At 38.7% G+C, this 72,089-nt stretch overlaps 1 protein-coding gene across 1 annotated transcript; it reads left to right on the top strand.

Moving 5' to 3' along the window:
• The first annotated feature begins 27,747 nt into the window (after positions 1-27,747).
• Positions 27,748-47,607, top strand: MAP9 (microtubule associated protein 9). The gene is made up of 13 exons (XM_067297032.1): positions 27,748-27,801; positions 28,815-28,911; positions 30,233-30,715; positions 32,744-32,986; positions 33,309-33,467; positions 35,869-36,128; positions 36,898-36,956; positions 37,511-37,676; positions 38,789-38,878; positions 39,633-39,794; positions 40,246-40,391; positions 41,135-41,267; positions 47,337-47,607. Exons 1-13 carry the CDS (start codon positions 27,748-27,750, stop codon positions 47,457-47,459), a joined length of 2,175 nt encoding a protein of 724 aa, XP_067153133.1. The 3' UTR covers positions 47,460-47,607.
• Positions 47,608-72,089: the final 24,482 nt, after the last annotated feature.

The following is a 72,089-nucleotide window of genomic DNA, read 5'->3' as shown; positions in this document are numbered from 1 at the left end:
CTGAGGTAGTCATTACCTCAGAAAATCACTCTTCCCCTTATATTTTTTTACAGTGGCAGAAACTGGTTGCTATTCCATTGACCTACCTACAACAAGCCTTAAATACTTGCATTTTAAAATATATTTTATCTCCATTTACGTTTATTTCTTAGTTTCTTAAAATGTTGATTATTTTCTTGAATTTTCCTCTTCAGAACTGTCTATATTGCCTCAGTTTTGCTTATGTTTTCTTCAGGACTAGGAAGGTTAGATCCTGACACTCACACTGGGCCTGATCCTACACTGAATAGTAAAGCAGAAATAAAGAAGAATGGGAAAAAGTCACATTATCCAACTTTATTCTGTGAGCAATATAATTGAAGCTAACAGGAGCACAGAAGGTTCTTCTCCAGTGCAAGCTCAAGTGAGTGAAGTTTATTTGTTCTAACTTTCATTTAAATTTAAATTCTTTAATTTAATTATAATTTTAATTCATTGTAACTTTCTGTATTCTTGTTAAAGAGTCACTTGTAAAACAGAAAGGATCCCGTGAATGTTTAATTGATATATAGAGAGAAAGGCTTATGTATGTATCTATATACAAGAAAAACAGGCTAAGCCACTGAGAGGAAAACAGAAGCTGACTTCACTCTTAACACCTTGGCAGGAACTTAAGAAGAGATGTTATTGAGCTCAACTCAAATGTTTATTTTAGAGAACACATACTGAAAATGCTTGATTTAAATGATTCTAGTGAGAAGTACTTTTCAAAAGGTTGAAATTGTGATATTTTTGATATTTTTCATACAGGATGCCTCAGAAGCCTGTATGAGAGCATTCAACATGAAAAATATGTATGAGAAGTCATCTACTGAAAGAACAGCAGGCATGAATTCCCCCAAGCACTACCTAACTGGACAATGTACAGAGCATGAATTCAGTGGCCTTAGGTAACCCCTGGGGAGACCTGGAGCAAGCACCTTTCAAACCAGCAAAAGCAGTGTTTTAAAGTAAGCGATGACTTCTAATGATGACTGCACTGTGTGTCAGGTGTGCCAGTGGCAAAACTGCAAACTTGTGAGATGAACACAAGATTAACATAGCCTATAAACTGAAATGGACATTTAAACAAATCAAATTCTATCCAAGGCAGACAGATAAACAAAAGGGAGAGCTCCAAGCTGAGAGCAACCAATGTATTTCAGTCTTAGAAGATCTATTTTTAATCTTCCTTCTGCCCTCATTTTGTAAATACGATAAAAGATAGTGCAGAGGAATGGAAAAAAATTCCAATTGCCTTAGACCAACAGTAGTGATATAATTAAAAAAGATTCTGTATGGTCTCCAAGTCCAAGAGTTAGGCTGGGAAAATTACTAACCAGGTCTTAATCTCTAACTCGCTAGGGTCTCTAGCAGAGCTGAGATCAAAATTTAGAGGTTTACTTGATCCCTCTTGGATCTCTGGACTTTTAGCTGTCCCCCCAGGGAAGCTAATCCTCTTTTTATTCATCCAGAAACCCAGTGGTACCAAATTTCTGTCTTTCCTTTTTGCTTTTCATTCCCATTCCTGTTTCTGGATTCTCCATGAATTGTAAACCTCTCAGTAAGCTTTTTATAATTCACATTCAGAATATTGTTCTAGACTTCCCACCAAAGCAGCTTTCTACCCTGCAGTACAGTTCCAAATGGGGAGCAATATGAATAACACTGGAATGTACCATCCTGTTTTCTTATTCCCAGGGCTTTCAGCTTTACCATGAAATAAACACGCAAGAATTCAGCCTTTTATCCCAGGTGTTTATGAACACCATAGGCAGGTGCTAAGGACCAAAGCAGTAAAAGCCTCACTCTGATCCCAGTAATATTATATAAATGTGGATTAATTCCATTGTTACTGCCATAAGAGAGAAACATGCACTCTTAGCCAAATGAACTTTCAAGTCATTGAATATTTAATTTTTTTATTATTTTCAGCATCTTATCCCTCTACAGTAAGTATCCACTGGATAATAACATAACTGATATGGCGCTAAATTCTTTGAGGTACAAGAGATGAAGTAAAAAGGGCTATAGACTGACTAACTATACACTTAATGGTCTGTCCTGAATGCAGAAAGCACATATTCAGGGATAAAAAGAGGCTTTGTCAAGTGGTGAAATGCAGGCAGAAAGTGGGGAAGGACTTACAAACCATTCTTTCCCACCTCAACAGCAGCTCCAAAAATGAGCTAGTAAGGAAATTAAAGCACTGGAGGCCACTATGGTACAACACCATTATAAACAGATCAATAGCATAAAATGTCACATGTTATCTTCTTTCTAGCATTTTCAATAACAAAACACTGACCTTTATAAAGAGGTACAGAGCTGTGAGAAATAATCCAATTCATTTTGTCTAATGTTATAAACCTAAAAGGATCAAAGAGAAAAGTCAAGCCAGGAGATTTTGCTTGAATTGTAAGTAAGCGAAAGACTTTCCTTAACTAAAAAGTTATCTTTCTGGAAGAGGATCCAAGACTCTTATAACCTACATCAGGCAGTTCAAATTGTTGATAGTATGGCTAATTTCTCTCTTTCACACACACACAGAGTCTGCATCAAAATTGCTATTTTGTCAATATCAAAGCATTTTGTGAAGATCTATTGGTCTGAATTGGCTTGGACAGTTTCTTACATCAAGGTTCAAATTTTGATCAGAGTATATGCTTGTCCTTAGGCTCACCATGAATGTTCCTGTGAAGTTCAAATTCTTGTTTTGTGTCAGGCAGAGGAGTGGTTTGAGCCTGTCTCATTTCTCAGCTGAGTCTCCCACCTGTCTCTTGGTTACACGGAGCTGGAGCTCTCTGCTCTTCCTCCATGACCTCCAAATGGAGTACTCCCCAAAACTTCGAAATCTCAACATTTTTCTGTGATGAAATTGTTATTTTCTAAGGCACCCCACTGCTACTATAAGTACCAAGAGTAAGAGTACCAAGAGTAAAGTATCGGATTAAATGTTTCACCAGTGTTTCCACTACTTTGATGTAAAAATATTTAACAGAGACTGAAAACATAGATAACTATAGCAGGGAACAATAGGATGTTCCTACATTGTTAAAATTAGTGGTGTCTAATGTTAATTTCTCTGTTGACAATCTTCTCTATGTTTCTCCAAAAGATTATGAACCACAGTAGGCAAGTGAGAAGAAGAAACAAGAAGGAGATTTTTATTTTCTTCTGATTGCAATGGTTGAGTTAAAACCTCATGCAACATTTTAAGAAAAGCATGCCTTGCAAACAGGTGGTGTATTTAAAGGATTTAGAAAGGGATTTAGAAAACCAATTTTGAGTCGCCTGACTCATTTCAGCTAGATTTTGGGTTTGTTTTTATGGGGAATTATTTATACTATTATTTTGAATCTATTATTTATGTATTAGCTGTCCATGTTATGAATAGAGTCTCAGAGAAGAGCTGATTCCAGATCTAAAAAATATATACAAAGCTGGATATCCATCTGTGCAGAAATCCAGTTGTTGGAGTTTACAGTCATAGCACCTTTCTTTGCTAAATGTTTCCTGTGAGGCTGTGATTCCATACATTGTTGCACAGGACAGCAACAGAAAGCCTTAAAACTACAGAGGTAACTTAGAGCAACTGCAAAAAATAGCAATTTTAGCAAAATCTGTTAAAGCCAGACTATTATTTTGTGCAGAGTCACCCATAACCCAAGACTGAAATCCAGCTCAATTATTTGTAGGCTTTTAGAAAAAGAAAAAAAGAAAAAAAGAAAAACAAGGGAATGTATTTAAAAAGGACTTCAGTTTGCATCCTGTTGTAATACTCTGAATTGTTTTATATTTGTCCAGAGATGTACACTGTCTACCCACAAGGCAACAGTATATGCTGAAGAGAACATTATTTGGCACTGCAGCTTACAAAAAAGGAAAATGTACTCTCTCTCAACTCATCTTTCTGCTAGCCAGGAGAGCCACATATTTTATGGATATCAAACAGGAACACTGATGAAAGCATGACAGAGGTAGTAACTTCTGAATTTCAATAAAACTGTCTCTTTTTCCCGTCAGGAAAACCAACTCCTGGCTATACACTGAAAGAGCTGCAGCAAGAAAATCAGACCTAATATTATCTTAGGAGCTAATATGTTATTTTCAGTGGGAAAATGGAGAGCCGTCATTTTAAATGAAATTCCCTAAATAACCTTGCTGATGAGATTTTTTTTCCTTTTTTTATTAACAAGTGGAATTTCAGATCTACATGCCAAAGGAGATGGGTTGCTGATTAGAATTGTTTGATCACACATCAGCAGACAGAAGACCTCCCACTGCCTGCTTTGACTGCTCCCTCACTTTCTCAAATGCATGTCTTTACTATTTTGACTTCATCTTTATCCTTGTTTAGTAAAAATGAAGTCATTTATCTGGTATGTATTTATATCACTATGAAACCAATCCTCTGTTTTCACAATTTGATTTTCAGAGTGTCATTTCTATGTATGTTACCCTATCACACATTCCAAACTTACCCAAAATAATTATGATGAGATGCGCATCCTAATATAGAGTTGAAACTACATTCCTTATACAAAGCTGCTTTTCAACATACATTTAATGGCACAACTTCCTTTGAAAACAATAATACTGGAATGTTTTTGGCTGGCACTTTGCTAATGCTACACATAACATCTGTCCAAAAGAAAAAGGGCAGAGAGAATTCATGTCAGAATAATTAACAATACATGTCACCACTCACTAGGATCAGCACACAAAACTGTTGCTGCTGGCAATAGCAGTGAAACACACAAGTCAGCTAGTGGCAAAGATGTGTCGCTCCTTGTAATCAACGGATGGGGGTACATGAGATCTCTTTGCTGATCGCAAATTGTTTTCTCAGTTTAAATTTAATAATCATGTTGATTAAAAGGTTTTCCACTTTAATCTTCCTTAATCAGATAAAATGACTTGGTACCATGTGCATCAAGCAGTATCTGTGACTCATGGTAAACTACTGCTTAACAGAGTGAATACAGGCTATAGTTCTTCTCGCACAAAAAGGAGGAAATTATGTTTGTAACTACACTGATCCTTGAGAAACAACAAGATTCATAATAAACTACATAATGAAATAGTATCATACATTTTTATCATAATAAAAATAGTACGAACATGCGATATGTTTTTAGTAGATGACCAGAGTATTATTTGAGGGCACAAATGAAGATAGAAATGAGAAGGTTAAGGTAGCTTCCTCCAAAATTGCAGAATATTATGTGCAAGAAGGCATGATTATAGTTTGATTATAGCTTATGTGTAACCATGTGCACAGTTCTCAGGGTTGTATGAACAAATGGTCAGCTCACCATCTAACTGATGATTCAGCCTCACAGCAATCATGGCTGCATTGTTGCAAGAGAGACATTAAACTTCTGCACACAGAGTTTTGTTGTAAAAATATTAGCCTGGCTTTCTTGTTGTTGAGAACTGAGGTCATGTCTACACTAGAAAGTTCTTCTGGCAGGACTCTGGATTGAGTACAGCTTTTAGATGTCACATTGAAAGGACGGATATGCACTTGCTGTACTGCCTTTGCCAGTGCCAAGCATCCTCCCCTTGAAAGTCCATTCTGGCACAAGGTACGGTATTCTGTGTGCAAACTTTCTATTGACCCTAGCAACTCTGCTGAGCACAGTTCCTCGGGGACATCTTGAAGTGTGTTGTGAGATACCAACAAGGAGCTCAGGTTCAAATTCCTGTAATTCCCTTTCTTTCAGCCCTCAATGTTTTTCCCATTCTTTGATGTCCAAATTGCTGTTTTACATCTTTCATAATGCCTTTTCTCTCCATTCAATCCCTCAATCAGAAATGTGGGCCCCAGAGAGAAGAATAACATACTAGAGCCTACTGCACGGAAATGAACTCCCTATAGATCCCCTACTGCCAGGGTAGCCAGTGGCTGGGGAAGATATCAGGTGGAGTGACTGATGATGGCAATGCATGAAAAGGGCAAGGTTTCCTAGGCATTTACTGATCAGCACTGCACAACACAGCAGCAGGAAGTAAGCATTAAAGAATGGCACAATACTGTGCTACAGATCTGGGAAAATCAGCAGTGGCCCCAAAATGCACAAAGGTTGGAATGTCCTTGGGGACAAAGATGCTGCAGTGACAGCGCATGGAGGTTGTTTTCTTGCCAAGTCTCAGCCCAGATGCTGATCTGTGGGGGACAGACAGGGCCACACAGTTTACAGCAGATATCGTCCCTCCCTTAGTACTGCTCCATGAGCTGTATGTGCTCCAGCATAGCACAATATGCTCACAGACACATGGCTGCACAGCTTTTCTCTTTCTTCACATGCAAAATCGGACTCTGTCTCGCTCAGAAAAAAGGTTAATGAGGTCGGGGCTGAAAAACCCAAAGTGGGAACAGATTGTCATTCAGGTATGCCAGGACCATGGCAACAGGCAGGAACAATAAGCAGATTTGAAACAGTGCGACACCTGAATTTTGGAAGAAGCAAAGGTGTTCCTAGTTTGACTCACCACATCATGCCTCTGAGTACATGGGAACATAAGAACAGCTACACTGGCTTAGGCAAAAGGTCTAAATAGCCCTGTATTTTTTCTCTGACAGTGGCCAGCATCAGATGCTGAGAGAAGAAGAAAGAGCAGACCAGGTATATGGTGGCAATTCTCCAAAACACTCTCCCAGCCTCAGGACTTCCTAGGTCATAAGTTTTCACTGTATTTAAGCGTCTTTGATGAAATCCTTTTCCAGCAATTTGTCCCATTGCTTTTTGAATCTCTGTAAAATGTTACCATCCTCAACAAGCTGTGGTAAGAAGTTCTACAACTTCTTGAGAAGATGCCTATAGAACTACCTTAGTTTGCTTTAACCAGGTAACTAAGTTCATATGATGCTCATTAGTTTTTATACTGAAGGCAAAAACAAAAAATTGCTCATTGTTTACTGTTTCTTGGCCACTCAGGACTTCATAGTCTTTTACCATAACACCCAGACTTATACAATGTGGATGCTTCATGAATATTGTTGGCTAGGTGAGGAAGGTGTATGATGTTGCATCCTTATAAATATAAAACCTTTCCCAAAAAAAAAATAGGAAGACATTTCCTGGACCTACATTTGTGGGTTTAAAAGCCAGTGCTGATACTGGATGCTTCCCTGGTTAATTAAACTATATACTGGATAGTAGTAGAGAACAATTTGCCCTTTTTCTGAGCAGGGACCACAAAGCCATTGAATGTGTACCTAATAGATTGAAAAATCCTGGCAGGGACTCATGGCTAGGCTGAACTCTAATGAGGAAGTATTCTTACTGTTGCTACTACATATTACATTTCCCATAATACTTGTGGAGCAAAAGCTAGCTGGATGAAGGAGTGAAATGTAAGGACTGCTGATTTTGAATAGCCAAGCACAATTAGAAGAGCTCAACAAGGCTGTAAAGATCCCTTTAAGAGTCAGTCAGAATTGCACAGCATGCTGCTTTTGTGTACTTGTTTGCATAATTGGCTTGGATTTGGATTTTACATAACTTGTAAATGCCTGCTATGAATAGAGTAGAAGGGATGTTAAAGCCTGTAAATATGCATAAATAGGAGTGTCACACTCAGTAGCTAGATCATGATTTGAAAACAAAGTTATATCAAATTGTGGTAAACAGTGTGCAAACAGCAATACACTTCAGAGCTTATGAACCTCAACATTAATATATATATTTTTAAACTTAGCCACACTAAGATGTATGTGAAGTGTTTTCTGATACATCCTGTTTTTGTTTTTCCCCCACAGGCCACTGTGTATTTCCTTTCAGCTACTTTTTCTTATCCTCCGAAGTCCAGTTGTGCACTTCCTAGACCTCCTGCAGTTTTCACCATTCTGCTAATTTTCTCTTCTACTTTCTGCTTTTTTCAGTCATGTTGTCCCTTAAGTCCTCCTGCTTCTCCTTGGACTCAAGCATGCTCAGTTGTTGTATCATGTATTTCCTCCAATCCCTATTACTATACTTGACGAGCACTGGGGATGTAAGCTGCCCTGCTTTTTCTGCTTTTCTTCTCCTGATCAAGGTCAGTTAGCAGGAGGCTTTCACTTTGAAAAAGGCAAATATGCACTTTGAATATAATGTTAATTGCTTAAAAAAACCCACACATTTGTGAAAATTTGAAAAGTGTCAGAGTTTGCTTCATGGCTGCTCCACAATTTGAGCCACAAAAGAAACATGGAGGCACTCCAGAGAGTGGTGTTTGTGGCAGGAGGGAGGAACTGGCTTATACTTACAATTTTCATGACTTGGATGTAGGTTCTTGTCACATGTTCTGTGCCACATCGTCGAGCTCAGATCTACAGGTTTTGAAGTCCTCCTGGTTTTCCAAAGGGTTAACATCCCCTTCCCTCTCCTGAATGAACTCATCATTATTGAGCACTGCCAGGAATCCTTCCTTTAGGTTAGAAAGCGTGCCCTCCCTCACTTGGGGCAGTAGGGATCCAGCTATGGCTGGAAGCGTGCTGGCAGTCAGAAATGGTAAGCTTTGAAGAGAAGCCCCAGATTCTCTCTTGTCCTTCTTCATGCAATAGTACAGTTGAAACAGCTGATGTTTCTTGTCATTGCTGGCTGACAGCAGAATTATGCTGTTTGCAGCAGTAATTTTATTTTGGTGATGGAAAGCTGGTTTAATCAGCAGGAACTTTAGCCAAAATCTTTACGGTGCAAGCTAAGCTTGAGACATTGTTACAAAAATTATTACTTAAATTATTACAAAAAGCTTACAGTCCTAAAATATAAACACAAAATTGATTTATTTACCATGCTGCAGATCACAACCGACCCTCTAATTCTGTGCTTTGTATTATAAAGACATTCTGTTTTATAAAGACACGAATAGTTCAAGTATTTCTTGATTTTCTTTTTGTGAAAACCAGACAGAACAGAAAAAACAATCACTTCAACACTGGTCTCCTGTGGTTTAGGAACTGTGCAGTAAAGATTGGAAACACTTAGCAAATCAACATTTTTAATTTGTTTTACGTGATAGTGCATGCAATAAAATGTGTCAGTTTGGGAATGTTGTTCAGAAAAAAAAATGAACATTTGAGGGAGGAATCATGCCAATGATAGCTGTATCAACAAACAGCAGCAATAACACATATGCTTTTACATAATTAGGATAATTGGTTTTATTTCTTAACACACAGTTTGGATTGTTCTTATGGTTTAACTGACAGGGTAAAAAATCATGTTACCTTAAATTACCCAACCCTTGTTGCTCTGAATGTGCAGTGCACATGTCCTCCCCAGCCTCATCGAAGTAGCTGCTAAATTGTGCCTTTGGTAATCTCACAGTATTACTCTGCTCAGCTTCTGCTCTTCTACAGCCCCCCCTTTCAGCTTCCTGGTGTGCTCCATAGCCTTCCTGCCTCTTTCTAAGGAAAGGATCCACTGCTTGGCCTTCTGCTGGTATTTTGTTTCCTGCTTGCTAATGCTGTGATTCGCCACCGGGTATAATCTGTGATTTTACAAGAGTGTTAGGTAGCCAGTAGTCAAGGAGATGAGGTAGCGAAAAAAACTACTGGGGAAATTAAATAAACTTGGAATTTATCCATCTTTAGAAAATGGTACAAAGCCTCTTCATCTCCATCATAACAAAGTTTTTTATGGTAATGGTTCCTCCTTCTATTTGCTCTTCTACCTCTCTTTGAAAAACCTATAAAAATAAACACAAGCAAAATAGTGAGGTTAATGAAGTTACCAGGCAAAGAAGGATACCACCTGACAAGCAAAAACGGACTCTCCGAGAAAGACGAGAAACAGAGAACCCATTAAGCCCATTAGGAACTTTGCAGTTAAGAAATGATTTTACATAGAAGGTGCATTGGCATTAGAATGGCATTATAAGATCCAAAACTGGCATAGAAAGCAAGAAAGGGAGATGTATGGACATGAGAGAGGAATTTTAAAGCAGAACCCAGACAGCTGGCAGACAGAAGAAAAAAATATATTCTATCAAAGCATTGTGTAAATATTCTGGGCCAGATCCTATATCAGTGCAAATCAGGCTTATTCCCTTGAATTTAATGGAGCTGTATTATTTACAACAGCTTAGTGTGAGCCCATCTGGCCCTTTTGCTGTAATTAGATACCTAAGAAAAGAATGAGGGGGCTGTTTACTGATAAATTTAAACATGAGCCATATTCTCTAGGAAAAGTCATGTGGGACAATACATGTGTTGTTTTCCTGTGTAGCCATAAGTCCAACTTTTCTGTGGCCAGCAAATAGCATTCTGGTCTTTAAAAAGGTGCTTCTACCAGTCCATGGTGTTGTAATGATATTTTACCATGGGAAGCAGAAATGATGATTAGTACCTTTAGAAATTTCCAGCATACACACACATGCAAACCAATTTTGACAAAACATTGTGCAATCTACTTTTGAATCAAAACAGCTCTAGGCTTGACTAGTAAGGCTCTGACTTCAAAAGTACCTGCATTCTATTTCCCTTCCTACCACATGCATATATATGCTTTGTTTTTTTCATTCTTGTTAAGCATTAGGCTGTGCCAAGAAAGTACAGCATCCAACAGAGCTTAATGTTTTTGTTTCCTTTCAAAATTTATATTCAGAATTTTGTTAGGAAGAGGGACTTGTTTTAACCTGTTAGCTTTGCAGTTTTGACTGACAACTGGGTGACTGTGATCCTTAGCACCCGCATGCATATCTTCTGTTATGCATCAGTACATTTAAGTGATAAGAGCACACACTCAACTCCAGTCATTTGTGGAGTTCTTCCCTCTTCTCCATACACAAAACACTACCTGTATATATGTCCTCCCCCTCTCACAGTGAGATAAAGGGGCTTAATCTTCTCCTGGGCTCTGCATGATCTTCTTTTATCTCCTTAGCTGTGTTCCCTATAATGAAAGTAACATCACAGGGTGGCTGTTTGCCTCTTTCCACATTACTTTCAAATCAGTTAATGTCCCTAGTTTAGAATGTTTAGAAGGATTTTAATTTTTACTTGGCAATTTTGGTTTGCATACATCATTTTTATCTTTTTCTTGGGATGTATATTTTTAGATCAGTGACCTTTTGGATGTATGATTCATGCTGATTTAATTTTTTCCAGATGGTGCATGTTCACTTAAGCAGATACAAATGCAGCAAAACTGATGATAGTTTTGCAATGAAACCAGCCATTACACACCTGTGCTCTCAAAATTTTTTGCTGGAAATAAATAGATTTTCTCCCCTTTTTTTTTTTCTGCCAACAAGTCTGTAGTATCCTTTCAGCAAAATACATTATAAATAAAAATTCCAAGTACCTGTACACTAATGCCTATGACTAGTGTCATAGACTGGGAGCTATTCCAGATCAGATAACTTAATGATATTTAATTTACTGTGGAACTATTAAAAGTCAAGGACACCTTCTATGTATTAATGCAGCAACTAAGTAGATTAAATGTTTTGTGCAACCATCAGGCTGCGATAAGCCCTGCAAAAATGGCTATATGATTTCATGGGTTGTAATCCACACACACCTTAAGTCTTAAACCCACTCTCAAGCATATGAACCAGCATGTCCATCAGCAGCTGAGCTTTCAAAAATAAATAAATAAATGCCATAGCATGTTGTCTGCCCACTGAGGAGCAGAAATGTGCTTTTAAGGGGTTTCATTCACAGCGGCTGTATGTATAGTGTGAGAGCAAAGAGCACTTCCATGCTCTCACTGCCAGGCACACACCTTCGCTGCATTTATATTTTGTCAGGAGAAAAAAGCCACCCTTGAGTCTCCAACGCTGGCCCCTTCCCCGAAAATATCCTCACCACCCCCAAGCCACACAGACACAGAGACTCACTCACAGTTTGAGAATTTCATTCCCCCTAAACTTCAGGGGAGAAAGGCCAGGCTTCACTTCCATATTATTTCTATACCCAGAAGTATGGAAGCTTTAGGAAAAAAGGAAAGGAAGCCTTAAAATGGGAGCCTTAGGAACAAATATGGAAAATGGAAAGCCTTAGGAACAAATATGGGGCCTCTTGGTTCAAGTATATAGACAACATCAATATTCACAGTCATCATACATGTTTCAAGAAAAAATGCTTGCCAGGAGGGAAAAGCAGCCGAGAGAGATTTTAAGCTTTGATCCTCATCACCCTTATAGTGTAATCTGCAGCAAGTAGCAAAATCCATGGCCAGGCATGGTACCAGTCAAAAAAACAGCCAGAAAGACTAGCACAGATACTGTTGATATAAACAGAGTTTAGAAACTGGCACTTAACTGTGCTTCAACATTTCTGTTTGCAATTATATTAACAGTATTCGACAGACTGGCTTTTTTAATGTTCTCTCTTCAATAGACTGGCTTTTTTAATGTTCTCTCTTGTGATTACGTTGTTCTTAATAATTTTGAGTTTCTCATAAACTGTTGTTGTCTGAAGAAGCTGACATACTTAGGTTTGCGCATTACTTATTCTATGTGGTCCATAAAACCAATAAGAAGATTAAACTACAGAAAGCCATTGCAACCATGATGTAAATTGTGTGTCTTTTTGGAGCACAATAGTATTAAACAGTTTTAGTATAAAGAGTTCCAGATGTTGAGTGCTCATGAGCCTGAGTCTAAATGCAAAAGAAATGTTGACATTTTCTGTGTAATGACACTGGGAATGCTTTAAGAGGTGATTAAATTAAACAAAAAAAAGATTAAGACATACTCTGTAAATACAACCAAAGAGATCAATTGGCCATTATATGGGAGACTCTATTATTTGTTACCAGTTGGTGAAATATTTACAACACACTCACAGAGGTTTTATAGGTGTTATCCTGGAAGTATGTAGTTAGTGGTTAATACTTAATATCCACCACTAGCTACAGTATTGTAGAAAATATAAACGCATTCTTTTGGAGAGCAGAATCTGTCCTCTCTTATTTGAGTGACATGTTATAAATAGTGAGCAGCTAATATGAATAGTTTGCTAACAATCTACGGTCTGAATTTGTCTGCAAAAAATATTCAACAAATACTTATGAATAATGAATACACTTGTAGAAATCAGAATTAGTTTGCATATATTTAAATAGAAAAAAGAACTGCAGTTTCAAAAAGCTATTGGGCCAGATCCTGTTATTCTTGCTTACGTCGAGTATTATTTCTTTCACAAATTAACTGCTAACATCAGTGGGGTCACCTTCAAAGTGAATAGATAACAAAAATGGCCTTAATTTTTAGTGAAACGAATTAGTGGAGAAAAAGGAGCCATCTTTTATCATAGTAATATGAATTGTTTCTGACTCTGATTTTGATCTCACATTACTCTGCATCATTCATTGCCTTAATGCAATGAATGCCATCATATTAGTGCAAAACCAGAATAAGTAGAATCATATAATAATTTAGGTTGGGAGGGACCTTTGGAGGTCGCTTAGTCCAACCTTTTGCCTAAATAGAGCCAACTTCAAAGTTAGATCAGGTTAATGATATTAGATCAGGTCAAAATAAAAATTCACCCAGTGACCACAATCATGATTCCCCTCTGGTTCAGTAAGGTTATACCAACAAATGAACACTCTTCCAAATACCATTTCAAGCACATAAAATGCTTGTTTGACTGACTTTGAGTTTTGCAACCTTATCACCTTTAGCAAGACTGATTAATCATTGGCCCTTCTCATAGAGGAGAGATGATACTTAATCTCTGTCTCAACTTTAACAGTTACAAAAGCCCAAAGTTGGACTCCTGAATGTGTTCAGAAGTGTTTCAGTCTGGACAAGACTGAGCAGATTAATGAGAGGATTGCCTAGCACAAAAAAAGGGATAAAAGCTTAGCATAAGTACTGAGGGTATGTCTTGGACTCTAAACACTGAGCTCGCACAGATTCCGTGTTCTTTAGAAGTCCTAGAGGCTTGTAAGTATTTTAGGAGCAAAATGAAACTAAAATGTAGGAGTGGAATGAAAATAAAAGTAAACAGAGGTCTTCACTATGCAAATGTAGCATCATTACAGTAGCAGCAACCTGACACTGGTGCTAATTAGAGCTGTATTTGAGGTATAACTTGTAAGAAAAATGGAACTCTAGAGATTAGTGAACCACAGTAAATCACATCAGATAAACAAGAAATGATCACAGCATGAGCATGAATGACCCAGAATGATTGTCAGTGAAACAGCTTTCAGAAAAAACTTTCTAATGTAACATTTCTGCGCAGGTAATACAGACACCAGGTATTTTACATTTGCATTGATATTCTCTGTTTATATGTGTTTTATTAACTTAAAGCATTGATGCTTTCTGTATTTTAATTGAGACTATTTTAACTTCGTAACTCAGAATCTCTGCCGTAAAAACAAAGCTGGAGACTGAATTTTGCTGAGCCAGATAATTCCAAATTAATTAATCAGTAATCCTACAGTTAATCATCCTAATTAACACACTAGGCCACAAAGGGATTACTCCCTTTCCAGCCACTTATTCCATTGTTTGCTGCACCTTGGGGAAAAGGGCTCTGCAGAGCTGCTACAGATCCCCAGCCTAGATGGATGCGAAGAGGTGAAGGAATCTGCGAATGAGTTCTCTACGAGCCCCACTGATATAGGGTGATAACTCATAGGACTGGTACACTTCAGCAGGTATATTTTCTTGGAGCAGCTGGAAGATGAATAGTGTTCCCAAGCTGCTCTGATGATAGTAGAGCAACATGTCAGTGATTGTTATTCCTTAATTACAAATTGCTCAGTAACAATCCTCTGCCTGTGTAGGTAAGTGATGGCATTTAGCTCTCAGAAGAGAATTTGGGGCCAGATTGCAAACTTCTTGCTCATATGAGGTTTCAGGGCCATTTCACCAGTGTGAATGAGAAAACAAAGCTTGGTCTTGCATCTTTAAATCTTTTGTGTTCAAAGTACATGGAATAGCTGCTTTCAGCATGCAAAAATATATGCTAACAATGGAAGAGGCTTCCAATGAGCGAAAATAAAATATCAGTATTTATCACCACTGTGATTTAGTGATTTGCTTCTAAGAGGGATTAGAAATGCTTAGTAAGGACCTCACAGCCATTAGAGCTTCATTTCCTTGCATTCCATGTGAAATGGTTTAGATGCTGTTATTTTTGGATTAAAGAAAAAAACAAATGACAGATCACAGCTGAGGAAGAAAATAGGCAGTTTCACATATCTGGAGTAAACGGAAGAATCTATGGCTGGAGAGAGGAAAAATGGCTGTTTCCCATGATCATATGCAACTGTACACTGCAGTTCTGTTTGTGGACTCATTAAAATAAGATCCCTTTAGGGGAAAATTTTCAAATAGATTTCAGAAAAAGCTTGATTATTGTGTCCTGAGTTTTCAGTCCTGTCTGGGGTCTCATGGCTTCTGTTGTCATCCTCACCAGTTTGCTGGAGAGCTGTTGAAATCCAGGTATGCATTTCCAACACTGAAATATTCAGTAAAATTAGTTTCTCAGGTAGCATAAAATTAATGGGAAATGTGCCTAAATCACAGCAATTTTAGTAATAATTTTAAAGACTAACCTTCCCCTTGCTTTCTGTGGGTGGACTGCAAGAAGTGTTCCTGTTCTCCCAAACCTGGTGTTGTAAGTTCTTCCTTTACTAGTACAAATGGACTCTGTATAAGTAGCAACATTCAAAAGATTAAAAATTGGTGAGGAGGTTGGGGGCAAGAATAACTCTGTAGATTCAGTAGAAGAAAAATCTAAAAGGGCTATTAAGTACAAATAGAAAGCCTCACCCCTAACTGAGGAACCTTCTGAGTTACAAATAGCCATAGGGTAAGGTAACAGCGCTGCGTTCCTGCCCACTGAGATGGGCTGTTGCAGCAGATGCACCTCTGCTATAATGCGAGAGCCGTTCATACAATTTGATATCCTTTATTACCTCACCTGCATTAAGTGACATGGACTGTGGTGAACAGTGGGCAGCTAGTAAAATGCTCGAATATATAAGAGTGCTTGGATCACAACTGAAGTCCAGTGTTCCTTACCACACGTGAGAGTCCATTATAAAGACCAACACTGAAAAACAGTCCAAGAGCTAATATTCAGTTTTGCCAACATAAAATAAATGGACTGGAATTAAACAAAACCCTTTTAGTTATAGTGATAAAACAAGTAGTTCAATGTCTCACACTCTAAATCCAGAAAGACTATTGTTTTGCCTCTCGGTATGTATTTAAAGGCTGACACATTTATTCCTTCCAAGCCCAGCATGTGTTTCTTGAAAAGGGCATTCTGGAGAGAAATAGACTTATAAATATACTGCATGGTGGTTTCCTGGTGTGACAATGTGGACAGAGTGGATTTCCAAAAATATTTACCTTTAAGATTTGAGGGGGAGGGGTAGTTTGTTTCATTAATGGAATAGCTGTAAAGAGTGTTGAGCGATTTGTTTTTTGTTTTTTTAACAAAATACAAGTTACAGATTTGTCATGAAATTGGAAAGGCAACAGCATCTAGTCAAATGTCTCTGATTAATTTCATGAAGGCATGACCTCCTTAACCTCTCTCTGAAGTTCAGTTTCCAGAAGAAAAGAAAAGCCTTATGGAGAAATCCTTATAAGAAAAAAATCTTGGGAAGGATATGGCTGACTGAGAGACCTAAAATCCTGTGTGAAAGAACAAAGCAACAGTGGAAAGAGTTGTTTGTAAAGGCAAATCCTCTGTTCTTAGGGTCACATGATCTCAGTAATACAGTCTGAAATCTTGTGTTGTATGAACAGATGCTCAAACCTGCCTAAAGCTAGTAGGATGACACATCTCTGGACTTTATTGATTAGTATGAGAGCACATTCTTTTCTCAGTTATTTAATGTGGGTAAAGTTCCTGTGCATCAGCTGCACCTTGTCTTCCAGAAGGAACGCAATGCTGATCCTCAGGCCCTATTTAAAACAAAAGCATGGAAGCAACTATGACTTGCATAAACATGGTTTCTCTGGGGACCACAGCCAATTAGCAGTACTGTGATAGCCAGCAGAGAGGATGTACCTGTCAGTATCTTCCTTTATTATAGGGTATTTAGAAAACTGATGAAAAGATGTCCCTTAGTTTTGCTTTAAGTGCTCGCCACTTCCAAAACTCTTTTTTGTCTTAAGAAAGCCTCTGCTAAATCTCACAGAAAAATGTCAGAACACTGTTCAGTGCTTAGAAATTTCTTTCCCTGTCTGCAATCTCTTTTTTCTGGGGATAACTTTGGAAACACTCTGTTGGTCACTGTGAATGAAAAAGCAATGTTTGCTTGGAACCTGGGTATGTTTTTACAGTGCTTGTATAACACTAAATGGTCCCTTTAATATGCAGGATCAGGGTCTTATAGTTTGATTCCTTTCTTAATCTGGATTAATATCTTTAACCTAGAAAAGAAAGGTATTATACTTTATTCAAAGGCTTCATCCCAAATCCAGACAGAATGTTTGCATAGGCATCTGCCATAAAACTAAGGACAGCAGAATCCACATAATTTAAACTTCATTCTCCTCAGCAAATGGCAGCATTTATGTCTGCCAAAAACTTGACCCTTAAAAGTGTGTGTATTCCACCAGCCCTCCTTAATAGGCTATACATTGCATCATGGCCTCAATATAACTTTTTTTTGACTGCAGGCATCACAAGAATCGTTAGCACATCATTGTATCTCTTCTCACTCCATTAAAAGAAAGGAAAAAAAAATCTGGATATCTGAAACCTGGTTTCTAAGAACAAATCTCTACCCTTAAATATCCTGCCATTGCAAATCTTTTTAAGTATGTGGGAGTTAAAAAGCAATAAAGGGTATAGGAGAAAAAGGAAATTAAAAGGGATTTAAGTACTACATCCGAGTTGGACACACTTGCGTGATTCCCTGTGGAACAAGTTATGTTTTTTGTCCCATGTGAAAAAGCCAAAGCTATTTATAGCACATAGCACTGAGCAAGAAAATAAATCAAGCCTTGCACTGCTAAGTTCTCACATCTGCACATTAACAAGTTTGGGTTTGTTAGCAAATGTACCAAATATAAGTATAGTTGCTTATCTTAGGATAAGAAGACATAATCCAAAAGGAAACGTACACTTCACAAGAATTCATAGCCATGGGCTAAATCTCCACAAGTAGAAGTCAGTGATAAAACTCCTAATATATTTCAAGAAGAGTGTAAGTTCAGCATGGAATGCCTTGCAAAATCCCACCCAATGTCTGTGTAAAACCTGTGTATACAGCATACGATTTCTACACTGGATATATGAGCTCAAATACTGAGGCTGACATACATTATTATATTCTGTCTATTATATATGGAGTATAATAAGTATTCAGCAATCTGTATACATAGGGATCATATATAAAAATAATATCTAGGAATATAGACATGAGTGTGTGTGTGAGAGAGAGAGACAGAGAAACATGAAAATAGAATTCTTCCAAACAGAACCTTTCCAAAAAGACAACAATAAAATTTCAATATAATGGATATCGTGTAAAATACCTTACCCATCATGCACAGCCAAGAACCTGAAGCTCAGAAATGGTGCGGTCACCTCTGTATGCCTGATTAGCAGACTATTTGGACATTCAAATGGAAGGATTAGCTTAAGCAAACGCATTAGCCACAGGCTCGCATCGTTCATCAGTTTTGAAAATCTGGTATAAAACTAAAATCTTTTCTGTTTGCCAGCATTGTAAGCATTTTCAGGCAAAAATGGAAAACCACCCCAACATCCAACAACATCCAAATCTTTGTGGAGACTGTTTTTGAAGCTAAGTACTGTACTATCCAGTATGTATTTCATTGCTTATTGCAGGACTCCGCTGTTATGCTCATTTTCCCCATTTTAAAAGGGAGACAATACTTCCTTGCTTTTAATTCACTTGGCTGTTTGTAAAAATCATTAATTAATGGCTATGTCACACTTTGAACACATGAAATTCTACATAATATCACCAGCACCAATATAAGGGGAGGGAAAGGCATCATATGAAAATAAAAATAATAGCAGAGGCCAGTTACTTTTTCTCTCTTCAATTTGAAGCCTATAATTCTAACTCTTCCTGGGCTATTTTCTTCTTCTTTAGCTTTGTTTCTGCCTATTTGTGTCCTGTCTCTCAAGAGTAAGTAGAGTGGCATAATGGCCTTGAGGAGTGATTGTCATTACGAGATGTTCCAGGATTAATCCAGCTTTATGGAAACTAATGCACTTAGCCCTTAGCATTTAACCCAAGACAAAAAATGAAAATGAAGCAAAACAAAAAAAGCCCAAAAAAACAGGTGCTTTACTCCATTGATTTAAATCTGACTCAGATACCTAAATACCTTTCTGGAATTGGGATTTTTTCTACATTACAACGTGCAGTGTGACTGCTACACAGCACAGCTTTCTCTAGCCAGCTTAGCTTCTAATCGCAGACTACAGCAGAGGTCAGCTGCTAAATACATATGCAGAGTTATCGACAGGATTTGTACAACGCAGAGAGAAGTCCCTGCAGTCCTGATTTCATGAGTCTTTTTACCCGTATTAGGCAAGATTAAAGCTAAGACGGCTAGCAGAGGAGGCACTGAATTGTGCAACTACGGCATGTGACTCCAGAGTGCCTGTTTGTGCTCACTTACCAACTTTGCTGTGCCAAAGCCAGACCTGGCTAAAGCCATTCTTTACACGGTACTAAACCACTCATAAAAGAGATGAACTCACTACGTGAAGATTGTGTCCTCACTGAGATTAATACAGTGATAAAGAATTAGAAAAACCTTTAGCATTGCCTGAGCTCTGCTCCTTTACAGATCATCACAGTCTTGCTGCTAAAACCAGTAGTGCAGAATTAGGCCACCACAGCACTTCAAAAATCTCAAATGCCTGGATTACTGTATATGAAAGCCACTGCCTTTTATTGCACAGAATTCAATTTAAACATGTATAATGGACATAATATTGCTGGATATTTTTCCTGTTTTTTTAAATGAGCTGGATGCTGATTGGTTTCTATTAAAAAGAGGAAAAAAACATGACCTTTACAAAGGCCTCCTTCCAGGGTCTGGCGACACAAATTAGAAAAAGGAATTAAAAGGTAAAAGATTGCCTTTAGTAGATCCCTACTGATTTCCAAGGATATCTTGGAGAGAAAATGAGACACAAAAAGTAAGCGGATAGTAGTAGAGAAAATCCTATTAGATCTGTAGTAAATACTCTTGTGCAGTAAACCATCTGCATCCGTCGGTGCTGCATCTGTCGGTGAAGTGGATTTCTTTTTGTGAGCAGTACCTGTGTTTCACAGTATCTCCCTAGATGATTTGAAAATACATTTCAAATATTTTATTTTAATTATCAGGTAAATAACTGTACGTTTGAAAAACAGGAGCAAAGAACCTGATAAGAAGGAAAGGCAATAATCTTGTCAACGAAAAACACTGCACAATCCATTTAGCAACTTACTGCAATGCAAGTGGGTCTCTCACATCATTAGCGCAAAGACTTTTTAGGAAACATTTCAACTTTGAAACATTGCATAAAAAGATCAGCATGTTATTACTACTTCATCTTAATCTGCTTTCCATTATTCTTCTTTTACAGACAAAAAGAATGTTTTGATACAAGCCAAAATGCAGTTCCCAGCTGTACTTTGTCATGAAATGGCTTTCACAGTTCACAGCTCCACTATCAGAAATAGATTCTCAGCAGCTGGGTAAATACATTCTGTTTTGTTGATGCTGCTTGTTAATTTTGCATCTAAAGCTTGCCAACTTTATAGTACTATAAAGCTCCAGAAAATACCATTGCTGTGAAGTGTAGTTGCTATACTATGGATAATGCACAGGCAAAAGATGGAAAAAGATCATGCTGGTAGCTCTCTTGAAGTATTCCAGGACCAGTTGTCAACACAGATAGCCCAATGATTAAGTAGATAGGAAGGTAGTTAAAAGTTGAGGTAGATATTGTAGTATAAATTAATGTGTATATATATATATGGGCTCACTGCCAGGTTTCAAGTGGTTTTTAAACCACTTGTTTTAAGTAGTAAGTTTTAACCTCATCATAGCATAGCCACAGCATCAGCCACTGTAACTTTAAACCTACAATTATCCAAACTAAGACAGAAATTTAAAATGGTGATTACAGCTCATATTAGGAATGGTCTTCCAAATGTGGCCTTCAGTTTGAAAATACCATTTTACAAGTATTAATCTTTGTTTGTAATGCCTCAGTGTGTTGGTACCTAGAAATATTCGCATGTACATCAGACATTTAGAAAATATCTTCATGGCATAAGGTATTGCTGATAAGAGATACCAGAGTTAGTGCTGGCTGAATTTGCTTCAGAGCTGGAAACAGCACAGCTGTGTTTGCATGATATTAGAGTACTGAAGATAACTAGCTCTCCTTCCCACTTCACTGAACAGTCTGGGCTGACCTATATAGCTGCAAATGCAGTTTGCATCAGCTAATCTGGATGTATGCATGCGTGAAATTGCACGTAGAGGAAGCACCATGCCTTTCCTGAAGAGTATACAATCTAAAATATTTCAACACAGATAACATCACTGTCCCCTTCCATACCCTTATCCTCAGTATTATTTCCTGCCCACCACATGTGGCTCAGCTCCCTTTTGCATTGAGATGCTGCTGCTTTCTCCTCTTTTCTCTCCTTTGCTCAGCAAAAGCCCCTCTTGGGGAGAAGTCTGGCACTCAACCCCAACCCCACACCCCTCCAGGTGTTTGTGGCACAGCTGTTCTTAACTTTTGCTCAGGATTCTCCTCTAACACATCAGGCTGAAAAGCCCTGGCATAGAGAACCAGTTTAGGCCAAATTTTGATAACTCCCAGAACTGACGATTAATCAATTTGAAAAAGAAATAGTAAATGGAAGGAAAATCACATAAAATACAGGCTTGGACTGATGATATTTGCTGTTAAACTGAAGTTGACTAATCTTAGCAGCTGCAAAATTTCACATTAGTTACAGGGGCTATAAACTAAGTCACAAGACGGAAGGAAGGAAACATGGAGAACTGTTAACCTTCTTTTGCAAAATGGAGTTTGATTTAATGTTCCAGATTACTAACTTGGATTATTTGATTCCAAGTGCTGAGGATAATCGAGTCTTTCATTTAAGGAGTCTGAATGAAATGTTCTTTCCATAACCCTTGTAGAAATGACACAAAAGTACACAACAATATTAGTAATAGTGGAAGAATCCTTAATCCACAAGAAAAACACTGTAAGGTAGTGTGGTCTCCATAGAAACTACACAATCTCTCTCTGGTATTATTGCTGTAGAGCTCAGCCTGCAGTCAGACATGATCAGTGTACATGTCAATGGCTGGCCTAGAAAAAGGACAAGTGTATGTAAGTGTCCTCCATTAAAACAGCTCTCCTTTAAAGGTGTAGTTGAGTACAGTGCCTCTGAAGCTAAGGAAACCAGGGTCCAATCTGCAAGATACTCAGTGGTCTAACCATTTATATTCTAAATAGAAAATAGGAAATGCCCAACTGGAAACTAGTCATCTATGTGATTCTCTGGGAGTGGATCCAATGTTGTAGCCCTCTCTCCTATAGTTATGTGTTATCTGTAGTATATGCAGAAAAACACAAAAGCAGGCTGTTGGTTGGCAGGTACTTAACACTTCTCCAGACTGTTGAAACATTATGGATGTTCTTTAGATCTCTCTGCTTCTGCTAGTTGCAGTGCTGCCTCTGATGGGTACAGGCTATGGCCTATGATGTCTGTGGTGTCTTCACTGATTAAGGGTATCAGTGTTGTTACACTGTTGTTGTAACAACCAAAGTTGTTAAAAACTGCAAAATATTACACTACCATAGAATTTTTGCATGCCTTTTGGTCACTAGCTTAGCTTCTGAGTCTTCTCTCTACATATATAAAATGGGAATACTATTACTTCCCTCTCTCAGCAGTGTAGCAGTGAGAACTGGTAACTCCCTCAGAGACTTAAGAGGTCTTCAGATATTGTAGCAATGAGGTTCATATAACTATAATGATAGACAGACCAATATATTCAGAACATATCAAAGACATTCCCCTATATGATCAATTACAAATTAAAAAAGATTAAACAGTCAAATATGGTCAGTGTGCTCCTAATGCACCTTCGTTTTGCTACACTTACTCAAGCAAAATAGTTATACAGCCTCGGTGAGGCTACTTGCACTGTAAAGTTCTATCTTCATTGGGGTGACAGTAGCAAAATCAGACATGGCAGCTCTACTTTCCTTTAAATCTTCCTGACCTAGTGTAACCATAATAGCACCAAAAACTAAAAGGAAACAAGGGAGGAATATAGACATAAAGAGCAGGAGCAGACATTATTATTGTCAGTGAGAATTAGTCAATCTTTTTGATCATAAAGCAATTTAATTTGGCCTTTTACTGCATCTTTTTTCTCTGATTAATTTTAATGATGGCAGATGCATTCTGCCTTGGGGCTGGAAGGTTGTGGGACATTGTCCAAGTCTTTAACCCAAGGCCCTGTGTGTGCCTCTCCGGTGAGCCTGCAGGTGCAACCAGCTGGTGTTCTGACACTTCCCAAATGTGCAGGTGAGAATCTGACAAACATGCTTCCTCTCTCAGTGAAATGTGCCATAACATCCAAGACCTAAGTCACTGCTCAGCACTTAACAGCTGTTGGGTTTCCTGACAGCATTACTATATTAACCATAGAGACGTTTCAAGAGTAAGAGATGTTTAATGAAATTACAAGCCTGTGAGGTTTCTATCAACGGTGTTTATTCAACCAGAACACACATCTGCAAGACTTTAAAAGAAGAATTTATCTATATACAAAAGATACCAGTAGCTTGAGTCATGTGCACGCAAAATGACTCCACTTGACGTGAAAAGGTTTATGTCTTTTGACTCCCCTTACAGGAAGTCTAATCTACTGTCACTAACATATACAAGCTTTGTCTATTTGAAAAGTTCATAGTCTATTACTGTGACCAAGCACAACATTAAGACAGCTGTGTCTCATTTTTGTGTGTTCCATTGCTCCTCCTTAAAATCACATCAAGTACTTTAAAAAAAGGCAGCCTAAAAAATAAAGCTTAAAGTGACTATAAAAAAGACAGCAGCAATTTTTATTTCTGATATCTATCTCTATCTGCTGCTTCTATGTCTAATACTCAGGAATAAATTAATCAGTCAAGAATGCATGTGCTTGATAAACTGCTATATAAATTCACTTGTCATGAATTTATTTGTCTTAGTCGTTCCCTTCCTTTGCCCCAATTTTGCAGACTGTTCCTTCAACTATGTTTACTCTTGTATATATTAAATTTATCAAACTCAAGTTCCCTGATGCTATGAACTTAAAGGTATGCCTGACAGCAATGATCTCCTAAGTGAAGCTTACATATCTCCTTATCCTGTCAGGATCTTCTTTAACTACTTACAAATCAGGATGAAGATACAGGAGTAAGAGGATGAATTTGGTGCTAACGCAGCTTCTCTACCTGACTTCCACGACACCACATTTTATGGATGTTACCATGTTCAATGCATTATCACAAACATAGATGCTCTATCCTGGAAACCTGGTAGGAAACCACTGAAAACAGGTCTTGTAAAACAAGAAAGATTGTAGAAAAAATGAAACTTTCTACAGGAATGAATGATGAAGAAAAAGTCAAGCTAAATTTTCAACTGATGTTTCAATTTGACAGCTTTTCTTTCTTGTGGTGTCAAATGTGGTTGAAAAAATAGTGTTTTGTAATCTATTGGAATACAACCTTTTCTTTCCATGTAGTCAGGACACAGCTGCTGTGTTAACCACTGAATGATGGTAGTTTCTCTTAAGAAAAATTAAAAAAGAAGTAACACAAAAGGAAAGAAGGGAAGAGGTACATTAGCATCCTCAGTTTTGGCATTTCCTGACTTTTATCTGCCTAGCTGGTCGACCTGAACTTTAGTTTAACCATTGGTTTTTGTTTAGAAAAAATCAGACACTCCAGAAATGTACCTAAGTCTGTCTTTCCAGGGGTGACTGAGAGGGGCAAAAAGATGTTTTTAGAAGGAACGACCCAAGTCCATCCACTCTTTCTGGAGTAGCTGTGGAATAATCTAGGGGACTATCAGGATGATAGAGGACTGTAGAGGACTATCAGGATGATTTAATTAAGGTGAGTTGTCAAATACTTCCCTGTTAGCTTGGCAGCTTCATATTTTGAATAGATTTTTCTCTAAGAAAGAATGACATTTACTCAAACTAACACCGATGAGGAGAACAAAAGGCTGAAGTACTATTGTGTAGTTCTCTGCTGGCATGGCTGCTTTTGCAGTTACTCAGAGCTATTTTAAGCTGGTTCAGGCACCCTCGTGCCTCAGAGAGGCTGAGGTGGGATGGAGCACAGTGCAGGCTACAGGCTCACCTACAAACCCCGGCAGCTTTTTATGGGGTTAGACCGTGCTGAATGTTTTCCCACCACGGCTGCTCCATCTCACCATCTGAGATAGGAAAGGTCAAACCCAGCTCAGACATGTCTATACTGGACTACTTGCAGAGAAGGCATATTATTTCCCTTGCAGATCTAACTCTATAAGCATAAGGTTGATTGTATTTCTGGTTTTATTTTCAGACAATCACAAAAAAGAACAATATATTTTGGCAAGACGGGCATAGCTTTTCAACATATGGCACATTGTAATAGAAAAATTATTTCATATGAATCAGGAGGAAAAAAAGAGAAGCACATTTTTTATATTTGTGCTGGGAGAGTCACCCATATGCAGAGGGTATCATTTTTATTTAGAATTGAAAAAGTTACTGGAGTCATTGAATATGTCATTCTGTTAAACGAGTATGTATGCAAAATCCAAGAGCCAGATGCACTCCTAATTAGAGATCTAATTCTCATTAATGTCAAGAACAGGAATAGTCATTTATGGGCTAAGACCCATGCAGACACCACCAAAAATCAGTTTCTAGAGAAGTGTACATTGACTTGAGAATTTTCACATCTCATTTCCCACATAACTTTCAACTTTGGGAAAGAGTATCAAAACAAGGAGAACCTCATTTTTCTCCAGTAAGGAGTTTTATGTTTTTTGATTTATGGTATAAGATGTTAGAAGTTACAATCTAAGTGTCATTTGATCAGAGAAAATTCTGAAGCCAGTCTTACAATCTCTATCCACATGAATAAAATAAACCACTTCTGAAAGTCATTTACATGCATATGAGCTAGCCGTCTAAAAAAATCATCATATCTGATTGGTTTCTGAATGCAATGCTCTTTTTGCAGATTTGAAGTATGTTGCATTGTGATGTTTGTCACTATAACCTTCTTTTTATCCTATAAAAGTTATTTTTTAAGCTTCTGGGCATGGCAAAGATTAATATATGTTTGGGCAACAGAATTATTCATGACTTCTCAGTTTATTTTAACCACATTAATATGCTTGCTGGGATTATTTAGAGCATTTTTCTCAATGTTCCATGTCTGCTTGGGAGAGAAGGATCAACCTCACCTTTAAACGTGCCTTTCTTTGGTACAGTATCAGATAGCTGAAGAGTCAAGCTACTACCCGATTCACACTTGTGCTAAGTTCACCATTATTAATTAAGAAGCAGATATTAATGCTCATCTTCATGCCATAAAATCTTCTGCTTTTTGTTCTCAATAAGCCTTCAGAAATTTTTGTTACACAAGACCCTTAAAAATCCTTTATATTTATACTCAGAGCCTTAAATCCTTATTTAGGCAGAAATCCAACTCTCCTCAGTGGGTCTCAGTGAAAATTTTTCGCCTGGGGTAAAACTGTAAGATACTGACCTCATGTTCATGTGTTATGACAAACATCTTCACACATTTTGAGATCTTCAGCAGTGACAGTACTGAACTTTTTTCACATCCTGCAAACATTGAATAGCTATATTTAACAATGCATTTGATTTTAGACCCCATTCCCTGAGTCACCTAAATAACATATTTGAAAGCAAATCTTCTTCCTTCTATTTAGATCATGAAAGGTTGGAAAATTGATCTAAATAAATAAAATATCTTTCAAAAAAAATCCCACATACATCAGTGGTAATGTAAAAGAACGTAGAACAAAGTGGACATTGCAGAAAAGAAAGCCATTTTTTATTTTGAAATGTTTTGCTGCCACCTTCTGGAGTTTAATAAAATGGGTATCTCTGATATTTATAACATTGACATAATTTAGTCTTCAACAGCAATTGCTAACATTATTACAGAGAAAGAATATATACATTGCTTATTTATTACTCCTTAAATTCTGAGCAAGTGTGTCCGATTTCACATTCCACCGAGAGATGGAATAGCACAGATCCAAACTGAAGGCTTTTACATGTGAATAAAATGAAAGTTTTGTGCTTCAAGCGTAACTCTCCATAAAGGGCATTAGTAATCAGCAGACCAAGCATTATTTGGTGATAAATACATATCGATTAAACACAGCGAAGAGCTGCTCACAGATGATACATAAAAATCAGTTAATCATTCACAATTAATTATTAGTTTAAACCTAAGGTTGGTCTTTAGGACTTTGTGCCAGTTACAGCCCTTTCCCCTGTCATTGTTGTGGCCTTTGTAGTGGCGCGGCCGGACACCCGCGCGGGGCGGGGCGGGGCGGGGCCGCGCGCGGGGCGGGGCGGGGCGGGGCCGCCCGCGGGCCCGGCGGCGGCGCCACGCGCGGCGTCGCCAGGCAACGGGCACGGCCGTTGCGGGGGAGCTGGGCCCTGCGCGCGGCCTTCCCGCCGCAGCAGCGAGCAGGCGGCTGGGCCGCTGCCATGTCGGGGCAAGGCGGCGGCGGCGGCGCGGCCTGCGGGCAGAGCCCGGCCGAGGTGAGCGGGGCCGGGGCCGGGGCCGGGGCCGGGCCGGGGAGCGCGGCGGCCGGCAGGGCTGGGCCGTCCCCGGCGTGACAGGAAAACAGCGGCGGCGTTTCGGTGCAAGTGGAGGTTTCCGTGGTGGCGAACTTCGTAATCGTGATGTTAATGAAAAAAAAACCAACCATGCATTGCTATCCAGTTTCTGTGCGTTTTATTAGCCTGCGTGAGAGCTCCTGACCTACCGACTGCTGTGAGCTCTGGAGCAAGGAATCATACGGCACCGCATTTGTTCCAAGGTTTCCACAGCTAAGGGCATCTGACGTGGGAGGCCTGCCTTTCCTTGCTCATCAAGGAAAGAATAAGTAGATAAAATCATTATCAAGATCTTATGACACTCCTTTAGTCAGGGTCTGTATACGTGGAAGAGGGAGCACAAAATAGCAAGAGTGCCCTTGGTGGCTCGCTCGGCTCTCCTGAGCCTTCACCCTCGCAGTGAAAGCCCACCTGCAAGTATGCTAGTTGCAAAGAAAGCCTTCAAACTGTGAAATGAGTTCTCCTGACACAGAGAGATATATCCAGTTGCAGGAAGCTGGAAACAGTAGTTCTCAGATGCGAACAGCGCGAGTTGTCTGTTCTCCAGGGTACCCCAAGGATAGCTGTGGTTGCTCGGACTGAAGGACCACCAGTGACCAACTGGTGCCCATTCCACAAATGGAAGAGGAACCTGTAAGATATGTTCCTTATGAAAAAGAAATATAAATTAATATGTGCAGGTTTTACTACCAGATAAAAATTGGGGTGACGAGGATGAGGTGAAAACACTTTATTTTACTTTAAGAGGTGGCCTGATATTCACAAATTGGGGAAATGCCACTGTTTTACTTACTCTTCATATGCATTTTCAGTTAAATGTGTTAATCTCTGTTGCTGAGTTTTACTTATTTATCTGTGGGAGGGGGGAATTAGTGTTTACTTTGAAGAAGTGAATCTTCCCTTCTGTGTAAAAGTTATTTGTGAAAACATTTCAGGATGAGCTACAAGATGCAGTTTCTGCTCGGGCGGCAAGACAGCAAACAGCTGAATACTCAGATGACTTTGAGAGTGACGAAGATGGCATGTTAAATAGTAAGACAGATAGAATTAAATATTTTTCCTGTGTTCTTCCCTTTCTTAAATCATTAGTGGTTTACAAAGGATCTTTGTGTATCAATATGATTTAACATTCCAGGATTTCGTACTTTAACAACTCCTAAATCATTCGTTCAGTCCTGCTCTTCAAAGTTAGGAGCTGAATTCCCCATAGCATCAGTGGTGGTGCCTGCCTGGTAGACCAGATACCGTCTTTGCTGCACCCTACAGTTGTGATCCACAGTTTTATTCCTTAGCCATATGTTAACTGTACGCCTTGGATGAAACAGGAACTCATGGTACTTTAAATGAAAATAGTTCACATGGGCAGAGAGAGAGCCGTGGTGCTGTTTAATTATTTCCCAAGTCTGGACAATCAAGAGAATTAGGGCTGCAAGACAAGCTGCAGAGCCTGCCTACCTGGTAGTGTAGACAAATCATTAGGAACATGTTTGAGCTGGCACTTTTTCCTGGGTAATGGTGTATTTAATATTTGGTGATATTTATATTTATTCTAATAAGATTGGCCAAGTGGCTTGCCTTCTTCCTGGTATGGTCTTGCATACTAAGGGAAATATGGATCTTAAATATCATAATATATTTTTAAAAGGACTGCCTCTGTGTAATACCTGCTTTTTATTCACAATACCTGAAACATCCTTTAAAAGTTGGTGAGATGCTTTAATTTCCCCTTGCAAGCAAGCTTCACAAGAAGGCTCCTCCAGCATGTAATATGTTACTCAACTATCGTGACATTCCTTTGTCGTCTCCCTTGAATGTTTAAACACTGAAACAAAGTCAATTACTAATAATAGACTACAAGAGGATAAAAAGGGTGGGTTTTTTTAAACATACATGAACTGTAGCATTGGGGCAGAGAGTATATCCAATCTGAGTATCTTCCAATCCATTTTTAGATGGGGCAGAAGTGAAAAAAATATAAGAGGATGATGACTGGCAAGGATTTTGGTAACAGAATGTGCCTAGGTTTGTTGTTCTTAACTTGCTTCCACTTCTAATGGTACTGGAGACATAGATTTTTAGAAGAGATTTAAATTGCATGACAGATAAGAATTAACTAATGAAGATTTGAAGTCTTTCCTATGCATTGGGTCCAGGGAAACAGATGACAGGAGAGGAAGCAGAGTAAGTATCTGGTTTGGTGGCTTTGGGGAGATAGGAAGTGCAAAAAAAAGGATCAGAGATTTAAGTCAGGAGAGAGTTATAAGAAAAATGCATTTAAAATATAGGAGACAGTTTCTGTGTCCCATTTTTTTCTATTCATCTCAAACAAAAGTTGGTAATGTACTATTTTCAGGTACTGTGGAAGAACTTCCTGAAAGTAAATTGGATTTTGAAAACACTAAGAAATCAGCTGCTTTTGAGAGTTCTCTCTCGGATGAAGATGCTTCACAAAAAGCAGCTCTTTTGGAAAATGAAGCTGCTGATGACTTGACTTTATCATTTCATGAAGAAAAGTTTCAGCAAACAATCATTTTGGAAAATGAAAACATGTGGGATGACAGAAAGGATAGTGAAGAGGAATGTTTGGAAAGTCAAACCCAGGATGATGACGGAAAAAATAATGAGAAGTGTTCAACTGCGGAAGAAGTACCACATGATAATAGTGAGAGTGACCACTGTAATGATTTGTGTATGCCTGAACTACAGAAAGAAAGAGAAGTGATTACACTGAATCAAGAGAAAAACAAACCAATACCAAAGCAAAGGGTGCGCAAAATAAGAAATGTGTCCACATCAGGTGAAAAGAAAGCACTTAAATATTGTTGCTGCTATTTGTGTAAGCATATTACAATATTTTAAAAGTGTTATTTGTGCTATTTTCTTTGCTAATTTCAGCTGCTTTGGCTTCAGAGAGTATACTTAATATTCTTCTAAAAATTCATCTTCTAGTAATCTCCAACTGCCAAGGAGGGAAACTGAGCAGGTGTAGGTCAACTAGCAAGAGGTTCCTTTCTGCCTTTTCCTTTCAGGAGATGAAAAATAGCTGTTTGAGTACTTGAACTCCATGTCTACGGAAGTCCATCTCTATGGAAGCTGTGGGAGGGCTAGAGATTTGCCTCCTCTGGAAGTGCATGGCACAAAGAGCCATGTTCACACAGTGTCCACAGCCTTTAGTGGAAAGGTCCTTTTCTGTGACCAGTGAAGCTGGGCCACTGTATTGGCAGATGCAATGTTGAAATTGTGTAATAGGGTTTCAGAAAATGAGCTGTTAGCAAAACATTTATGAATGAGATGACTATTCAAAAGATTAGTTTAGTCACATAAAAAAGAACTTTACTGTTTCATAATAAGAATATAATTATAAGAATATCCAATGTCATTTTTTTAATATGGAAAGCAAAACTAGGAATTTTGCTAATGGACTATATGCACTTTTACAAATCTAAAGTGTCTAAAGGACTTCATATCTTTTATCTGATTCCTAAAACATGGAGAATTTGTCCTGTGCTCCATTTTCATTATGAGTCTTTTGTTTTATGTTAAGAGAAATTTATGGTTGGTCACTACCAGTGATAGAAGATTACAATGGAAATTGGTAGTGCGTGGTAAGTATTGACTACTTTTAGTTTTTCTCGCCACATGATGGCACCAAAGCACTAGGTATTTGAATGTGCAGTAAAGCTGTGTAGACACCTTTCTTCTATGGCCAGTATGCCTGCATAGCTTTAGACTGGCAGAAAAGAAGTTTAAATACTCTTTTTTTCCTGTGCATTTAAGTAGTACAGTGATACCAGCATATTGCCTTCAGTAGTCAACCATTGTAAACTTTCTCATACCAGATAATTTGATCCCTGTCCAACAGAGGAAGTCACTAACCAGAGCTTAATCAACTTTGTCTGCTCCTTTGATGTTCTTGTGACTTACTGCATAGAAAAAGTATCAGTGCACCTGTGGGAATATTGTTGTGGACTCTTAATTCTATAAACTTCCCAGAAATTATATAATTACACTTTACATAGCTGAGTATGCTTGATGGGTACTGTGATAAGACTTCAAATTGGCACAGTGATTCTCTGTTTCCTGCAATAGGTTTGTATGAACTAGGACTTAATAAGAAGTACTTCTGTGGCAATGTGCAGACTTAGATGCAGATTTCTATGGGGATCAGCATACATAAAGAAAAAGGCAGGTAGAAAGCTGTACAATGGCTTGATCTTTTTGGTGGCAGGGTAGAGAGAAGAAAATATGAGAGAGGTACTGTTATTAAACAGGAGGAGGTTTAGAAGACCAAGGTCCAACCTGTCCTACTCGCAGAGCCCTGTGAGAAACTGTTCTGTAGTAGTTCTGCTGCTCAGAGTGACTGAATTACAGAAGGAATGGAGATATCAGTGAGGAAGCTAGATAGAAACTGAGAGTCTGCCTCTTGGACCACATTTTGCATGATGTCTGTTTCTACACAGGGTTATTCTGCTCTGCACTCTGCATAGAGAGGCAGACTTTTTATCTGCTCTAGTAGGTAAAGGGAGTAAAGCAGAATGACAAAAAAGGTGTTCTTATAACAGTGCTATCTGTAAATATATGCTTTCTCTTATATATTTATGAGAACTTGGTAACTGTCTTTTTAATGGCAGATAAGTTCCTAGAGTGTAGTATCTATATATGCACAGAGATAATGATAAATGAAAAAATAAGCTTAAGTCTATCTAGAGGTTATTTTAGAAGCTTAAAAACTTTGATTAAACTTACAGCCTGTTTACAGATGACAGGTTTAACTGAAAATAGTTGAATCTAACTTGACAAAATAGTGTTCCAGACTCAAATGTCTTTAATTAGCCATAACCAAAACTATAATATTCATTTTCAGCTGAGAATATCAGCATTCCTTCATTAGATGACTGTTATAAACCATCACCTCAACCAAGAAGTCTGTTGAGAAAAAGTGGTCCTGTGGAAGACAATGACCTTAATAGGTCAGAAGAAAAAAAAACTTCCAGAAATGAATTGTCCTCATTTTCAGCACCATCATACCTAACTAGTCTGAATGCAACACCTGAGAAAAAAATGTTTGCTGAAAGCCCTGATCCTGAAGTAAGAGCAAGAATGGAGAGTATATGTGTATATTTTTACCATGTACATTAGAAAACTTTGAAACTATCTTTTATTTAGCTAATAACATTTTCCATAAGAAAAATAAGAGTGGGAGCAAATGTCTTTCCCAATACCATTCTTATGGTGAGGGGCAAGTTAGAGAATGTCGTTCTTTTTCCTTCTAACTGGAAACAGGATTTCATCCTGGTGATATTTTTCACCCTTTTAGAAGTGTGCTCATTTTGTTTTATTTCTGTGAATGTAAAACAGTAATTATACTTCTCTTAGTTCTAAACAAATATTTTATCAGTGTATTTTAAAGTCAAGTTAAATAATTCTGATTTGTTATGAATTGTTCACTTGTTTATTTGTCACTTTCTGGTCTAAGGGTCAATGGCTAGAAGGTACTTTACCACCACTTTCCATTCATTTTGTTTCCCATAATAAAAGATCTGGAGACTCCAATTTACTGATGCCTGGAGATGCACCACGTGTAAAAGGTATAACTTGGATGTGTACAACCAGATAAATAATGTTATTGTTTATACCTAAGTATCATTTAAAGGTCTAATACAAGTCTTTTTGAAGTCAGTGGTGTTCTTAATTTCCTTTCTAACCTATTTCAATATCCTTCTCTTGCCTTCTGTGTCTCCTTCTACTGTACTTCTGAGAAGGGCCCAGCCATTTTTTTGCAGTTGTTTCCAAGTACAGTATAATCCCAGCTATTTAGAAGTTGGGTCCAGGAACGAAGAGAAACAGATTAAAGTTCAGGAAGTGAGTTTGTACTTTAACTTGTGTCAAGTATATGCATCATTGTCTAAGCACCTTTGAGATTTAAAACCAGTCATTTAAATTTCCTTTTTTCTTTTGCAGTCAACGTGACTCGGGCAAATCTTTCTCTTCTTCCTGCATCTTTTCGAGGCACAAAGTTTAATACAAACTGAGTAGACTAGCATTTTTTTATTTTTCTGGATTTGTGAATCCTTAACAATTTTTAGAAGGTGTGCAGACGTGTAAATCTCTGGACCTCTGAGCAGTATCCATTGAACATGCCTTTCTTAGTTCTCCTTTTTGAGACCTGTTAGAAATAATCCATGGACCACAGAATGAAAACTGTTGGAATAGACTGTTAGACACCTTTTCTGTTTGCTAAGGGAATCGTGCTGTGGGTACTTAGCAGCATGTTAGATTGGAACAGGTACGTAATTTATACTGTCAGATACAGGGAGAAAAATGCTGTTGAAATGGCCTGTGTAATGTCTGTAAAATACAGCCTAATTAGGTATGAGATAGGACTTGGCCTGCAGTACTGTAGAAAGGTGAACAAAAGTTGAAAAATCAGGCAGAGTATACCAAGTAGTGAATAACAAATACACTTGGATCTGTGTTTAATTTCAGTTCTTTTTTCTGTTTTGCTGATACTTTGAAATAGAGAATGCATTTGGTATAGCTTGATGCTTTTGAGCATTGTTAATGAAGCAACACTTGAGGAGAGATTTGGGGGTACAGGGAAAAGGATGTGAGCTTTAGTGTACAGGAATGGGTAGATACTCCATGTGCACGGACAGCATAGGAGAAAGGGAATGATAGAAGAGATGGTGTCAGGGCAAAGGAGAACATGAAGCAACGATATGGAGTCTGCCACAAAAGTGGCAGAGAAGAGACTGGAAAAGAAGAGTAGGTATTTAAATTTGATGCAGAAGTGTGCATGTGAAAGGATTTCAACCAGACTGATACAAACTGATCAAACTTTTATAGTTCAAACTGGTGAAGAAGAAACTACAATAATAACACTTACATGTTTTATGTGGCACTTTTCAGCTAACCATGGGGTGATTAGTATGTTTTGCAAACAGCTAAATTGACTTGCAGGTGAAGTTCCATGAAGTTCATGCTACAAATCACTACTAGTCAGCAGTAAATCAGCTGTTGCCAGTGTCATGTGCACTAAGTGTTGCCGCTTAATTACAGTTGTACTGTTTCTAATGCCTACAACTTCGATACAGTTGCACAATCTAATAGGTGTAAAGTAAAATATGAAAAGTTTATGTATCAACAGAATATAGAAAATGATTCACATAAATTCAGAATTCTGTCACCCTGAACTTATCTTCATCATTGTCAATCTAGGTTAAATTTTTGACATTGTCACCAATTATCACCAAAAAATGTCATTTGGAATTTACCATGGCCTTTCTTGGTTTGTGTCTAAACTGCTTTGCAAATTTAGATCTCTATATTAATGACAGTTCAAATCAGATAAAAAGGGTTTTTAAGTATTATTAATAAAGTGGTTTGTAACTGGCCACTTTAAGCCTATGTTTAAATTGAGGTAAGGTTTTATTTTGTTTAAATCTCCACCCCAACATCTTTCCGTTATTTCCTTTTGTGTCCCACATCCCCCAAAAACATCACACCAGAAGAATGGTTTTTCACCTGAATTGTCATACTGCAAATATATTTGAATCAGAAATATGGTCAGGTAATGAGATTCATTTGTTTCCCATTCATCCAAATTTTGGTAATAATTCACTAGATGTCAGAATAGTTCTTGCTATGATTGGAATGGTTTTTTGCTTTTGCTTTTTGCACTAGAACTGTGTTTGGGTGGTGAGGCAGCCAGCAAGTTTTGTCTTTGTCATGGCTTTAGATTCTATAACATTTTTTAAAATGTATTTGCTACTCCTGTGTTACATTTAAATATATCACAAGTGAATACTCCTGTCTTTAGTCCACATAGTTCTTTAGAAGAAAATAGACAGAAAATGCATTATCGTATATCAAATTTAGTTCCATAACATATTTTTTAGTACAAACATAACAATACTAAGAAACTATGAAATTCTCATTTATATATTGCCTAAGTGAGCGTGTCCTCTTAATCTGTTTTTCTCCTGTTAGATCAAGATCAGAGAGAGAATATCAGCATCAGTGATTTGAAACTGGAGGATAATACCAGAAAATCCCCTTCTGTGATAGAAAAAATGATGACCACAGGGTATGAGAAAACAAGGAAATTAGAGAAGTCAACAGATGACAGTTCAGAAAGAAAGGTGCAAATTGTGGAAGGGCAAATAGTAACTGATACGATACAGGAGGTGTCAATGGATGATAAATCTGAACATGTGGAGGTAAAGAACACTTCAAAGGACTTTGACAAGGTATCTTTCATATGCATTTTTACTATTGCTTAGAACAATGTCCTAGAAGTGCAGTAAAAAGTTTTGTAGTGAAATTTACTGTTGGTATCTTACATATGTAGAATTCTGGTACATGTACAGGTGACCATTTCCAGCTTCTGGAGCTGATGCTCTTATAAATTATCAATAGTTTTAAGGAAGATTTAGGGAATACCTATTACACAAATATTTAAAACAGCTAAAGGTATTGAAATCTGTGTTTTCCATTCTTAATGAATATCATTATCCAAAGGAAAATGTCAAATCTCTATTTTGAGATCAGCTGAATTGAAATGAGCAGTATATATTCCAGAGGGTGGAGTCCATGGTGCGACTGGAGTAATGCATAAGATGCAGTGCACTTCATGCCTTATCATAAGAAAGAAAATATGTAGATATATCTAACTGCTAAAGCTAAATATTAAAAAAAACCAAAAACAATTAAAAGAATGCTCTTATACTAACAGGAGAACCGCTGTCTGTTTGGGTTCTTTTTATCCCTTTGTATTTCTAGACTATAGACAGTATTTCTAGGTAATATAAAGAAAGGTTTTTAAGTGCCATTCCAAAAAGATACACACATTGTGAAAGTTGTTTACTTCCTTACTGTGCACTTACCGTACCCTTTCTATATTAGATTGACTTTTTTGCATATGCATTTAACATTCTTGTTAGCTCGTAAATTCTCTGTATTCCTGATCTAGTTCTGTTACTTGATGCTCCTTATATTTTTTCTTTTTGTATTTCTTAGAAACAAAGTGAAACTAAGGAGACAATTCCACAAAAAATGAAAGCATCTTCACCTGGCAGGTAAGAGAAAGATACTATATATCACAGTCCACAGTTCCAAAGCATAAAATACATGTAAGTACCCTCAGAATGCTGGTTTTCTCTCATTTTCTGTCAGCATTTTCTTCATTGCTGACAACCTCTTGACTGCATGTAGAAAACACCCTAGTAAATGTGGCATGTTATGATAACCCCTGCTCATTATCTCTTCTATCAGATCAGACACCAAGCCTTTTACCAAAGTCTATGATGAGTGTTTGCTACTGGATCCACCAGTGAATGCTGTCCTTGGTGCCTTTAGAGTTTTTAAGCTGATTTGTATATGAAAGTATAAGGAACTTGTAAACTTTCTTGGGCTGAGTATGTTGTGCAATGGCTTGTTTTGCCAGTAATAAGCTCTTCAGAAGAAAACAGGCTTTTTCCTCCTCTGCTTCTCCCCTATCCCCAATCAAGAGCATGTAAAAGCAGAATTACAATAACTTTTGGTATACACTGAATAAAAAGGAACACTACTTGGTATCAACTACAATAAATGAAAAGATCATTTCACTGTGTTTGTTGTGGTATCTTTATAGGTCTCTGTATTTTTCCCACTTAAAGAAAAATGTGAAAGCTGTTCTTTCATCTACTGCTGTTTCACCCCAATACTTGGGAACATTAAAGGTGTTGGAAGATAAGCACTTGCAGAAGTACAGTGCAGAAACTGGCAAAGCAGACAGTTTACGAGCAGCTGTTTACCAGGTAAACCTTAATGAAACCAAACTATGCATAGAAAGGTCCTCTCAGAGGAGTCACCACCTCTTACTTTTTTTAAATCGGTATCTCTGAGTATATTATTTGCATATACTTAGAGGTGTAAAAATCCTTTTATTTGACCACGCCTTTTCATCAAATTATGAACTAAAAAGTTATATGAGAGGGATATACTGTGGTTCATAATATATAGTTGTGTCAGACTGTTTTCAGACACATAAGGTAGTTTCCTTTATTTCTATTTTTACTTAATAAAAATAAGTGTGTAGTTTGAAGTTCCTTTTCCTGGTATGTCCTCTTCAAATGGCATTTATGAAAAATGAAAAGTTTCATTTAGAAGAGTTTAGTATTCTCTCCAGAAGGATAATCTGTGTGGATTCTGCATACAATTTTGTTATAATTAATACCTGGGTTCCAACAGATTTTTACTACTAATCTATGTGAGGAAAAAACTGCATTCATTTACAAATACTGCTCATATTTATATGTGTTTGTGATACTGTTATAATTCTAAAACAAAATATAGAACCTAAAATCCATGTTTATTTTGTTTCCATAATTTTTAATGGTAAAATAGGTTTAATTTAAGACACTTTATCTTTAAGCACCTTGCGAAACACATAAGTAAACCATGAAAATTTGACCCTGATTCTGCAGATGGCTTGCAGCACTTTATGGATGCTTGTAGTTTCACTCTTCCCAGTTGGATTTTATTCTGATTAAGTGTAGTTATTAGCAGGAGATGCAATGAATCTAAACAATATTCCTATATCCCAGGTAGCAAGAATTGTTATTCCATTCTTCTTTTTTTTTTAAAAAAGATCCTTGAACTTTTTAATTTTTATAACTGTAATTTTAAAACTTCTGACTTTTTTGATTAAAATATTTGTGTGCTGAAGATCCTCAGAATAATGTGATTTGAATCAAAACTTTTTTTTCCATATGGGATAATTTTTTAAGTAGCACATGGAAAAAGTAAGAGTATTTTTGGTGGTCATTATATTGGTGCTGCTTTAATAATATTTAGTTGTTTTGTTGGCACTTTAGTTATCGCTTAAAAAGACTTTTGAAGTATAGAAGTCTTCTAATGATTCTTCCAGGACTGGTTGGAAAAGAAAAGAGTCTTTCTACTGGAATTAAAGAGAATTAAAAAGAAACAAGCTGAAAATCTCAGGAACAATACTGAAAAGGTTTGTTTACATTCTTGTTTTAAGAGAAGCAGACTGTAACTCTTTGAAGTAATGTCATCAACATATTTGTTGTTGTGTATTAGGAAAAAATCCTCTCTTTCTTGATTGAGGATGTGCACTGCTTTCTGCCTAATTATGTCACCTTGCCACTGTAAGGTTTCTGGGTTTTTTTTCTAAATAGCTCAAGGTGAGCTGAAACACTAAGTGGTGTGTCCTAATTCTTATGGTTGCGAGGGGTGTATGGCTAAGGTTTCCATACACATTTGTCAGGTATGTTAAAAGTGTGCTGCTTGGATTGATTTTTCAAGTTTGTTTATAAAGACCTTGGAATGCTCTTTCTTTAGCTGTGAAGTTTTAACTTGTTATCTGTCAGAAAATTGCCATCTCAAGAGATGTAATCTACAGAGGACTGTAGTTTGAACAGTACATACGCAATTCTTAGATTCGGCTTTTAAGTATTAAATATCCCTCATTATTTTCCTGTATTTCATATTCTTTTACACACATATTCCAGAAGTCGATTGCATCATTTGAGCCTTAAACTAAGACTGAGCAAAGAAGGAAAAAAAATTCTGTTCATATCTAATTTTGAGTATTGTTTGTAATGTTGTCTGTAAATCCCTTTCCTTTTCTTTGTTGCTCAAATGCTTCATTTGAGAATGAGTTTAAAGCATACATTTTCAGTTATAGTTATATATTTTATATTTAAGAATATCTAAGTGTATTTAAATATAGACTATTATTTTCAATCCAGAAAGAAGCTGTTAAAAGAGAGGAAGCAATTGCATCTTTTGAAGCCTGGAAGGCAATGAAAGAAAGAGAAGCAAAGAAATTAAATGAAAAAAGGAAGCTGGAGGAACTTGAGAAAAAGAGAGTGGCAGAACAGGATGAGGAGAAAAGAGAAGCAGCACAGAAGGTAATGTGAAATAAATAAATAAATAAATCTCAGATATTGTTCAGGAAATTGTTGAGAACAATTTTGATTAATCCAGCAAGAGATGGAAATAAACTAGATTCTAAAATCTGAACATGGTTCATTTTTGAGAAAAGCTCACAGTAGATTCTGTTCTGTGTTGGAAATGTGTAATGATTAGATTTTCACACAAATAGGCAGTTTTCCATATTTCAATTTTATGAGTTGAATGTAAAATAAACTCCATATAAATACATTTACAAAGAACTGTATTACTTTCTGGGAAAAATAATTTAATCCTTTTTATATAGTGATATCAGCTTCTGAGCAATGCTGCAAACAACTATTTCAAAATTGGAATGTGTAGAAATATAAAAAATAGTAACAGAATAAGCAAGGAGAGTATCGACAAAAAGATGAGGGGTAAGAGTGCTAATGAATCTGTTTTCTTTAGGCATTCGAAAAATGGAAAGAAAGGAAAGTAGAATACTTGAGAGAGCTAAGTAGAAAGGAGAAACAGTCTGAAAGAATCAGGAAGAAAAAGGAAGAGGAACTTGTTGCAGAAAAGAAGAGAGACAGCATGTCTGCAGTTGAAAAATGGTATTATCACATTGGGTTTTGGACTAAAATAATTTCCCAAACCTTTGCTTAAATGCACTAGATCTTCTGTGAGTGCTTCATGTGCTTGTGATTGGGAGAACATGACATACTTGGGATCAGGCTTTTCGCTCTCAAGGGAGAACAAACATAACAATGAGAACAAGCTGTCCAGCCCCTTTCAGTTTTGTAACTTAAATGCTTTCTTCCCCAAAAGGCCACTGACTAAGCCCAGGCACAGATATTGCAAGTTAGAAGTAAGATTCATTGAGTAATGTAATGTCTATGTGATTAGTTTCATAATTCAATACTAAGCCATAGGAAGGAAGGTAAACCTTTCTTAAGGTTTTATTTGTGCTCTGTGCAATACAATATATGAACCTAGGCGTATTCAGAAGCAGACGGATGTGTCTGCTGGAGGAATTCTTTTTTAGTTTTACAAGTCCAGATTTCAGAGAGCATGCACAGCTTACTTTTAAATCTAAATTTTATATGATACAAAATGAGGGGGAGAGTAGTACAGAAAAGATGATGCTGTAGTAGATAGGACAGTAGGTTCATGTATACCTTGGTGGCATAATATGTCAAGATAGACTTTGAAGATTTTATAAGCTTTCTTTCTAATATATTCTTAATCTGTTATCAAATGCATAAAAAATCTCTTCTCACTCTACTCTGGTTAATCAGTCAGAGATGCAGCATTTAGCCTGTTAAGTGATGGTCTCCTGTTCTTCTCTGGCATACAGGAATGAAAAAAAGGAGGAATGTATAAAACAAAAGAAAGTAGAAAAAATCCTAGAGAGAAGAAAGCAAGAAATGCAACAGGTGAAGAAAGAAGAAAAAGATAAAAGGGCTATGGAAGAATATGAAAGATGGCTGGTAAATATTTTTTATGCACTTTGTCAAAACCAAAAAGGTTAATGAGTAGGAATGAGTGTTTATACTTTTGTATTGTAATCTTCAAGTTTTTTCAAGTTTTTAGGAAAGAGACCAGATGATGGCAGTATTATGTAACTAGTTCCCAAAGGTTCTTGAGCAAAATGATGGTAAAGTACAGTGTGCCTGATAATTAGCATATATGGAAAATATATCTTCCCTACCCATGCACTATTGAGTTTTAAGTTTCATAGTCAGTCATCTTTTTTCCCATTCCATGTCAGGAATAGCCATCTCTGAAGGGTCAGCTCACCACAGCACAGAACCAGCAAAGCCTAGCAGTAGCACCAACTGCAGAAGTGAGGGCGTTTATATTCAAGGAAATATTTAGAGTGGAGAATTCAATACCTTAAAATAGGTTAAAGCGGTTATATTGAGGTTTGAGATTATTTCCATTCACTAGAAAGAGTTGAACTCTTGTGCTCCCAATTTTATTATTTCTGCAACAGCATACTTTATTCCCAGTTGTGAAGCAGTAAACTAATCTAGTAGTCTAGTCCCAACAATAATGCAGTATTTTCTCCTTGCTATAGACAGGCAAACTAGAAGAGAGATTGCTAATATACTTAGCATATACTGCTTTCTCAAAGACCTGTGACTTGTGAGGTAAAGAAAAAATGAAGTTTTTCATCTTTTACCCATTATGGAGTCATTCATCATAGTAGCTTTCGAGGTTTTCTGGGTTTGAGTGTGTTTCTTCTGTTGTCTCTCTTCCTTGCAATTTCTGGCACACCTCCTGTATATAAGGTTTCTGTTGCCTTTCATACAAATGGGATCTTGCAACCTAGCTAGCTGAAGGCCCTTACTAAGATTCATTTGTACTGTCAAGAGCTTAGAAGAATCGTTTTCCAGAGCCTCTAGTGGGCTTTCTGTTTGTTCTGCAGGGATGGATGAGAACTGAGGCAGAGACATACAAGTTTGGGACAGATTTTAAAAGAAAAATCATCTTTTACTTTGCTAACTCAGAAAATGTGCAGTTACCTAAAACAGTAGCAGCCTACGCATATTTTCCTTTTTCTTTCTTCTCAAGCCTTTTTGGTCTTAGGCTTGAGTCTTTTAAGACCTTATTTGACCTGATCCCCTGTTGGAATGCCTTTGATTTCTGTAGTCATTGGTGAGAACTGTTTTCTCTGGTCCCCTTTGTAAAGTGATTTCCAGCTCAGTTTTGTCCAATGATCAATATCCAATCTTAGATTATTTCTTCCTTATTTAACATTTCTGATTCCCAAAGAAAGAAGTACTGTGCTTTAAGTGCTGTGCTAGCACTTTGCCTAGGTGTGCTCTGCTTACAAAGACTATCCTCAGTTTGCTTTGTCATACCAAAGCATGAATGTTGCCTGTCATTGTGCATTTGACTTCCTTCTTGCTTTGGACTCCATATGAAGGGGGAAGAAAACCCTTTTTTCAGGAATGAAATCTGTTGCCTAACAGAGACTCCCCTGTTCAAATTGTATATAGATTCGCTAGGTCATCACAACTTCACTTCAGTGAGATTATTAATAAAATGTAAATTTTAGTAGCAGGGGGAATAACCAGATCTAAATGGACGTACACATGCCTGAATGGGAGGAGCAGTTTAAAAAATAAGCAGATGTTGGAGGATGTGATAGGTACCAAATTGGTTGGCAGAGGTATCTCTAAAATTATCTCTTTTTCTGTGTCCATGTGAAAGTGGGAATGTTCATCCTGAAAAGAAAGGTTCGCCTACATCTCCCATGCCAAGTCTTCACACTCTTACTTTCTAAGATTGTGTCCTTTTCTGCAGCTAATGTGCCCTTATTTGAAACAGTATATCAAGCATCTGTTCATCATGTTCTTTGGCCAGAATAATATTTCACTTTGTATAGTAATAGAGAAAATATGTACTTTCAGTAAACTGAAGAAGAGAAACACTTGTGTAAGTCAAGTTGTCAATTTATTATCAAGGGAGCTAAGATGATATTTGCATATGAGTAGATCAGTGGGTGTCAGATCTGAGAGGGCAGAATTGTGGAAGGCTTTTAAGTGTATTTGAGTAAGAGGATTTTTCTTTGAAGAGGAATATTATCAAAGTAGGAGTAGCATAGTAGAATTTTAGTATAGTGAAGAATAGTGGAATATAGCGAATATAGTGAAGAATTCTAGTATATTTTCATTAACAGTAAATAGAAATAAATGTGTGAATTAATCCTCCACTTTCCAGAAGCAGATGTTGGCCATAATGTGTGGGTAAAATAGAATTTTAAAAATCTCCCCATAGTACTTGTAAAATATAACATTCTACTTTTATGTTAATGGAAATTGTGTTGTTTATGCTTTTAGAGGTCATTGTGTGAATGTTTGATAACATAAGTGCATAGTGTAGTGCCTTTTTAAGGCATGAAAATAAATTCTCTGAAAAAGGTTATTAACACTTGTAAAATACAAACATAAAAAGGATAAGCTCAAGCTGAGGTACTTCAGTCTGGTAAATTTAAGCTTCTGATTTTTTGGGGGGAGCGGGGAGGGAGTTCTTTCATAGTATTTGTCTCTTGCTATTCACCAAGCACTCTTCCAGCCAATCTAGAAGTAATACTTGATAAATCACCACTTTTTACTTAATGCATACCACTGCCTGACAGTTGTCATTGACATGCACCTATTCTGTGGAGTGGAATGTGGAGAAAAAACATGCAGAGAGTTTATACCACCAGTTCAACTTAGTTTCTGTTATTTTTGAGATGTTAATCTGTTTTTTTGTAAGAACCTAGAAAAAATGTTAGTATCCTAGTTATCTGTTAACGTTCTTCTTTATATGTGGTAATTGTTAACCTGGTACATGTCAATGACAAGTAAGGCTGCATTGTGCATTCTTTCAGATTTATAATTCTTCAAAAAATCAATATAGTAAGGTTACACAGCCTATAAAAAGTTTAAACTTTAGCTTGAGGTTGAGCATGACCAATACCTATTTTTGACATTCTAAAGCTATTAAAAACATCAGGAAATGAATGTAAGTTGTACTGGATGAGTCTCATGGATTTGTTGCTTTTCTGAGTTAGAAACAGCTGATGTGAATTATTCATTTCATATGGTTTAATAAGATCTATCTGAAAATACTTTCTATATTGGAATTTTAATCTCCTGGCATTGCAATATGTTAGAAGTATGGCTGTTATTATTATTCCTCTTAAATGTTCTAAGGCTTCTGTACTATCTAAAATTCAATTATTATGTAGCAGTCATACTGCTAAAGAATGTCAACTTCTCAGGATTTTTTAAGTGAAAAACTTATTCGTCTTACCAGGCTATTGAGTAGGAAACCTCCATGGAGAGGCCAAGCCAGGAAGTTATCTAGTGTATGATAAGCTACAGTTGTTGTTTTCCTCTTTCATCATTTTTGCTACACTTTTCACATTTGTGCACGTACTCTCTTGTTTATTATCTTAGGGAAGACTTTGATCAGATAGGTGAACTGTGGTCAGGGCTAGTACATAAAAAGCTTTGTGTGTGGGAGGTAGGGAAGAAGTTAGTGTGGCTTCCTGTCAAATTTAATCTTTTAAAACCCAGTTAAATTAAACCAAGACTATTTGCTTAGCATTGGGATTCATTCATGAAAATTGGGGCTTTAAACCCAAACATTCAGAATTGTGACATGATTAAAAAGTCTAAAGCAACTTGCACTCTCTTCCTGGGCGTACGCTTTATTTTTGGTTTGGAATATTCAAACATGAATATACTGTGCAACATGTATCCAGTAGAAGAGTGCTTTATAAACAAAAAATATGCACACTTCTTTGTAACACACAGTTTCTCAAGTTATTGGCAATACTACCACAGTAAGTCCCTCTTTTAAATGCCAAATACAGATTCATATTCTAAGATTGGCAGAATATGACTAAATTTTTGTAAAAATAAATTTGCAGAATATGTGCAAATACTCCAAATAGGAACATGAATCATATAGGTGTTCCATTATAGAGCACATATTCATCCAAAGCTCATCTATACTGCTTGCACATGTCCTCATTTTTGAAAAATAATACTGGCAGTGCAGATTCCTTTCCCCCTTAGGGCACTGACCTATTCCCTTTAAAAATTTCCAAAGTAGTACCTTGAACTTGTTCTGAAGACCCAAAGCCACTAGTTGTGTTCATCTACGGAAGATTTGTATGAAAGAATGAAGACGACAAAAGTGAAGGATGATAGAGATGAAAAGTGAGGATCTTGCAGTGCTACCTGAGGCCAATTTGTCTTGATTATTTTATGTAATCAAGGAAGATAAGAGTTTATAGGGGGAGATGGTATCTTTTATTAGACTGTTACTATTAACTGTTAACTATTAGACTACTACTGAAGTACAGCATCACTTGTTTTAATAAAAGACATTACTTCTCCATGCAAACCTCACCCTGCTTATAATTAGCTTTACTACTACAGCATGAAGTAGTTGTATGCTTGCTTAGCCAGTTTAGACACTCATAACTGAACTGGATCTTCTGGTTTATGTTAACAAAGACCTGATAGGGTTAATGTTTCAGATGTGTGTTGCACTTTGTTTTATATATCACATGTAAAACTAGTATTAGTACAGTCTGAATAGTGTATGCATGTAATACAAGGAAAAATTGGCACTCAAGCTCCCCCTTTTACAATGACACATCTCCCCCGATTTGCCAGTCTGTTCCCTTAGCTGCAGTAAGCTTATTTCTCTTCTCACTTATGAATAACAGGCAGACACAGCTAAGATCTTGGCAATTTTCTGGAGATACAGTGTCCCTCAGAGGGATAGGACCATGGGTTATCTGAGAGTGCCGGTTATCTTAAGGATTCCCCTTCAAGGAACAGTACTGGAATGCAGTTTGTACATGTGAAAATACAAGAGTTCTAGGGCACCTAAAAATACTGTCTGGTGCGGTCCTAAAGAGGCAAGGACCATAGCTGGATTTGGCACACACTGTGGTTCTAAGACTGTATGTCCACATTGCATCTTTACCAACAACAGTGTTTGTGCCACTTCTGGTCCTAGGCAAGCACTGTTCACACGCAGAAAGCTGGCTGCTCAAGGCCCTTTTACCCACCTGTCACATGGAGCGCTCCAGGTGATGCTCTGCTGCATTGTGTCAACCGTGGTGCCACCAAGAGAGAAACTACTCCAAGCTTCCAAGAAAGAAACTACTTGAAGTGGTGGGCTCAGGCTGTGTATCACAGGCCTCCAAGTATGACATAAGGCAAATTTGCACCTACAAAGAACCCTCCAGTGCACTAAATTGCTAATGCAGATGCACCCTCAGATACTGGTGCACATAGTTACAAAATGGCAGGCATCTTTATGAAGAAGAATACTTATTTTGTATAGAACGGTCCATCTAAAAATTCAAAAATAATTGTAAATAATTGCAAATTATTTTGAATAATGGGTCTCCTGAAAATCAGTAATCAGACACAAAAAGAATACTGCAAGTATTTTGCTTATCCTTCATCGTCCTAACTGCCCAGTGCTGTTCGAAACAGAAAATGTCATCAGACCCTTACAGTGCTTAATAACATAAATTAGAGATTTGTTTATAATTAATTGTTTACTTCCTGATTTATTCTAGCATATGGCAAGTGTGACTTAGTAAATACAGAAAGCTACACAAATTATCAAACAATGTAATGAGAACAACATATTTAGCATTGTGATCTAGGTACCCTCTTAAAGGAACTAGAGTTTGAAGAATTATGATGAAAATAATTATATCCAAAACAAATACATTACTTAGTCTGTTATGGGTTCTGGTGTGCTTTTTGTTTGATTTTTGTTTGATGTTTGTTTTTTTTGTGTGCACAAAAACAGCTCATCCTTGAAACAGTCACCTTAATCCTAAAGGACAGCAAATGCGTAGTCTTTATGTTGTATTGCACAGGATGATATCCCTAAAAGGGATGCTATAAGTGCCAAAAGGCAAATCCTCATTGCCTGTTACCTTTCTTGTGTAAAACCAGAAGTTATAACAATAATAACAGTTCTTCCATTGGTGGAGTTTTTTTGACACAGCTTTTTATTCTCAGGAAAAGAAAGAAAGGAAAGAGCAGCTTGAGAAGAAGCAAAAGAAGCTCAAGGTTGTCCTTGTGGATGAAGCGCCTTCTCCCTGGAGCCCACCTGGCAAAGTCACATATTCAAGAAATTATTGAGCAGTCTACTGTCTTCTGTGGGGAAGGTTGATCAGCAAAGGGCTGACAATGGATAGTCATTGTATCAGTAACAGCTGATTTTCACTGAATCCATAATGAGGGTTGTATCCTTTCTTTTTGGTTTATTTCTGGAGTTTAAATAGACCAGTTGTCCCTTTCCATTGCTTTCAGCAAATATGCTAATTTCTTTAATTACACAGTTTAACTTCATTCCTTTTTTGGTGAAAGTGTGTATTCAGGATATGTAAAACTGGACTCTGGCATTCTGTCTCCCAGTTAGGTAGCAGTTTACTTAGCAAAACAGTTCTGTTTAAGTCACTGGCAGCACACTGCTAGTCAGCATGACAGAACCTCTACTCAGAGCGAGTGGTCAGTTGCTCAGAATCAGGAAAAAAAGAAAATATTTTTAAGTCTTCACATTCAAAAAAGGTTTAGAGATTATTTATTTATAAACAATTAAATGATGATTAGGAAGGGATAAACACAGTATCCGAGAAAAGCATAAATTAAATACAAACTAGGGAACTTTATGTGCACAGTGCAAGGACAGCTGAGGGCTCACTTGCCTAACATGCAATTTCTGAAATGGATGCATCCTACAAGCAGTTTCTATGCTTTGCTGTACTGTAAAAGACAGATGACTTGTTTGAACTGCTTTCCTTTCCTCATCTCCAAGTACAGTAACCATGAGTTCAGACCACTGTTGAGTGGAGGTAGTTGAGAGGCAAAAGTATCTCTGGTTCTTGCATGGTAGGTAGGAATGAAAACAGGCTTGGGGCCTTAAGTGTGGAAGAACTGCTGTGTGAAGGGAGGGAAGATGGCAAAGGAGATGGTGGCTGTCTTGTGGAGGTAGAAAGACGACAATACTTGAGCAGTATGACAGGAGGATGCCATTTACATACATAGTCAAGAGACTAGCTACAGAGAACACATTTAATTCTTAGCTTATTTTATACTATGAAATGTAAAAATTATTTCCAATTAAAACTGCATGATGCAAAAAGTCTTTCATGCAAACATACAGTCAAAGCATGCAGCCATGTAATGGCACAAATGAATTAAACTGGGGCCCACATAATGGAAAATGGTTCAGGACTATAACTAGCTATTAATCCCTTTCCAGGTCCTTATATACATGCTATTTTTTTGCCCTGTTTCCTACAGGAAACAGCCATTTTAGAAGCATATTTTGCAGTTCACACAATCTTACGTAAAATCTGCAAGAGCAGAACAGTATTACTCTTATGAGGCAGCCCTTGACACTGAAAATAATTTCTTGGGACTTGAGAGTTCTGTCATAGTCGTATATAATCAAATAAACCCCTCCCAAACATGTTTTCATTATTGCTAATGAGCTAGTTGCTGTAGAAAGTTATTAAAATTCCTTCAGTCTTTTCACGGCTATTTGCCTCACTATTTGGAAACAACAGCAAGGCTGCAGAGCTACTACTTGAAAATGTCTTGTTTGCCTACTGTCTAAACTCAAGCTGTTGCTTATGTATATATTTCGCTGTTTGAATTTTAATAATCACTCCAGATTTGTTCTTCAATATGTATTAAAAAAAAACCCACTTATCTCTTAAATAACAGACATAATTTTTCAAATGAGTCCACTTCCCAAGGAAGCTTTCAAGAAGTGGAAAAGATACCCAGCCAGAGCAGCTTCAGTGACCAACCAAAGAGGAAGGGTAAAATTACAGATACCAGCAGGAGAGGTAGCAGAATTACAGTACTGGCAGAATACAACAGAACTTCTGCCAACTCAAAATTAACCTATCCACATTTTCTGGGAAGAAAAAAAAAAAATGTTGAATATGGGCATTGAGAGTGGAGCAGCCATGTGTATCATCTATCCACTAAGCTTCTAGCACTAGAAGCCTTAAATTCAGGTTTAGTGCAGGAAACTAATTTTGTGAAATTTCATGGGAAGATGAAAGGTAGAGCAGACAGCAGAGTTCCATGTACAACTATCAGCAGATCAGGAGAGTCTGAAGCAAAGCATGCAGTAGTGCATGAAACTTGGAATGCCAAGTTATCCAGCTCTTTACTTTTGTGGACCCCAGCTAGAGCAAGTAAGGCAGGTCCCTGTGCTGACAGGCTTATAGTTGAGACTTGCAGGTGCAAGCAAAAATGATGGTAAAGGTAGTGGCAGAGCTGCAGAAGGGTTTGCCACATGCCTGTTCCTAAACTGGATAATGCATCCTTATTCTCTTTCAGCCTTTAAACGATAGGATAGAAAATTTTTGACAGAAGGTGTAAGTGGGAAGATGCTGGTCATGAGGTGCTAATCATTCAGAGAGAGAGAGTGAGATACCTAAAACTCACATAAATTCACACCTCCTCAGTTAGAAAAAGATGCTGAAGATCTGTAGACATGCAAAAGCAGTTGATACAACTGTTTTATAATAAAATGTTGGGAGCTTTGTCTAATTTTACATTGTGAAAACTTGGACATGTTACAGCATGATGCAAGCCTTGCAGAAAAAATAGACCTGAAAAATACAAACATATGTACATTAAAACATTAAACATTAACATTAAAAAATGTACATTTATCCATTTGAGTAGATCCTGTTAATATATTTGATGATAGAGGGAAATACTTGGGTATTTAATAAAGTGTATTTTAGTACAATGGAGTCAGTGTTTTCATCTCTCTTAGGTTATGAAATTGTATTTAAGGTTTTTATGCATTTAAATGAGCTAGGTGGTACACTAAGCACAAGATATTGTTTCCTCACTGTTGATACAGCAAATAGACTTGAAGCTATATCCCACTGAAGTCGGAGATTGCTACAGCTCCCTCCTACAGCTCATTGGCCTGAACTTCTGCTTGCTGCCAAACCAATGCACTCATGGAGCACATGGACTCCAAATAATGACCTGGTAGATGATCACTACCTCTCCTTCCCCCCCCCCCCCCAAGTATTTTATTCAGGCATTAAGGTGTTACATTGGCACACTAAAGGGACAGGTTGATGACCTAATTAAACTTTTATGTGCTACATACAGAGCTGCCACAAACTGAAGTGCTGATATTTGGTCCATCCAAAATGTAGGCACATGACAGGACTCCTCAGCCCTCTCTGAAGCTGTGTCTCTGCAGAAGGAAGTTTATATAAATCATCTAAACAAGGAAGTAGGATTACATGAGGATAGTAAGTAGCTTTCCAATTCTATCATTCTGGTTAAGAAGGACTGTGCACTGTTCTCTGTCATTTTTGTCCTTCATATTCACAGAACTTAAGGCCATGAGATCTTCTCTATGTATCATGGATTGCTACATTTCACTTAGTTATATGTGTATTGAACTGAATCACTTGAGTCTAAAACATTTTCTACCTTTTTCACTCCTCTATTTAAAAAACAGCTGCAGCTTCCCTAGCATACTAGGTTTTTTTTCCTAAAACAACTCATATTTGCTTTCTATTGTGGAGCAAACTTTAGAATGCAACAATGGAAGTGCTACTACATTGCATTGTGCTGTCCCTTTTAAGCATGGAGCTGTATACCCTGGAATTGTCAGGGTATCACAGTTCATGCCCACAGCAGTTGAGGGATACCTGGGGAGGAATTTTACAGTTTGCACAGAGTTTCATATTAAATATATAGGATGGGTTCATACTGCCAGCAGAACTAGCCTTAAAAAAGGCTGAAGATATTGATTTAAAAATCATAACCTTTATTCATTGTTAGAATGGGTGACTGAAGTAGGCATATTATTAGTGAAGTGGTAAGAGTAAGTCACTGATGGTATTGCTGGAGGATGTTTGTGGCTGCACTGGAAGTCTTGAGTGTGCTGTCTTCTTCACTTTTGTAATTAAATCTTCTGTTTTCTAGTTCTGGCTGGAAGACCTTTCAGTTAAAATATACCAGAATTATACCTTCTGTGCAAGGATGTCATCACATGGCCAGAAATTTATTGATAACATGATGGAAACACCCCCAGTTTGTTCATGGGGGAAGGAGCTGCAGAGTCCTCAAGAAAGCAGACAAGAAATTACTCACTTCCCAACCTACCCTAGGCAGCCTCAGAAAAGATAGCAGGGAAAATGTTCTGAAGAGTTGTTCTGGTAGACTGAATCCAGCCTGTGAAGTAAAGATTTCCCCATATCTGCTTTATGGCATAGAAGAAAATGTGCGAGTAAACTACAACTAAAGCAACAGAAGTCAGCCAGGAGTGCTATCAGGTAGGAAATGCTTTTAAACAGTAGAAGAAAGGCCTGGAATATATTCAGATTTAATTTTATATGTTTTGGTAATAACTATAGAATAATTTGGATTGAAAGGGACCTCTGGAGGTCATCTGATCCAATCCCATATTCAAAGTGGGTCCACAGAGATCTAGTCAAGCTCTGACTATCTCTAAAGATGGAGATTTCACAACCACTCCTGGAAAACTTAAGTGTGACCAACTCTCATGCTGGAAAAATAATGTTCTGTAGTAGAATTTCCCTAATCAGGATCTCCCATATTGCAACTTATGACCATTGACTTTTAATTACAGTACACCCAAGAGCCTGACTGTCTTCACTACATCCTCACATTTGGAAGTTGCTGACTATTAAGATCTCCCCTTAGCATTCTCTTCCTAAGAGAGGAAACCAGTTTCCTCATGTTCTTCTCATATATAATGTGCTCCAGCCCCTAGTCAACTTGATGACCCTAGATTGCTCCAGTATGTCAGTATCTTTCTTGCACTGGGGAGTGCAAAACGGAACACAGTCCTCCAGTCTCAAAAATGCTAAATAGGAAGGGAATAATCACTTCCATCAGCCTGCTAGCTACCCTTTTGTTAATAAAGCCACAATGCAGTTGGCCTCCTGTGCTGCAAGGGCACATGGCTGACATGGTCCTCTGGTACCCCCAGGTCCTTTCCTGGGAAGTTTTCTATCCTGTTGGGGCCTAACCCACACTCATGTATGGGGTTATTCCATCCCAGATGCAGGTGGACTTTGCCTTTGTAAAAATTTATTTCTTGTCAGCCCACTTCTCCAGCTCCCTCAGACACACCCCACCTTCCCCCATGGATTTGGGTATGTCCACTTAGCTGAAATGCTCCCTAATTCTGTCCTCTTCTACAGTGGATAATGCCTCATGGCCTGAGGGAAGACCTCCCCAATAAAAACCTAGGCAAAAAGGCATTGACTACCTCAGCCTTTTCCATGCCCTTTGCTGCTAGGTCCCCTGCCCCACTGGGCAGCAAGCCTGTATTTTACTGTCCATCTACTTATAGAAGCCCATCTTGTTGCCCTTCACATTCCTTATGAGTCTGAACTCCTGCTGAGGTTTGGCTTTCCTAAGTCAAGCCTGATCACTCAAGCAATGTCTCCAATACTGCTCCTGGGTGGCAAGTCTCTCTACACCTTCTGTGTTCTTCCTTATTGTGTCTGACCTCAGGCAAGAGATGCCTGTATCTCCACACTGGCTGCATGCCATGCTTGCTTGACTACCCACATGTTGAGATGGACCATTCTTGTGCGCTGAGGAGGTTGTCCTTGAAGATCAACCAAACCTCCCGGGCCCCTTTGCTCTCCAGGGCAGTCTCCCCTGAGATCTGGCCGTGCAGATCACTTAACAAGCCATAATCTGCTCTCCTGAAACCAAGGTTATAGTTCTACTATTTGTCTTTGCTCACTTCTTGTAGAGTTTTAAGCTCTGCAATCTCAGTCATGGCAGCCAAGGCTGCCATGAACCTCCACAACCCAGACTAGTTTATCCTTGTAAACATGCAAAAGCTAAGCTGTAGTCACAAGCATCTCTTTGGTCACTAACACTTTCAAATGTTATTTATACTTCCATCTTCAGATTTTTACTGAACCCATGCCAGCTTTTAAAAAATAGTTTCTAACATTTTTAATAACATTTATTGGTTGGATTTTCCCCTAATGACTAACAAAGTAATGGCAGAACTCCTTGCTCATTGTTTCAGCCTGGGGCATGGAGAAGTCTGTTCATATTAGCAGATTTACCAGGGCATTAAGGAAGTTAAACCATGTTTTCAACAGAACACCAATTGTCCATAGTTTTAGCACATACACTCATAACGATGAAAACTGCTATTAAGCCCCCTGATACTGCAAAGTGTTTCTTTCTGCTACCATTTCATTTATGAGTAGCCTTTTCCTTTTATGCTTTTATTTCTAGGTAGATTCTGACTCAAACAGCTGAAAGTTTTTCATCAATTCTTCATCTAAAGAAGTCAGAAGTCTCATTATAGGTTACTCATTTTTCATGAATAGAAATATAAAACATATATATTCATTTTCATGAATATAAACTGGGATGTCCAATACTGTATGATAACAAATGACATGAGGCTAATGTTTTCAAGCATCATTAACTCTAAACAAGTAGGATTTTCCACTGTTTAACTGTTTCAGTGACTACGCGTAGCATTAATGCCCTGGTTGACTTGCATTTCCTTTTGCACCTTTTAACCTGCTGGACTACACTGGAGACCTGTCCCCATATGCTGCTTTCCAGCAAGAGAATTAAGAAATACCAACATAAAATTTTAGAGGATGGAAAATATTCCAAAGTCCTCAATCTGTTTCACTTTCCTGAAGCTTCTGCAGAATTTTGGAGAATAAATGGCATTTTGGAACAAACTTTCTTAGCTACCCTGAATTCCTATAAGCTTCTTAACACTTCTAATATTGAAGTGTGAAATGCAGCAAGGACACAGAGGGTGATGTAGCCCCTGTTTTAACAGACTGGTCATACAGCCCAGCAGGCAGGCCAGGCAACACCTCCCATCATAGAGGAGCTGTAGGAGCCCTGGGGACAGCAAGTCCTACTCACCAACACACGCAGAATTGCATTTACTTTTCCTTCCCTCTACCAGCAATATCTTTTTGCTGCTTGTATTTTGCCTATAGCTGTCAGTGATCTCAGCCAGTGACTATCCACTGCAGATAACTTTCTAAATTTCCCAGTTCTGCTTTTTATCTAAGTAGAGCTTTGTTGATACAATTTTTATTGCTTCTATCATCTGCCACTGAAGGAGAATGTTGTCCTTGATTGAAATGGGAGCAGGAGAAAGACTTATATTGCAAAAGGTCAGGGAGTAAAACAAAAACATTTAGGCTTGTTAAGCATTTTGTTGGCTGTCACAGTCAAAGAAAGGATGCCAGTGAGAAAATAAAAGCCATCAGTACTAACATTATTAAAGTTACCATTTATAGAAACATTAGTGGCCACAAACATGGTGCTGGATATTGCACAAGCAAAATGGAAAGATGACTTGCCACAAAACGTTCCCCATCCCAGACAAGTGATAAGAGAAATTTAGACAAAAGTACAAGAAAGAGGAAGGGCTTGGGAAGGCAGTAGTTTCAGAACAGCAGCCATGGTACAGTTGTATCAACAGCTCTTGGCAGTTTGATATTGCAGTTCACCAATTACTATCCTCACTCACTTGCCTTGAGCAGACAGACAATGAATGTATTTTTCTCCCGTCTCTTGCTGACTGTGCTGTCAAACATCTTCTGGTTTCTTTTTTCTAATGTACCAAACTTCCTGTCATTCCTGCTAAGATACTGAATAATTCTGTCCATTCTTGCGTCACACTGCACCTCCAAAAAAAGATCATTCTATTCAAAGAATGAAGCTGCCTTCAGTACTGCTATGCAATTTAAAGTATTATTATAGCATTAAACCCCAACATCAGCTTGATAGTTACTGTCCCTTCAACAGATGGTAGTGCATCAAGCTGTTAACAGTGCAGCAAACACATTCTGTTTAAAGTTTCTCTTGCTTATATGAATCAATAAAAATGTAGAAACATTGCATTAGAGAACTGCTGTGTGCAAATGGCCATGCATTTGTAAACTCTCCAAAGCAAGGGCATGAGAAAATGACACCTGATTTTCAAGGGCAACCCACAGGTTTCAGCTTACCAAGTATTATTTCAAAGAAGTTATGTGCAAGTAGTATCAAGGCGATGGTAGGTGGAAACATCACAACTAATGGCTCAATGTAGCAAATGCACATTAAGTGTTTCAGAACATTCGTTGACTGATTTGCAAGCCAAATATCCTTTACATTATGCTCCAATTCGCTTTCACCTTTTCTCACAGATACTTATTTTAAATAATCATACACGGCGGCTAAAGCAGTTGCAAGAGAAAGAGCAGGGACAGTTTTACACTGTATGTTCAATTCTTGCTTTCCTGCAGAGGACAAGAATGTGAGTTATTCTACTCACAGCAGTTTGCTGCTGCACTCACTACAGTCTATGAACTACCTGCAAAAGTAAACTTCTAAAATGGGCATGGGTACAAAACAAGTTGTTCAAAAAATTTGGTGACAAGACTGTGCTATTTGAAATTACTGCTATGACTGAAGGAAATGAATTGTATTCCAAAGGACACAGTTTCCAGCTACTGTTTTCTGCATCATACCCGAGCCTTTCAGGTTTGTACAAATATATCCCCATGGGCCATGCCACAGAGCCTATAACATCCCAGGCTGGTGCACTATCTATCCACTGATAGAGTAAAGCAAGGGCAAGAGTAGCTAGTGGGTCTTTGCACAGGTTTTGCTTTTCCTTATAGGCTGAAGGTTCCCTTTCTAACCCACCAATATTGGTGAGATCCCTCTGAACAAGATTCTGCCCACACATGTTGGAACAGGATTTACTATGGGCCTGACCTGTTATAACCATAGCTGGCAAGGCTCTGCTTACCTCATTTTAAACATTCTTTTAAAAAGTATTATCTGCTGCCACAGTGAAACACTCCCCAGGCAGTAAGTGAATCTTACTCATCTTTAGCAGAAGATGCAAGAGTTACTTAGCACAGACCTCTTCATTCCTCTTTGTATCAGGCAGCAGAAACCTAGATTGCCCTTTAGTAGTATTAAGAACACTTAAGGGAAAAAGCAAGTTATGGATATACTTAATCTAAGCAACTCAAGAACAGCTCCACCCTGCCTTGTAAACCCTGAACTTCAGATCTGTAAAACAGAGCAAGATACTCAGGCATTAAGCATCTGAACTTCCCAGGGATTTCACCTGTATTAGGGTCCAGTCCTACCTGGAATGAATTAGAGCACTGAGTATTCATGTACAGTGTGACATATCTGAGGCACAAAGTCATCATTGAAGAGATTCTCCCGGTGCCCCATGGGAAGAGGTAAGAATTACTATGCACCATGTTAGATAAACCCAGTCAAAACAAAATCATAGGTCAGAAAACAAGACTCCTGAATTCCAAAACCTGCATTTTCTGCTGCAGACATTGTCATGTCTCTTAAAGTGTTTTTAAATATGCATAGATCATTCTAAAAGCTTTGGGTTCTGCCAGATGAACTCCCCACCCCAATGCACACACACTTGGGTTGATGAGGAGTACCCTCTAGATACATAGGGATCAATAGTACCACGCTCAGTTATGACTCACAAGATTAGATCATGTGAATTTCTATGGGAAACAGGTGCTGGAGCCAGACCTTAAACCAGGCAAGTTGAGAAAGCTTCTCCAGTGCCCACTGACACAAATACAAGTCCCTTGAAATTAACAGTTTTGAATTACTATTAGCATGGCTGGCTAAACAGAAAAATACTGGGACCTGAGGGCAGAAAAGCAAACAGCTAGAAAGTAATAACGGGAGGAGAACGTTGAACCACAGAACAGAATCAAATGTTTTAAAATGCTTTAGAGAAACAGGCAATCAGCTACAGAAAAGAGTCCAGGGGTTACAGGCTGCATGCCCCCTCCATCTAAGCACTTGGGAATGTGCTTTCTCAAGCCAATTATTCACAAAGCCAACATGGAAGATTCCTTACTGTTTTTGTTCACTGTGGGTATCCAAGTACCCCCAGCAAGCAGCACCTTAGATCTTCCAGAGCTACACATACGTCACTAACAAAAGTTCTAGCAAAAAATTTACTTTGACATTTTCCATAGTGCAAAAGTTTCAGTCAAGAGACAGGTCTTAAGACAACAAAACACAAAGCATTATCTTCTGTCAAAACAGTAGGCTTACAGGCCAATATAGCCTCCAGTGTAGCAGGTTATAAATAGAGACAAGTAACGCATGAAAAAGACACATTTTAGCCTTTCAGCTTTTCTGAGCTCTGCTGCTGGATTTTCTACAGTTGCAGCACTGATGCTTCCCCCCCACTGCAGACTCTGCCTCACTCCTACCCCTCAGTAGCCCTTTCCTCCTCTCCTCCAGCCACCCTTACCCCTCCCCAGCAGGCTACAGCATTTTGGACCAGACATTGCACCACTGCAGCAGCTCACATACCCAGCCTGCCAAGGAGCTGTAGAGTCACCTACTGTGCATTGATATGTACCTACCCACCACTGTCTCAGCAGGCTGACTACACACCACCAGGGCAGCACCTCAGGGAGGGGGCCTATGCTCTGGCTTAGCACCTCCACCCCACCACCGAGCTCCCCTGACCAGCTTACAAAGGCAACACAAGACAGAGGAAAGAAACCAGGGCACCATCACACAAGTAAAGCACCTTCACCCCCTTTACAGGCCCTGGAGAGCAGGGGGCTGAGGCACTGGGACAGCTGGCACCACGGGATTGGTCAGGGTCACAGACCTCGGCACAGGATTGGCCAGAAGCTGAGCAAGGCCCGAGCAGGATTGGCCAGAAGTGCAGCCCACAGCAGCTATAAGGGGTTGGAGGATCCTGTGTCTTCATCTCCTCCTTGCTTGCTCTGGCTAGTGGGGAGCTGCAGCCTGGAGGGGCTGTGTGAGGCTGGAGGAGGCCTCAGCTCAGAGCAGTAGGAAGGGTCCCTTGCAGGACTGCTGGGCTGGTTGGGAGGTGTTGTGTCTGCCTGGGGAAATGCTGCCCTGCAGGGGGGCTGCCCCCTGGAGATCCTGTGGAGCTCAGTGGGGCTGGCTGGGAGCGGGCTGGAGGGGAGGCTTTCTGGTGGAAAGCACTGCTTCTTGTTCAGTGACTTTTTTCTGAATTACCAAAAATATTCAAATATCTCTTGCCCCTACTGACCTAACAAAATAGGTTTTCTTGATTAACTCAAAACTTTTTGAACCAGTTTAAAAAGCACTGTATATATATATATATTTACTTCAAATAGTTCAGGCTTTTGCTTTCTCCTGGGAGCTAGACTGCTTGTAAATGTAATTACAGTAAATATTCTGCTTGTATTGAGTAGGGTATGCTACATGAAGACCTTATGTGACTAGAGACCCTGGCTGATAGGGGAGAGAGCTTCATCAGCTTTCCAGGGTGAGTACTTCAGTAAGGCTGAGTGCTACCATCAGGTAATACTGAGTTGATGCTGAACAAAGCACTTTGGGCAGTTCAGTAAACCCCCCAAGCTCCCCATTTAATTATGGATGGGAAATGCCAGTGATCTGACTGAAACTGTCAAAGTAGCTTTGTTTATTTTCTCTAAGAGGGAAAGTCTTGGAAATGTATGGGTCTGAATTATTTTTATTTCTGTACAACTTGGAATGAGTACTGTTGCATTAGTAGAACTTTCCATGGGAAGTTATGTTTTAGCTAAGAGTCATTTTGTTAGCTTACAACAGCAAAAGCTAAGTTAAATTACAGTAGCATGATAAGTGATAGGGGTCTATTACCACCACTTGCTGTGGTGCAGACCAGTGGGATCCCTCCCAGCCTATGCACAGGGCAGAGAACTGCTGTTTGCCCCCAGAGGCCTCCTCATGCTGCAGTTACCCTGAAGTGACCCAATGCTTGTGCTCTGTGACTACACAAAGTAGTCAGTGTCAGTGCTTTACTAAAGGGATATTAATATGTCCAGGCCATGGAAAACCTGAACTCCCTTGAACATTGTTGTATGCATTTGATAAGGGGTTTGTGTAGAATGATGCAAACACTGATTATTTTTCTTTGTTTCGTACTGATTTATTGGAAAAATAGGTGCTGCTGTAGACTTGTAGCAAGTAAACTTGCTGAAAACAGTTATTGCTGTATTATAAGTGTTAGAGATCTGTGTGCAAAGTGTTCACTCCTGAATCTAATAGGGTTGTAATATCAGTCATCTCTTGTATTAATGCCCTGTATAAGTACATGTGCTAAAATGCTAGCAAACAAAGCTGATTGAAACCCCTACTTTAAGGGGGGGGGAGGGTGCAGCACCCAAGACCTAGTGAAAGAATCAGCATGGTGATGCTCAGCATAACTCCAGAAAATCTTAAAGGTGCTCTGTTAGCTGCTTTGTTTTTGTGGGAATGTTACATCCTGGAAACAGCACAAGGAAGTTTAATAGATTAGTAGAGAAGTAAACAAGATTTGAGATGTGCTTTTAGGGTCCTTACAGCAGTAGGACTCCCACATATAAATGAAGGGCAGGAGCTCAGGGAGGAGGGTGTACCTGGAAAGCAGGATTCAGATGACAGGGAACAGCTGATGCAACTCCCTGAGAAGTATCTCAGCTGTGGGACTTGAGAAAGGAGATTTTTACCCAGAGAACCAATTTACATGGTATTGCAAGGCTATATTTTAATGTATACTCTGAGTTCTGCTGTTTATGCCTGGACACTTTTGGTGTGGATCCTGATTATTCCTGGGCTGCCTTCATCCGGACTTTCCTTGCTGCCTTAGAGCATGAGTATGTTGCCTGATGTGAGTGGTGTGGGAGTCCCAGGGACTGGAGGAAAGTTATGTAGATCATGTCCAGGGCACATGGATGATGCCAGTGCTGCATACTGGGAATGAGAAACAGAGGCTAATAGGAGTGGCTATGGAGTGGGTTGGGCGGCACCAGTGAAGAGGACTGAGTAGAGGTTGCAGTCCTTTCCATTCATTCCTGTTGAAACCCTTCTCTACTGGGTATGTCTGCCAGCATTGGGGTTGTATGTTTGGCTGTGTAATCAGCAGCCATGTATTTCCATATGGGCTGGGGGATCTAGAGGCAGTGAACTTGAAGTCGGACTTGTCTGTTTCAAATGACTAGGCTGTATTCCTCTCCCAGTTCTTCTCTAGAAAGATGCTTAATAGCACCAAAGCTATACAAATAGCTACTTTTTAAAGCTATTCCAGGGAAATGTGGTCATCAAGAGCCCCTTTTTATTCAAGCAGCTAGCCTCTAAAATATTTTAAATATTGTTTTTAAATAAAATAGAGTAGTAGAATAGTTACAACACCATTCTGAATGTTTTATTGTCATGATTCACTAGTAGAGGAAAACAAATATAGATGGTAGTTTTAAAACAAATACCACAACATGCACAGTTAAAGCCATAATTCCTACATATGTGAAAGTGCAAGCATATGGATGCTTAGGTTAACTTGATCAGTGAGTGTATGTGATGCTTAAGAAACAAAATAAGGCACTTAGTAGTAGTCTTTTTGGAAAAGACAACTATTAATACTAGTGCTCTGACCTGAGGGCCAGTCAGATAGGAAAAATAAATCAAAAAATTTGGTGTGGTATTCCACTTAGTGTCAGATTAACTTTTAAACATACATGTTTGTTGCCATTTCTAGCTAAAGTTATCAGTAATTGTCACCTGGATGACCTAACAGCAAAAAATATAGTAAATATGGACTACTCAGGTGTATCCCAGTGTCTCATTCATTTGTGTGATCATTCCTATAAGAAGCTCCTGCCAGAACACATGTATCTTTGCATTACAGCAAAGGCAGCAAAAATTAAAGTGGGACAATTGTGTGCAATGTTCTGATGGTAAAGATCTGGCCAAGTATTTCTATACAGTGTAAACAAATAATTGAATTTCTGTTGCAGTTTAATGGCTAAATGATGAGAACAGGAATTTTGTTCAAACTTTCCCTCAGTTCTCCTTTACGGAGGCTTAGATGTGCCTATTTAGTTATTTATAGCTAAAGCTATTTATAAACCAGCTGCTCTGTTACACTGGAGCTTGAGAATAACTTTTCTTTTGTCAGATGGTGAAGAGCAAAAGTTCTTCCTTTGTAGCTCATGATCTATTTGTTTCTAATCAAACAACATAGCATTAAAGGGAGGAGTACAATCATTAGTTTTTTGGAAAGCTGTCTTGGCTAACACTTCAAACTGCAGTAGTAGAAATAGTAAAGAATCTAAATCTATGGGGGGATAACAATATGGAAAAAAAATGAAGTTCTTTCTCTAGGGTAACTAATGCTTTGAATTTTCTACCCTTAAAAATAGTATCTACTTTGTTTTGTTTTTCTGAAAAAAATGAGGATCTGAGATGCTGGAATCTAGCTGGTTAAGCATGTTTCATTCTAAATGGAAATTCCTGTCTTGACTGCAAAGCTGTCTTTCCAATTGCAATAAGTTCAAAGCTACTCAGCATCCTCAGACTGACTGAAGGTAATGGTGAGCCTGTGCCTACTGCAAAGAATATTCTCTAATTCTGGTTTGCTGCTTAATATTAGTCAATGTCTGAAGTTGGAGAGGCTGAGTCCTGTTTCAAATAAGCAGGAAACTGGGCTCTTTCAGTTTCTCTAAGGATTAAAACTTGTTGCTCTGAGGTTCAGGTCATTTGATATCCTGGCACCTGCAGATGTTTTCTCACAGTACTAATTGGCATTGACAAGCAATTCATAGACCAGGCTGCATCTAAAGAAGTTTTCACAGACTTTACATTAAGGCCATATGGTACAGAATTATGGGAGCTGTGCACATATTCAGACTGTACTCAAGTTGTTAGTGCTATAGCTTGCTATCAACTTTCTACTTAAATTTCTGGAGGTCTTGCTACCTCACAGACATGGGTCATGCAAAGTACTTTAGCAGAGACTCTGCATTGCAAATAATTTATACTCTGTCTCACAGCCAGAAATTTTACCTATGTATACTGTCCTCTGGTCAAAGACAGATTTTTACTGAGAGCGGTGAGAAATCTGCAAACAAGAGCAGTGTAGAGTCTTGCCTTGTGTCACTGCTAATTCTTCAGAACTTGTCGCAGTTTGTATCATGCAGGGTGATGGTGAGTTCAGCAAAGAACTCCAATTACTTCTGTCTTGGTTTTGCTATTCCCATTTCATTTTTTGTACCTTGTCATTGTCTCTTCTGGATACTTCTTTACTGTCAACAATTCTTATCTCCCTGTTTTTCAGTCAGTCACTGAAATGACTGGGATCTGAATAGCTAACGCTTATATTAATGTTTTCCATAGGCTTCAGATTAAATCCCCATTGCTCACTTAGAGGAATCTAACTCCCAGTCATTTTTCAAGCTTTCTGTAGGATCAGGAAAAGAGGTACAGTAAGTTATATCTGATCTATATTTGGAATTTTGCCTTTACAAAGACTTATATTTGCACTTGTATGCATTGTGCAGGCCACAAATGCTTCTTGGGGAGGGGGGAAGATTTGAAACATCTGTTTCAAGCCAAGAAGTCTGTCTTTGCACCAGCCCATCTCTAAAATTGGCTGTTAAGCAGACTGCAGTCATTTTTAATGGCATCTTTGTTAGAGCTGCAATAAATGAATCATGATGTTAAAATCAATGCCACCAATTATCTGAAGGAAGCCTATGGGCAAAAAATGCCCTCTGTTAAGCTGTAGTTGAGTGCAATTTTCTGTTGCAAACAGTGTCAGAGTGGGGGAACCTTTCTTCCTATTCCTCCTCCTCCTCTCTTAGCCTGCCTCCAGCTCCTCTGCTGCAGGGTGAGAGCTGCACAGGGCTTTGCCTCATCTGCCTTTATTAGTGACTTGATGCTGTGTGTCACTGCCACCCATGTAATGTGGCTGATGTAGTCTGGGGTTTGGATGATGCTCCCCAATGTACCCTTTGAGAACATGCCTTGCTGTTGTGTGGTGTCTGCAGGAGATGCAAGGGGGGAAGCAGTTTAGCTCATCTCCTTCCCATTCACAGGGAAACCTCTCCAACTTTGTAAATAGAATGAGTCTGAATTTCCTATAGTAAAATGCTGAAAATTAAATTCCCTTCATATTCTAGGTAATAGTGTCATACTTCATGAGTGTTCAGAACTTAGCAGAGCTTAGTCTTCTCTCTCATTTTATGGGAGCAGGGAACTTGTGTGTTGCAATATAAATGTAGCGGTATAAAGGTAATCAGTCTGAGTGTCAGGAGAAATAAAAATTATTCTTTTACACAATCACCTGAGAATTGTGAATAATTATGTGAAATACCAGATTCAATATGAAATAGAATAGTTAAAAAATTATTTAAAGGAAAGTTGCTTCTTCCTGCAAAAAAAAGCTCTATCAGAAGTGTAATGAAACTGATGTGAGCCTATGAAAATCTGTGCATCTTTTTACTGTATGTAAAACTGACAGAGGAACAATTCTGGAGTTCTAAAACTCTGAATGATCCCTCCTGACATTCTGAAATGCTTCTTTTCTGAACAAACACTTGAAATTAGAGGTCCTTTATGAGGATTAGGATCTACTGGCCTAGGTGCACTCATGAGTAATTAAGTGATCTCTGCAAACTAATTTGCTGTGCAGCTGACTTATGTGTGGGAGTAAGTAAATGGCTCAGTGTACTGATAATCAGAGATGGAATTTCTAGTATGAATTCTGATTAAGTTTTGAAATGGGCTGCATTTTAACCAGATGCTCAAGGACTTTAAATGAATTTCACACAGAATCCAGGTTTTACTCTAGTACGTGTCCTAACTACTAAGCTCCAGTGATTTTCTTTTATGTTGTCTTAAATGTTCTTTCTAGTTAATCAAAGTCTTTCAGCTCTTTTGGATAGTTAAATGCCATGCTAATGACAAGCAGCTCCAGAAAGACCTCACAGATTTGAGTGGGCAAAAAAGGCAGTCTTCAATGCTGATTACACTGATAAAGGAAAGTAATGCCTCAAGAGAAAAAATAAACTGAACTGTGATCATGTGATGCTGAACTCAAAATTGACATTTACAATTCCAGAAAGTGCTACAGAAGTTGACAGCTCTCTGAAATCACAGGCAGGGATGTACCAGCTAACATCTCTAATAGAACAGTGGGGAGTGTTGGAGTATGAAGTGAGACTGAATACCAGCCAGACTTGTGCACTTTCCCTAACAGCACCTTGTACTGCTGCTGTGTTAACTTGTTAAGCAAGTGGAGACAACCTTCCAGCACCCTGTTACTGGAAATTAGGATATTCTACAGGGGATGCACAATTTGTATTTCTCACATTGTTTATACACCTAAATCTTTTACGTAACTACAAGTGAGTAGCAGCATCATCATCAATACATTTTTTTCAAAAACATGCATCTTCAAAAGAAGATTCTGGTGTATCGATCTTAAATGGATGGACATATTTTACTGCAGTCCCAAGCTCTAGAAAGAGGGACAGGTTTTAGAGTATGTTCATATCCTCAGATGACAATTTGCTCAGCATGATAGCTATTTTGGACCCCTGGGTGAGGCACCATTTCTCCTCAGGCATCATGTTTGGACTTAGGCATCTAACACAGGATTCAAGATCCCATTTTAGTAGTCAGGAACCTGAATGTTAGATATTTGTGACTAACTTTTAGGTGCCTAAATTGTTTCTGGATATATTTCATCATATTGGTAATATTCAGTGGTGTGTATGAAGTGAATTTGTTTTTTTAGTCTCATGATTTGCAGAGATGCCTTCAGATTCTCTTTAGGAGAATCATTGTGTTGGTTTATTTTACTGTGGTTTTACTAAACAGTTTGAATTCTAACTCTACAGAGACTAAACTTTCTCCACTCAGGTAAATTAGCTACTGTACTATCCTCATTGGATGAGGGTTACTTAATTCTGTGTCCATAGGCAACTTAATACCATATTTATTACTGGGATATGGGTCAGAATGAACAGGAGTAGTAGTTCCAAGTATACAGAAGTACAAATATAAAACTGAACTATCCATTAGCAGTGGAGAATCAAATTCTTTAAGGCTTTAAATTGAAATTGGAGAAATAATATTGATTCCCAGGAAACTAGGATTGAAAATATATGCATCATTTAAAGATAATTTTAAGTAACTTGTTGCTTAATTGGCTATAAACCTGAGTGTTCTTCATTCAGCCTTTAGTAACAAAGCAACACACGTGATGTATATTAAAACAATCCATTATATAATAACTTCATATCTAGATTATAGATGCATCTTCTTTCATCAAATAGACTGTTTAGGAAACAACTGAATCTTCTCAAATGTGTGTGCTCATCTAGTGGCTGTCTCTTACAGAAAGAAAGCAAAGCAGCAGGCACAGTGAGACTAGAGAAGGCAAGCGGGAAGAGGCAAAAATATGGGACAGGAGAAGAGAAGCAAAACAGGAGAAATACTCACATCTCAGCTTTGCAGCTCTGAAGTCTTCACAGATAGCAGCTATGTTTCTTTCTGAGCATGTGTGAATAAATGCTACAAACTTGTTGAGGCACTGTGGGCTCAGGCACTCAGCCCTTCTTTCATAGCCAGTATGTATCAAAGAAAGTATCTTCCACCCTGGTACCTTAGCAGCTTCTCCAACTACTGCTTTGAAATACTTCCTTTCTCAGAAAGAGTAGTATATTGAGTTCTGAATACCTCATGACTACTTTATTCCTTCATTTAAGGATTACAGTGGTCAGAAGAATGGAGAGCTTTACTGTTTGTCTGCTTCCTGGAAATCACCCTTAAGTTAACTAATGAAGGTAAAGACTATTTACAGCAGTCCAAACAGAGCAACCCAATTCTTAAGTTGAGGAAGATGTACACAGATCAGTGTGTCTAAATCTATGTATACTTTATATCAGTTCCAAGAAATGTCTTTTATCCAGATACATAGAGAGATCATGGCCAAGATTCAGTGTTTTTGGAAAACTCTGAAGATCTTGAGTTAGATACCTGGTCTCTTAAACTCTGTTTTTTCCTTGCCTCTGTTTGCTCCCCACCTGCCCAGGATTTTAATAATTTAATCAGTTTTGACTTTAACTCTTCTTCCTGAAAGACTGACTGAAATGGATTTAAGAAATGCTATGATTTTTGGCATAAGTAGGAAGAGCCATGTTCTTTCCAGAAGGCAAACAGCTTGCTCATGCCTTGATATTTAACTGCTTATAAACAAAAAATTACCTTAATGTAAGGAAAACATTCTTTCAATTGGTAGTTTGGCAGTCAACCCTGAGGCCATTATTTCATCACAGATTCTTTATATTTGTCTAAAAAACCTGCATTTAATTTAAATGCACATTTTACACTTTATACATGCAGAAGAATAATGTATGGGAGGCATTACTAGCTGTTGATAAAGATGGGCTGTGATGGTAAGCATATGCTCTGTGATAACAGTGCAGCTGGAGTGCCTGATTGCTCAAATAAGCACTGAGAGATACTCTTAAAATATATTTAAATGATACTTAGGGACTTTCATGGTAGACTGAATTCAAGGTCCTGTAGCCTGTTTGCAATAGTGGCCAGTACCTGATATATCAGAAAGGTGTAAAATTAGCATAATGTACCCTCCAAATTAATATTTGCTTGATTTATAATAGCAGTGAAATTTACTGAAGCATGGAGAATTTGACCTGAAAAAGTCTGCAGATACTAGAGAGAAGCAAAAATGAAGTAAAAACCCACAAATCTAAAGCTGGCAAGTGCAGCTTTTTTAAAGCTTATCAGAACTGCTTAGAGAAAATTAGAAACTGCATTTTTGTCATTTTGTCCCTGTTCTTACAATATTCAGAGCTGTTGCCAGTGTTGCTGTAATATCTAACATCTGTTGCAAATTGAATCCTTAAGATTCATTACTGCTTTCTGAGTTTTAACATGTGGAGTGTTTCCATTCCTTGAAAAGTTATTTTGATCATATCACACAGCTGTCTGATCACAGGAGGTATGAATTAAATAATGTATTAACTCCTCCAACAGAGCTTTTAAAGCTTTGGATGAAACAGATAAAATAATGTTGTCTTTGATGTATGAAATAACATTTAAAATTCCAAATTTACATTCATTGCTAGATATATAGTGACTCCTGTTTCGTCAAATGGAGCTGCAGAATAACTGTCAGATGTTTGGAACAGTTCACATTCTTCCAGGCTAACAGTCAACCAGTGTTAGGAAAATATGGCAGATGGCTTAGCACAGAGTTTTGCCTCATTCCTGTGTTACACAAGATAGTAATAAAAATGCAAATAGCACAACAAGATCTGTGCAATCTATAGTGAATAAGAGAATTTTGTGCTAAAACAGACCTTTGTTTTTGAGACCAGTTGCTTCAAGGCAGAGGGTTACAACACAATGTTTGTACCAAGTATTAAAAGAAGATTTGATTTCTTTTCTGCAGACTTTAGAAAGATTGTAGAGTGTTCTGTAATTTGGAGTTGGTATTTTCAAGAGACTTGCTATATTGAAATAGAAAAGTTGGATGGATCAGTGAAAACTGTTTATTTAGAAAAATTGCTCTGGTATGAATGTGATAGAATCTTTTGCTGCAGTGTATCTTTTAGCTAAGTTCTTATATCTGTCTTCTGCAGGCATTTTCTTGGTGGGGGCAGGAAATGCAGTTAAGTTGACAACTTGAAAGTGTAATAGATACATGAATAGGATGAATCTGACCACTCAAAAGACAACAGTGAAAACTCCCTATGATGATACTCAGAGCATAATTATCTGCATACTTATTACTTCCTTACTGAAGAATTTATCTGCCTCAAAGGAAGGTGAAATACAGAAGTGATTTTTTTTCTTTGGATTTGTTCCTTCAGCTGCTTAATCACTACCTAATTGTCACAATGCTGAGTTCTTCTATAAGTCTGAGAAGCTGTCTGTCATCCCCATGAAGAGGGATGAAAGGAGCAGGTTCTGCTCCAGAAACAGCGCTTCCATGCTTTGGCTCAGCTGTTTTGTAGTTCAGCCTTGCGTGAGAAATTGGCAGTGGTCTGTGCTGCATGGTGTTGAGCCCTTTGTTCCTTTCCCTTACGTATCTCAAGACCCTCTCACCTCAGCCCTGTTTTGGAGCCACTGTCTACTTACACCCAAACCTACGCTGGGATCACTTGTGCTCAGTGTGGCATCTCTCTAACATGGTCATGTGCTATTCACTGAGCGTGAATGGCTGCATTAGATGAAATTGCTGTCTCCCCCCCACCCTTCACTAGTGAGTCAAATGTTGAAGGAAAGTAATGAAGGCCAAAAAAGGAAGTTCCTACTGACTTTCAAGAGTTAGGGGCATAAATGTCACTTGTGCTAGGTGGGAAATCTCCCCCTAAAAACTGCTGTTACAGTCGGGTCTGACAGTCTGTCTGGTTGGTGTGTTTCTGCGCATCAAGACAAACCTCCCGAGTAACAAGGCTGGGGGACTTGACCTTACTGCTTTTGCAGAGCAGTGTTAAGAGGATGGTGGCAAGGCAAGTGCATGCTAATACTTCCTAGCTTGGCAGGCTTCCTCTTTGTTCAGAATTTTTCTCTTGCTGTGCCTCATAATTCTATTGACCCTCTGGTTTAATTTAGGGAGACCTGAAACCTTTCTAGAATAAATGTTGCCAAACTAGCTGCTATAGTTAGATCCTTAACTAACTATGCTGTTGAGTTCCTAAGTTCCCAAATTTTTCAAGTTAAGGTTAGAATAAGGTGTTAGACAGCATTCTTTGCAGAAATATAAGATAATTAGTAGGGGTATTATACTGCAGTCCTCCATTCTTGGCCTGAAGAAAATACTGGTTAAAGTATTTATGAATGTGCCTGTACATGTATTTTTATGTGATAATGCTATAGCTTGAACATGGTTTCAGCTTTTTAAAAAGTGTTTTGTAATATTTAGCTCTTTAATTTCAAATATTTCTAGCAGCAAGTTGACAACACTTCTACAAAACAAATCTTGCAGACACTGAAGGCACAACTGTTGTCCCGTGCCAGGCCAGCATACCTTCATGTCTGTTTAGCCCAGGTAAATGAGCAGCAAGGTTCGCAGAGATGGGGAGATTAACGAGAACAGAGCAAAGGCCATCATTTATCACTGAAGAAGTTATTTAATGTATCCATTGGCTGTATTGGGTGTGGAGGGCAGGCTTTTGGTGGCAGGGGGCTGCTGAGGCTGAGCCCAGAGGGAGGAGGTGGTGCCTTGCCTGGCGCGGGCTGCAGCCGGTTCCAGCCGGCCCCTAACGGCTGCACTCAGCCCCTGTGCTGGGGCTCCAACCACTGCAGTGGGGGTGCGGGAGGGGGTGGCGAGGTGTGGAGAGGTGCGGAGGGGATGTCATTGGGGATGCCTTGGAGGGGCTGCGGCACACCGGTGCGGCACACCGGTGTGGGGACATCCACGAAGGCACCGCGGCCTGTGGGGATGCCTGCGCCGCAGCAGAGGAAACAGGTAAGAAGCAAGGGGCAGCAGAAGGAAACGGCTAGGCACTGACCCCAGGCCCCTGTGCTGCCTGCTGCCTCACCAAAGAGATTGGGAGAGCCTGAGCATAATGTGCGGCCAAAACTGGGGGAGCTGAGATCAGGAAGGAGAGGTGTCACGCTGAAGCTGAGCCAGAGGAAAGGGAGGAAAAAGGATCTCCTTAAATATTGGGTTAACTGTTGTCTTTGTTTCTTGGTACCTGAGTCTAATGAAATTACTGATGAAATAATGAAACTGAGTGAAATTCCCTGAGTTGAGACTGTTTTGCCTGTGGCAGTAATGGGGGGGGGGAATGCAGGTGGCACCTGGACCACATGTGGTGGGGACTGGGGTGATTGCTGTGACTGAGACACTGGAAGGAGCCTTGATTTGGGTAGTGGGAATCGGGGGGGGGGGGGGAATAGGTGCAAACAGGTGGGAAATGGTGAGTCCCAGGGGAAGGCTCCCAGCAGGGCACTGGAGAGACTGGGACTGCTCAGCAGAGCTGGAGAGATGGGCTGGGGCCATCTTGGTGAAAGTGACGGCCTGCTAACATAGGTGCTAACAAGTGCTAAGTGTGAAAGGGAGGCCCTTGGTCAGGAGTTGGCACTTGGTAATGCGGAAGTGGCTGTGTTGCCAGCTAGGTGCTGAGCAGCCAGGGAGCTGAGCGTGACTACCTGGGGCAAGGGGACCCTAATACCCAGGATGGGGAAATTGAGGACTCTGGCAGATTGAAAAAGGAGCCTGTTTAGGCTGCCCTGGTTACAGTGATTAAGCACTGGACATGGGAGTGCTGCTCTCCAGAGTGTGGCCACTCAAGGGGCTTTTGCTCAAAGTGAGATTAATTACAGCATGCCTACAGCTGCTGCTGCAAGGAAATGCTGCTGCAGTGGCTATGGCAGTGCTGGGAAATCAGAGATGGTGGGATACAGCTGATGGCTTGAGAGCATTGTTTTGGAGAGTTTGGGGCTTATGCGATTTAAACACTGCCCTGAGCAACAGAGGAGGGCTTTGGGGTCAGATGATGGAGGGTATGTGGAGCAGTGGCCTGGTCTTGCTGTTCCTGTAAAAGATGCCCTTGTTGAGGGACAAAGTGTGGAATTCATAGTGGATGCCTATTAAAACTGCTACGGTGTTCTTGGCTGTATGTTTTGCAATGGCAAGGCCTGAAGTTTGTAATAAGAGTTAAGATTATTACAATCTTGAGCCTGATCCTCTAGTCTGTAGAGATAAGGGTGGAGTTTGTAATGAATATGTTTTCAAACTGTTGTAAGCTTCTTGGTTTTCTGTTTTACAGGGGCAAAGGGTGATGTTTGTGGACAAGAGGTGGAGATCATGAGTTCATATTAAGACTGTAACAGCGCTAATCCTGAGAATCGGGTTACTAGGAGCTAGGGGTGGATTTTGTAGTAAGTATGTACTCCCATTGTTATAATATTGACCTCTGCAGTCTGGGTTGCAGGGACAAGGGGTGGAGTTTGAGGAATGCATGCTCAGATTGTGACAATGTTAACTCCCAATAATATGGTTTCCAGGCATGAGGGGTGGAGTTAGCTATAGAATGTATGCACATACTGTTACAATGTCAATCCTTATTTGGGAGGAAGGGTAGGTTTTATAATACATGTATATTAAGATAGTGATGATATTAAGAGTTTATAATGGATGTATATTCAAGCAGTTCTTAAATGTATTTTGCGGAGGCACAGGTGGAATGTATTGGGCATAAGTGGCAGGGTTTCAGTAGCAGGGGACTGTAGGAGTGATCGGTGTGGGCAGAAGCCATGAACTACCCACCCTGTGCTGGTCACAGCTGATCTCAGTGGCTCTGAATCAGATGAAAAGAACCCACTTTGTGCCAAGCAGTCAGAGGACTACATGGCACCTCTGCTCAACTGTATTTAAGAAAGAGCAGTAGCCACTGAGGGCAGGAGAAACGGGGCATGTGAAGGTGTGTGTGAGAGGAGACAAAGGAGGACACACAAAAGGGAATAGGTGAGGAGAGATGTGAAGAGACCTGTTTGGAGAAATAAAACGGAGGAGGCATGTGGAGGGGGTCATTGTTGGGGTTCATGTCTGGAAGGAGGTGCTCCATGCTGGAGAAGGTATGCCTCTGAGGGGATTGCAGCTGGTAGATAAAGCGTGCCGGAGCAGGGACATCCCCAAAGGGACTGTGGCCCATGAAGGAACTCATGCCAGAGTAGGTACATCCCTGAAGGGACTACAGCCCAGGGAGGACCTGCAGTGGAGCAGAGGAAATGAGTAAGAAACAAGAAGTGTTAGAATCCACTAGGCCATGGCTCCAGTCTTCTACCCTGCTTGTTGTCTCACCAAAGAGATTGAGATGGACTGATTGTAAAGTGTGGCAAAAACAATGTGGCTGAGACTAGGAAGGTGGGGTGGAGAGGTGTTGGACTGAAGTTGAGTCTTGG

Source organism: Apteryx mantelli, chromosome 5, assembly GCF_036417845.1.
Source record: "Apteryx mantelli isolate bAptMan1 chromosome 5, bAptMan1.hap1, whole genome shotgun sequence".
In the NCBI taxonomy this organism is placed as follows: Eukaryota; Metazoa; Chordata; class Aves; order Apterygiformes; family Apterygidae; genus Apteryx; species Apteryx mantelli.
Note: the sequence above shows the minus strand (reverse complement) of the source record. Positions and strands in the feature narration are given on the sequence as shown.

Coding starts and splice junctions, on each gene's coding strand:
- MAP9 (XM_067297032.1), top strand. CDS start 27,748: ATGTCGGGGCAAGGCGGCGGCGGCGGCGCGGCCTGCGGGCAGAGCCCG. Junction 28,912..30,232: donor CGAAGATGGCATGTTAAATA/GTAAGACAGATA, acceptor TACTATTTTCAG/GTACTGTGGAAGAACTTCCT. Junction 38,879..39,632: donor TCAGGAACAATACTGAAAAG/GTTTGTTTACAT, acceptor TTTTCAATCCAG/AAAGAAGCTGTTAAAAGAGA.